This window comes from Miscanthus floridulus, chromosome 8, assembly GCF_019320115.1.
Source record: "Miscanthus floridulus cultivar M001 chromosome 8, ASM1932011v1, whole genome shotgun sequence".
NCBI lineage: Eukaryota > Viridiplantae > Streptophyta > Magnoliopsida > Poales > Poaceae > Miscanthus > Miscanthus floridulus.
In genome coordinates, this window is record NC_089587.1 from 25,462,811 (window position 1) to 25,534,899 (window position 72,089).

The following is a 72,089-nucleotide window of genomic DNA, read 5'->3' on the forward strand; positions in this document are numbered from 1 at the left end:
ATTTTTGGAAATTACAGGGCCCTAAACGAATAAAAATAGGGCCTAAAAGAAATTATTTTGAATTGATTTGGACTGCTGGTTGATTACTTCAAAACGCGGGGGCTTTTCTGTAAAACATGCGCGGCTTTGACTACGGATGACTCAGCTGCTGACTAGGCTAATGTGTGGCGGCTGCTGGTTGGCGTGGTGCACCATGCAGGCGGTGGACACGCGCTGACTCGATGCAGTGGACCGAGTCCACAACCGCGGTGGACCGGTTACACATCCAAACCGGTGATCTAAACTTGGCCGTTTATAGGGAATCCAACGGCGTAGGCACGTGCGGATGATTCTCCGGCGCTGCTCCTCATCTCCAGCGGGGGCTCCATGGCCGGCAGCGACCGGTGCTTGCGGATACAAAGTTCTAGGGTGCCAACTACCGAAACGGAGGTGGAGAAGCTCACCGCGATGCTTCTGGAGGTGGTTGCGGCGTCCGGGGAGGCTTGGTAGGGGTGGTCGACGACGGCGATGATCTAGAGAGAGAGGGAGGGCGTGGGTGAAGGAGAATCTGATCGAATCATGACCAAAAGCAAGATATGGAGGTACCTACGGCTACGGTGAAACACGGCGGACCTCCGAGAGGGGTCGGCGACGGCGTTTGCGCTCAGCAGCCGTGGATTGCCGGCGGCGGTGAGCTTGAGCGTGGATGGGAAAAGGGAGAGATGGAGGGGGGTCCGGCTAGAGCTTTATAGGCGGGCGGGCGTGGCATACAAGGAAGGGGAGCAGGGCGCGCTGAGGTGATTGGTCACTTTCCTTGCGGGAGCACCGGTGCGGTGGCCTTCCATTCGGCGTGCGCCATTGCCAGGACGGAGGAAAGGAAAGAACAGGGGAGAAAAGGAAAGAAGGTAAAGGAAGGGGATGACGGCATGCGGTGGCTAACAGGCGGGGCCAGCATCATAGCGGGGTGGGCCGAGCAGAGCGGGCGCTTGCGCGTGCGGCCGTAGGCGCGTGGTGAAGGGCCAAATGGCCAGGCGCATGCGGGGCAGACCGAGCAGGCTGCGTTGGTGGGCTGGCGCGCTGAAGGCCGAGCGCATGCGGTGTGGGGCAGTGGGCCAGGGTGCTGTTGCCAGGCCGATGTGGGCCGCGCTGGTGGGGTGTGCCGCGGAGCAGGCCGGGCGGGAAAGGGAGGGGCAGCTAGGCCAAAAATGAAGAATAGAATATTTTTCAAATAAAAATCATTTTTCTATTTCTAAATTCTATTTCTTTTCTTAATTCAAAACCATTTCAATTATGAACCAAATCAAGCATAAATATGATTTAAATATACTTTCTAATTCCAACATAAATGAACCAATTTTGGGTAAGTTTTCCAAAAAATAATTTTTAAGTTCTTTCGTTTTTCTAATTCCTTTTCTATTTTTAGTTTTCAAATCCTAAGCCAAAATCAAATCAAATCAAATATGTTCTCAATATTCTTTTCATCTCAAATATAAATGAGCAATTTTGGTAAGTTTCCAAAAAATTAAATTTTACAACTTTTAAAATACTTCTATTCTCTAATTTTCTTTTCTTTCTTTTCTTTTATTTCAAAGCCATTTTCAAACTCTTTTCATAAACATTCCGATTTACTTTGGAGTTTTGGATCAACACCATCCATCACAATAAATAAGATGCAACAGTATGTATGCTCACACATGTTACTACCTTATGATGAATTTTAAATTAATGAAAAATTTTATTTCCTATATTTCATGTGCACAAAAATTCTAACTTAAATCATGTAAACTCTATTTCAAAAGAGGCAATTTTTAGGGTGTTACAATTCTACCCCCCTTAAGATGAATCTCGTCCTCGAGATTCGAAAGACATCGACTAAGATATGGGAATACTCCATCCTTGGATTCTTCTTTACTTCCTCGTGCAGTTCCATCGTCTTGATAAAGACCCACTTTACTTTGCATACCTGTTGCTTTTACTCGAAGTAATTTGCCTAACTAATTCCAAAATTTTGACAGGTACCTTGAACAACTCTTAGGTAACCCTAATCACTAGGCCATAATTCTCTTTCCTCATATGTTCACCATCCAACAAAGCTTCCTTATCTTCTTGGTCCAAAAGAGAATCTACCACCAATCTTCAAAACATTAATGATCTTAGGACCTATGGGTTATGGGCCCACCATGCTTCCACTGCGCAAACTCGAACGTAGGATACTTCATCTTGCAAATTCTTCAACTTGGCTACCCCCCTTAAGATAAGGTAAAGTAGGGGATACCAAAGTATAGCTTGCATCCTCTTGTGATTGCAGTCTACTATTGTTCTGAATTTTCCTCAGGATTTTTTATCGTCCAAAATAAGAGAAATGAACCGATAAAGACAGGCTGCTCCGAAGACCGGATAGTAAAAACAGAAGAAAACCGTAACCCAACTATTCATTTCATTAATCCTTATACCTTAAACCTATGAATTAAATGAAATTGCGGGAACACCCAACAAGATCATTGCAATCATTACAAAGATGCAAAACAAGCATAAACATAATGACAATTTGACAAAGCACTTAAAATGCATAACTCATTCTTTGACTCAACTTGTGATACTATCGTTTTTATTACATAAGGGGCACAAATTCCTAATTCTTAAAAAAATGGCATGATTACAGGGACATCTCTCGCATGGGAGTGACACATCATCCACTACATCAATTTTATCATGGGCTTCCCTTGTATTATGTGTCTCCATCGCTTGCTGGTGGTAGTCCTGTATTGATCTGACTCTGGCTACTTCCATGGTGTACTTGTTGATTCTTCTATGGGCAAGTTTTAACATAATGTCCTTCCTGCTGGCAATGATAACACTTTCTCTTAGCTGGATCTTTAGTGATGTCATACTCTATAGAATTGTTGCTTAGAGTATTGTCAGCTTGCTGATTCTGTAAGTTCATCTTTGTTTGACTAGACCGTTTTTTAGCTTGCTTGATCTTTCGGGGTTGAAACTCCGTGTAGGTGATTGTCCACCCATCTATACATACCTCATGTGTAAAGACTAGAGTAACCTTAGCTTGAGAAACTTCCAATTCTTTAGAGTCTGAGTTTAACTGACTAGGGATTGGAGCTGGATGTGACGATGTAATAGAACTCGAATGTTGATTTCTTCCTGATTCTGACTCTAGTGAGATCTCCTTTCTCTTCTTATCCACATTGTCCATAGGTACAGGCTGAATACCTTCATACTCAATTCTTTCTCCTGATGGTATGGTTAGAAGCACCGAACGCTGGGCATACTTGATCACTCCTTTACAAGCAGATAGCCATCCTATTCCAAGAATGACATCAATGTCTACTAACTCTAATACAATGAGGTTTGCTTCAAATTTTACTCCTTTGATGTTAAGACTAACTCTTGGGCATATGCGGTTTGTCTTCATTTCTCCTCTTGGGGACTTAACTATCACTGGTTCCCTCATTGGAAGCATAGCTATCTTATGTTCCTTTACGTATGCACTAGAGATAAATGAATGTGAAGCTCTGGGGTCAAACAGCACTATGGCGGAAGCTGAGTTTACTAGAACGAAACCATACACAACCTCCTTAGCTCCATGAGTAGTAGTCATATCCACATTATTCAATCTTCCTTGGATGTAGTTTTTTTTGTTTTACTTCCTTGCTCATGTTTCTTCTGGACCTTCTATTCTTGCTTCGGTTGTGGTTGATCCTGGCATCCATGTGCCATTCCTCCAATATCTTCATTGGACTTCATATTCTTCCAAGCTTCTGTTACTTGTCTCTTCACCGGTCCCTTTGGTATGTTGGTTTGACCTTGTGGCAAGCACTGTTGAAAACTCCTAGGTTGAGTCATTCCTTCTGGTGTTTGTTGTTGCATAGCTACAAACTTCTCCTTGTCAAATGCAGTCAAGGACAATGTAGCTTGGTCCTCCTGACCTTTGATACCGGTGGTCTCCACATTATGATCCATCTATATAGACAAAGATAGAGGATAGAGACAAAGTTTTCAAAACAGACAAAGGCTGAAGTGAGCATAAAATTTGGCAAATAACAAGGTTGGAGAGAAAACAAGAACTAAGCAAGATAAAAGCATGCTAAAATGTCCAGTTCTATCTAGGCTTGTGTCCTACAGTCAGCATTGCTCTGATACCACTTTGTAGCACCTGGTTTTAAAGACAAAACTAGATATACACTATATGTGAGCCCAGGAAGTCAAATCTCACATATAGCCACAAATAAGGGTAATATCAAGAGACAATAATTATTACATAACGTATTAGTAAAAAGAAAATAACCTCAGAGTAAAGACAACAGAAAGTTGACTCCGATCTTCTGGTGAAGACTCCAAATCCACAGGGATGACTGACTGGTTGACCACAAGCCTAACTCCTCCAAACCAGCAATCTGGTACCCATCCGGGATTTTTATCCAATGTATAGAAAAGTAAAACAAGCATAAGTACATGTCGTACTTAACAATTATATCATGGGGTTCATGAGGCTCAAAAAGGCTGACACTGGTTTAACTACGATTAGCTTCAATAGATCATCTTTTTAAGCAATGGAGTGGCCTAGAATTTATCATTCCCATAAACACATGATCAGGTAAACATGATTAATGTATAGCATAAACAGTTGAACATTAGTACCATTATCCATTAGTGATCATCTCTATTCCATAAGGGTCCAAGGCCGCTCGTGTCCATGAGCACGACTGTTATAACAGTTTTACACTCTGCAGAGGTTGTACACGTTCACTGTGAGTCGTGATTTACCATTTCACCCGGAGTGATCAGCCCCTTGACCCACTACCAAGGAAGGTCGGTAGGGTTCACTATGAAGCCTTTCAAAGGATTCGTCTAACAAGTTAGGGTCACTAGGCGTATGTAGCCCATCTCTAGGAGTGGCACGCGTGGGCATCGCAGCACGGTACACACTTCCCAGCAGCAAAGGAAACATACACTACGCCTTAAAGGTAACCACTAACAAGCTAGAAAAGATCCTCATACTGAGCTAAAGCCAGAGCTATATGGCCCTCACAGCTGTACTGTAAGTCCCGGATGATCGTTTACAGATAAGTCCTTAGGGAGAGGAATCTGAAGCATATAAACACTCCAGCCCCCTGTTTCCATGTTACTAAAAAGTCATATTTTAAATGTTTATTGCATATATCATTAGTCAAGTTACAAGATCAAGGTTTTGATTAAGCACTAGCAAAAACTATCCCATGCAATAACCCAAAGGTTTCAAGCTATACAAGATATCAAATATCTCGGATATCCTTATTGGCAACAAGGGAGACACATGCAATATGAATTAAGTGATTAATTGTGAATAGGTAACAAGGATGTCCCATGCTATACTTGCCTTACACACCGATCCTTCGGTAAGCTTTAATCTTCACGTCCTTCTTCTTCTTCTAGATCACCACATGTATCTCACTGACTGGACAATCGTAGAACACCACATAAACATCCATACACATACATGCATAGCATACAATTGCATCTATATCAAAATAGTACACCAATCATATAAAAAAATAAGTAAAAGAGATTAAAATACGATTCTATGCATCGCTACGTACACATAGTCGCGAGAGGCACGCTAATCGGAGCTATAGTTGAAAAGTTACAGCTACCAAGAGATTTGCTTAATACATGGAAAAGAAACTATAGGCTTCATTTATGTTAACCATATGAACTCATATATATATATAAGATATTTTATAAACAATGTAGATTAAATTAAGTAAATTCTTGGATTTGATTTATAAAGCAAAAGTAAAACAATTCATATTTCATTCATAAAATCCAGTTGCATAATCATTAATCAAGATATGATTTAAACTATGATTTTTATGAAATAATATCATAGTAAACATTATTACTAATGCGTAGATCTTGTCGTTACGAATCTAACGCAACTTGAACGGACTATTTCGGGGTTAAAATGAATAAGTTATGATTTAAATAAGTTTTACTTTAATTAAATAATAGATTAAATCTACTCATGAATTTCAAGTGTTGAAAACATGCCTAACAGTTGTATAAACATGTAGAAAACATAAATACGGTCCTAACGCAATTTGAACGGTTCAATCGGACTTAAGACGCAAAGTTATGCATGAAATAAGGTTCATTGGCATTTCTGTAAATAACTCGAACTCATTTTTGAATTAAAACAATTAAAATCTGAATTTAAATGAATTTTGGACTGGGCATACTATTTCTAGAAATTACAGGGCCCTAAATGAATAAAAACAGGGCCTAAAAGAAATTATTTTGAACTGATTTGGACTGCGGGTTGATTACTTCAAAACGCGGGGGCTTTTCTGTAAAACGTGCGTGACTTTGACTACGGTTGACTCGGCTGCTGACCAGGCTAACACGTGGTGGCTGCTGGTTGGCGTGGTGCACCACATGGGCGGTGGACAAACGCTGACTCGACGTAGTGGACCTTGTCCGCAACCGCGGTGGACCGGTTACACATCCAAACCGGCGATCTAATCTTGGCCATTTATAGGGAATCCAACGGCGTAGGCGCGTGCGGATGATTCTCCGGCACTGCTCCTCGTCTCTGGCGAGGGTGCCATGGCTGGTGGCGACCGGTGCTTGTGGATACGACGTTCTAGGGCGCCAACTACCGAAACGGGGGCACCGGGAGGTGGAGAAGCTCACCGCGATGCTTCTGGAGGTGGTTGCGGTGTTCGGGGAGGCTCGGTAGGGGCGGTCAATGATGGCGGCGATCTGGAGAGAGAGGGAGGGCGCGGGTGAAGGAGAATCCGATAGAATCGTGACCAAAAGCAAGATATGGAGGTACCTACGGCTGCGGTGAAACATGGCGGAGCTCTGAGAGGGGTCGGCGACGGCGTTTGCGCTCGGGAGCCGTGGATTGCTGGCAGCGGTGAGCTTGAGTGCGGATGGGAAAAGGGAGACATGGAGGGGGGTCTGGCTAGAGGTTTATAGGCGGGCGAGCACGGCGTACAAGGAAGGGGAGCAAGGCGCGCTAAGGTGATTGGTCGCTTTCATTGCGGGAGCACCAGCGCGGTGGCCTTCCATTCGGCGTGCGCCATTGCTAGGACGGAGGAAAGGAAAGAATAGGGGAGAAAAGGAAAGAAGGGAAAGGAAGGGGATGACAGCGTCCGGTGGCTAACAGGCGGGGCCAGCATCACAGCGGGGTGGGTCGAGCAGAGCGGGCGCTTGCGCGTGCGGCCGTAAGCGCACGGTGAAGGGCCAAACTGCCAGGCACGTGCGGGGTAGACCGAGCAGACTACGTTGGTGGGCTGGCGCGCTGAAGGTTGAGCGCGTGCGGTGCAGGGCAGTGGGCCGGGGTGTTACTGCCAGGCCGATGTGGGCCACGGTGCTGATGTGGGCCGCGCTGGTGGGGTGTGCCGCGGAGCAGGCCAGGCGGGAAAGGGACGGGCAGCTGGGCCGAAAATGAAGAATAGAATATTTTCAAATAAAAATCCTTTTCTATTTCTAAATTCTATTTCTTTTCTTAATTCAAAACCATTTCAATTATGAACTAAATCAAGCATAAATATGATTTAAATATACTTTCTAATTCCAACATAAATGAACCAATTTTGGGTAAGTTTTCCAGAAATAACTTTTTAAGTTCTTTCATTTTTCTAATTCCTTTTCTATTTTTAGTTTTCAAATCCTAAGCCAAAATCAAATCAAATCAAATATGTTCTCAATGTTCTTTTCATCTCAAATATAAATGAGCAATTTTGGTAAGTTTCAAAAAAATTAAATTTTACAACTTTTGAAATACTTCTATTCTCTAATTTTCTTTTCTTTCTTTTCTTTTATTTCAAAGCCATTTTCAAACTCTTTTCATAAACATTCTGATTTACTTTGGAGTTTTGGATCAACACCATCCATCACAATAAATAAGATGCAACAGCATGTATGCTCACACATGTTACTACCTTATGATGAATTTTAAATTAATGAAAAATTTTATTTCCTATATTTCATGTGCACAAAAATTCTAATTTAAATCATGTTAACTCTATTTCAAAAGAGGCAATTTTTAGGGTGTTACATTTTTCAAGCTTTTTGTGAGCTTTACCAAGTTTCTCATGGGCTTCCTCTAGCTTCTCATGAGTTGATTTAAGCTCATCAAGGGCTTGCTTAAGGGCTTTTACCTCCTTATTCAAGCTCTTGCATTCCCTTCTCTTAATGTCAAAGTGTTTTTTAGCATCTTCTAGCATGTCAAATAATTCATTCTTAGTAGGTTCATCATCATCACTATCACTATCATTTTCATATTCATGTTCATTATCATCAACATGCTCTTCATCACTATCATCATCACAAGATTGTACCATAGTGGCCTTAGCCATAAAGCATGATGAAGATTCGAAGAGAGAAGGCTTCTCATTGATGGCAATGCTTGCAAGAACCTTCTTCTTGGTGGTCTTGTGATCATCACTATCATCATCATCATCACTTGAGGAAGTGTCACTATCCCAAGTGACTACATATGAACCACCCTTCTTCTTCTTGAAGGCCATCTTGTCCTTCTTCTCTTTCTTTTCCATCTTGTCCTTCTTCTTGTTCTTCTTGTTATCATCATCATTGTCACTATTGTATGGACATTGAGCAACAAGATGATCTTTGCTTCCACACTTGAAGCACCTTCTTGACTCTTCTTTGTTCTCGAATGAAGACTTCTTTCTTCTAGCACGGTAGCCCTTCTTCACCATGAACTTGCCAAATCTCTTGACAAATAGAGCCATCTTCTCATCATCATCATCATCCTATGATTCATCTTCTTCACTTGATGTTTCTTGCTTTGCTTTGCCCTTGGATGATGTGGCTTTGAATGCCACGCTCTTCTTCTTCTCATCCTTCTTCTCATCTTTCTTCTCCTTCTTTTCTTCCTTCTTATCATCATCTCTATAAGTATCATCGGTCATTATATCTCCCAATACTTGGTTTAGTATCATGGTGTCCAAACCGCTTCTTACTAGAATGGTGACCAATGTACCAAATTTTGAAGGTAAGCATCTCAAAAACTTGTGGGAGAAGTCCTTATCCTTTACTTCTTCTCCAAGTGCTTTGAGATCATTGATAAGCACTTGAAGCCTATGGAACATCTCCAGCACACTTTCATCATCCTTCATCTTGAAGCTTGCAAGCTTTTCTTTGAGAATGTAAGCCTTTGCACCCTTCACGGCTTGAGTGCCCTCAAATGATTCTTCCAACTTCTTCCATGCCTTATGAGCCATCTCAATATTTTTTACTTGCTCAAACGTTCTCTCATCAATTACATCATGAATAGCACTTAGAGGAATGTCATTGTTTTCAAGAAGTACTTCTTCGGCCACGATGGGATTCTCCAGATCTTTAATCTCAATTTTTGTTTCTACCACCTTCCAAACCTTCCTATTGATTGACTTGATATAAGTTGTCATCTTGGCCTTCCAATAGGGATAGTTGGAGCCATCAAATTGGGATGGCTTCTTGGTGTTGTTGATTTGAGCCATTTTAACACCGAAGGTTGTTAAGCCTCAAATAACGGTGACCTCGGCTCTGATACCACTTGAAAGGTCCCAATGGCTAGAGGGGGGGTGAATAGCCTAATAAAAATTCTACAACAACACTTAACAAAATGGTTAGATAATTATGAGGCGAAGCAAGTGTTGCGCTAGCCTACTCAAAATGCAAGCCACCTACCATAATTATAGTTTAGATAGTGTCGATCCACACAAAAGTTATGACACTATCCTATGTTAGTGTGCTCTCAAAGGTTAACTAAAGAGCCACACTAACCGAGCAAGCAAGCTCTCACAACTAGCTACACTAAAGAGCTTAACAACTAGTTTGCGATAATGTAAAAAGAGTGATCAAGAAGATTATACCGCCGTGTAGATGAATAAGCCAATCAATCACAAGGATGAATAACAATAAAGACCAATCACCACGGAATCAATGATGAACACAATGATTTTTTACCGAGGTTCACTTGCTTATCGGCAAGCTAGTCCTTATTGTGATGATTCACTCACTTAGAGGATCGCGCGCTAATTGGCTTCACACACCAAACCCTCAATAGGGTGCCGCACAACAAACACAAGATGAGGATCACACAAGCCATGAGCAATCCACTAGAGTACCTTTTGGCTCTCCACCGGGGAAAGGTCAAGAACCCCTCACAATCACCACGATCGGAGCCGGACACAATCACCACCCTCCACTCAATGATCCTCGCTGCTCCAAGCCATCTAGGTGGTGGCAACCACCAAGAGTAACAAGCGAAATCCACAGCGAAACACGAACACCAAGTGCCTCTAGATGCAATCACTCAAGCAATGTACTTGGATCACTCCCAATCTCACTATGATGATGAATCAATGATGGAGATGAGTGAAAGGACTTTGGCTTAGCTCACAAGGTTGCTATGTCAATGAAAATGGCCAAAGATCTGAGCTACAGCCAGCCATGGGGCTTAAATAGAGGCCTCCATAGAATAGAGCCATTATACCCCTTCACTGGGCATAACACGGGCTGACCGGACGCTCTAGTCCAACTGACCGGACGCTGCTCCTCAGTGTTCGGTCGCCCGATGGCGGCCACGTGTCTCCTGCATTCAACAGTGAACATTAGATCTCAACGGTCGAAATGTTGACCGGACACTCCGACAGACCTGACCGGACGCTGGACCCCCAGCGTCCAGTTGTTTACAGTAAGGGTCCAAAACATGATTTTGCCGACCGGACGCGTCCAGTCAAGCTTGACCAGACACAGCCCAGCATCCGGTCGTAGAGCAACCCAGCATCCGGTCAGTTGACCGACGCCAGCATCATTGCGACTAACTCCATTTCACCTCTAACTTCTCCACCCTTACTCAAATGTGCTAACCACCAAGTGTATCACCTTGTGCACATGTGTTAGCATATTTTCACAAACATTTTCAAGGGTGTTAGCACTCCACTAGATCCTAAATGCATATGCAATATCTAGTGGCACTTTGATAACCGCATTCCGATACGAGTTTCACCCCTCTTAATAGTACGGCTATCAAACCTAAATGTGATCACACTCTCTAAGTGTCTTGATCACCAAAACAAAATAGCTCCTATGGTTTATACCTTTACCTTGAGCCTTTTGATTTTCTCTTTCTTCTTTCCAAGTCCAAGCACTTGATCATCATTATGATATCATCATCATGTTATGATCTTCATTTGCTTCTCCACTTGAAGTGTGCTATCTATCTCATGATCACTTGATAAACTAGGTTAGCACTTAGGGTTTCATCAATTCACCAAAACCAAACTAGAGCTTTCAGTTGTTGCTATGGCTCACTAGAACACCATCACCATTGCCATAGGGTGCCCGCCATCATGGAGAGGTCCTTCTATGACATCTTGGCTCGTGCAACAGCTGCCCATCGCCTCACGTCGACCCCTTGGTGAGATTCAGCCTCTTAGATAGGTTAACATGGGTCCCGGGTGGCTAGCGCTGTCGCCAATGCCACCGCTCGCCACGTCGGAGCATGTGGGGGAGGCTAGGGATCATGCCGTTCTAAAAAGGAGAGAGTGCAAGGGTCTTTCTGCATAGGTACTGTCTCTAGGAATAGTAACATGGACTACGTGTTGTTTTGTTCAGAGTCCAGGGGTGCTTTTGCTAATATGTTAGCGTGCACATGGGATCCTCATCGTGGGCCTCATCCGCACGCACGGGCCGCGCCTCTCGTGGGCCGCATTGGGCCAGATTCGGTTTTTCTTTTTCGTGGAAAATATAAATAGCTTTTCATTTTTATTTCTGAGCTAAATTTTGATAATTAATATAAAATGTTATAGATGTCCAAAAATTGTGAAACTAATTTTGTTGGGTTTCTAAAAATATCTACTACCTATGCGTATAGTTAGTTCATACATATCTGTGTGGATGCTAAGGAGCATTAAAATAGTTGAGGTGCTTAGTATTATTTTGATTAATAATTGTAGGAATTCTTTTGGTAGATTGGTGATAGTAAAAACTCTAAAAATTTTATAGTAGCTTCATTATATTATTATGTGCTCACTGTAATTTTTGTAGCTCTAGAATAGACTACTTAATAGGTAGCTAAATACCCATTAAGGCTAAAGGAATAATGGCATGATATTGGTTTATAAAAGTTAAGCACTTGTAGGGTGAGCTTGAAATCTATTTGGTACAGATAATGATTAGCTTAGTATCTTAGTCATTAGAGCTAGCTTAGTAGCTTAGCATGTGTATTCTTATTTTAAGAGTTGTTGTTGCTAAAATACTAAGTGTTGCATCATCATTGCATGCATGTAGAGAACGAGTTGGTAGAGTTCATGATCGCCGAAGAGCAGGAGTACGGGGAGGTGATCGAGGAGTACGAGGAGGTCCTCGTATAGGAGGAAGCCCCACATCCACTGATGACTGACATAGCTGACAATCCACCTGCTCAAGGCAAGCCCCGGTGCATAACCCTTATTTTTTATAATCACTGAATATATATATGTGATGTGCATTTACGCTACAGGAATTTTATGAAAACCACTTGTATAAATATATCTGTCCTAAGAGTCTTACTAGTGCAGGTTCGAGTAGCTGCTATGCTTAGGTTTTCGGTAGCGTGAATAACCTGTCGTTACTCACAATTGGCGATTATTGTAATTACTCTCAGGATACAATGATGAAAGGAAAAATAGAGACAGGGCAGGGATATGGTATGGGTATTGATGGGTGTAACAGGTTGTGTCCCATGGCCAACGGGGCTTAGCTTGGTTACACTTTTTCCCTGTTCGTATCGATTAAGGACCGTCCATTGCTATCGATGGTAGTCAGGTCATAGACTTATTATACTGAGCACATACTTACTTATGGGAGCGGGAAGGCTCGTTATGCTCTTATTGTGGGTTCTGGCTCTTTTTGGACCGACTAATTGGAGGCGGGGAAAGGTGGAGGTCTAAGCACCATACTGAGACCGGGTCTCAAGTGTGGGGGCTTGGAGTCCAAATTTGGACAGGAGCTATACCCCGTGACAGGTGTGGAATGAGTTGGTCTTGTTTGTGCTTGGGGTATAAACAGGGCGTGTGTTTCGAGGTACCCAGCTCGGATACATTGGTTCGCGAATCACCGTTTTCCATGAGATGGTACGACTTGGCTATGGTCTAGCACCGTAGTAAGAACTGGAAGATGAAAGATGGTGAAATGGTTCTGATTGCTCAACCCTTGCTTAAAAGTAGAACATGTGCTTACCTATAATGGTTAGCTAATAAAGTAATCATGACTGCTAATAAAACTTAACTGTGAGGATGAACTATTAGTAACGCTTTCCGTAAATAAAAAGAAAACAGCAAACCCATATTGCCTATCATATCCTTAAGAGTCGAGAAATTATTCCCACTAGTTAGATAAGTCTTGCGAGTACATTGTATACTCAGGGTTTATTTTACCCCTGTTGTAGGTGTAGCTTGAAGAGTAGCTCTTATGTGGAGGATTCTTCTAGTAGGCACAGATAGATCATTGTATCATTTCTGCTAGATGTTTATTTTCATTCTGCTATTTAATTATCGAACTTTGAACTCTGATATTGTAATAAATGATTTCCAATAACTCTGGTTGTATGAAATGGACTAAGTATTGTAAGCTCGTACTCATTATTGGATTCTAGATGTAAAACGTAGATTGTTTTGAGTTCTCTCTTAGGGTATGCTCGATGGAACCGCTAGAAGTAACCCACTTTTCAGGGTGCTTAGTGTCTAGTGGAAGACAAGCACCTCCGATAGTGTGTTATTCTGGGCGGTTCGGCCACAGGTGGTATCAGAGCCAATAATGAGTCTATGAGTCTAAAAATTCTTTTCAAAACCTAAAATTTGACTAACAAAAGCTTTGCGAAAAGTAGGATGCGATAAATTATGTAAATAAGTATAAGCCCTAATAATATGGTCTATCTATGATAGTGGAACTGGTTTTATCTAATGAACCTTCTACAGGTACACTAACTTATACTGCGTAGGAATCATTTAGCGTATGGGAAGTGAGTGTGTGCTGTGCCAAAAATTATATACGAATGCCGCTATATTCCAGCTTGAGCGAACGAATAGGTCGATCCATGCATCATGGGAAGAGAATCTTGCTTAAACTAAACTCCCCCACACGTATAATTTTTGGATAGTAAATTGATAGGATAATAAATAAAGAGAAATGCTTTAGCTCTTAAGGAAAAGTCTTGCTAGTAACCATTTATTGGGCCTTATCATCTCTTTAACCTTTTTGTTTCTAAATATGGAGGTTTTGTCTCTAATGGTGGGTTCCTATCTGTTTATAGATGAACCTGAGGTCTGGTCGTGGGAGCACCAGTGCTGGGACGGGCCGTGGTCTTGGTGAAGACTAGGGCGAAAATGGTCGTGGCGATGATCATGGCATGCCAATGGGGAGAGCCACGAGGCCCCATTCCTTGGTCCTCCTCCTCCACCACCACCACCGCCTCCAATGACCTATGCCGAGATGATGTCTGAGATGTTGGCTGCTCGTCGCGAGTCAACCCATGCCCTGGAGATGCTGGCATAGGCTATTGGTGTCTTCGCCCATAGAGGCCCTGGTGGCAATGGCGGGAATGTGGGTGGTGCTCGCGATCCCGAGAGACCCTATTCCTATCAGGACTTTTTGGGGACACACCCGCCCACGTTCACACCGACTGCTGAGCCTCTGGACATGAAGCATTGGCTTCGTATTCTGGAGCAGAAGTTTTAGCTGCTCAATGTGGCTGATGAGCAGAAGGTGCGCTTTGCCACACAATAGCTTCTGTGATCTGCCAGTGCTTGGTGGGACACTTTCAACGCCTTGCAGCCTATGGACCACCATGTGACTTGACGGGAGTTTACCACTGCTTTCCGTCAGTACTACATTCCTGTTGGTTTGCTGAACAGGAAGTTGTCTGAGTTTCTGGAGTTGAAGCAAGGAAACATGACTGTGATAGAGTATGTGAACAAGTTCAACAATCTTGCACAGTATGCTGGGACTCATGTGGATACTGATGAGAATAAGATGGACAGTTTCAATCGCAGTCTCTCTTGTATCTTGTAAGAGAAGCTGTATACAGTGGGCAATTAGACCTTTAGTGCTTTGATGAATGCTGCCATTGCTATGGAGGGACTTCAGTGTGACTCTCAGGCTGAGTGGAAGCGCAAGAGGGTGATCACTGGGTCTTCTAGTCACCCACAGTTGCAGAAGGTACAGGTTGTGAGGAGGATGTCCTATCACTCTCTGGGTGGACAACCGTCTCGCCAGACTCAGCAGACTCATCAGGCACCTCCCACTTAGTATAGTGCACCTACTCAGCAGGTGCAGCAGCCTCAGGGACAGCAGGTTCCACCTCGTTAGGGATAGGGGAACAAGTCGTGTGCTTGTTTCAAGTGTGGTAAGGAAGTTCACCCTTGCTTCCAACTTGCTAACCACAAAGTGTAGAACTTGTGTGCATGTGTGTTAGTATTTTTCAAAGCATTTTACAAGGGTCAAAGTTAGCACACTAGATTCCTAAATACATATGCAAAATTCATGTCACCTAGTGGCACTCGATAAACTGTTTAGCCAAAGATTTCCTCTCTTTATAGTACGGCTATCGATCCTAAGTCACTCACACCCTCTATGGTGTCTTGAGTGCAAAATAAAAACCTATCTTACAGCTTTGCCTTGATCTTCTCGGTTTTTATTTTTCTCTTTCTTCTTTTTCAAGTTGAGCACTTGATCATCATCATCTCATGTCCTTCTTCAACTCCATGGACCTCATCTTGCTCAAACACTTGGATTGCACCAACCTAGCTCATATCATAGCTCATGAAAAAGGTTAGTGCTAGGTTTTATCAATTATCCAAAACTAAACTAGGGCTTTTAGACCCGCTTTGTATTTTCATTATGTGGGTTGTCACCGAACGTCCTTACCATGCCAAAGTCCACTATTTTGGGTCTCATTTCTTCATCCAACAAAACATTGCTTGCTTTGAGATCTCTATGAATTACCTTTAGTCTAGAATCTTGATGAAGGTATTGAAGTCCTCTGGCAACCCCTTTGATTATGTTAAAACATGTTGGCCAATCTAGCATTGCTTTTCTTGTACTGCCTACAAAGAAAACCCATTTCTTACTAACTAGTTTATATGGTTCATGAGCTTGTCATGAGCTATTAGAGCATACTGAAAATGTGAGCATCTAAACTGTTGTTAGGCATGTACTAAAAAATCAACAACTTTTTGTCTCCCTCTATGCAGCAATCGAGAAATCTAACCAAATTTCTGTGTTGTAGCTTGGAAATTAGAAGAACTTCATTTTTGAATTCTACTATCCCTTGCTCGGAACCCCTATGGAGCCTTTTGATGGCAATTTCTCGGCCATCTAACTTTGCCTAACAATTAAATTGGAAAATAGATTGGAATATTAATCTCATATAACTGCAATTGAGAAAAGGCATAAACAGGAAAATATTAGATGATAATTCTTGACATCATCCTAATAATTAGTGGCATAAATACCTTGTAAACTTTGCAAAACCTCCTTGTCCTATCATAAATGATTTGTGGAAGTTATTTGTCATAGCTATGACATCTTTCAAACTAAGAACAGGAAATTCAAAGCCTTCAGCAGCATTCACCTCTCCAAAGACTAAGGTCTTGTGCTTTTGTCTTTTTTGTTTATTCCCTATTTCATAAATTTCAAGAAAATTTCTCTGTCATGAGGGGAATATATTCCATTGAAATATTCAATAAAATAATGATTGTATATTAGAGAATATGTCATATATGTAGATACTTGTCATCGAACACACACCTTTGGCAACTTTGGACTTAAAAACACATATCAAAATGGATATGCATGTCAGCAGAACACTTGCTAAAATTGGCAGTATAATCTTCATTGTCCTTCTGTCCTTCCTTCTACCTTTGAGAAGAAATGAAATCAATTATGAACCAAGCATATAAGGAGGACATATTTTGATTTTATAAGTTGTTATACAAAATTTGATCGACATGTGCATGTTAAATTAAAACCATTGTGCATATTGTACCTTTTATTCAGAATTCTATGAGTAAATATAAGGATCTTATGTCCTAGAAGATCAACAAGGAAGCTTGAAGTGAAATCTAGTAGGGGCTAATAGTGCTAACCTCAAGAGAACATTAATATTTAAGCTTAATAACTATTTACTCTAGAAAACTTTAAAACCATGAAGGTAATTGCTACCTCCCGTCCAAAAAAAAAAAAAAGGAAAACGGGGACGGCACCGAGTCCTCCACCATTACCGCAACAGCCGCCGCCCCTTTGGCCACCGCGTCTCGCGCCGCCTCGCGCCCTCACACCTCCGCCGCCGCGACGGCGCTGCCCGTCACCGCATATCGCGCCGCGCCGCGGCCCTGGACCACCGCATCTCACGCCGCCTCGCGGCCACCGGTCCAGCTCCGCCTCTCTAGGTCGCGCCGCTATCCCATCGCGCGGCCAGCTAAGGCACGCTGGTCCGGCCCTGTCCCTTCCACGCCAGCTCGGCCAACGGCGTCCGTCTTCAGCCTCCACAGGAACCCCCGTCGCGCAGCTGCTCTCCCGTGACGACGGCCCCCTTCCACGGCAGCTACAGCCCGGCCTTCGTCCACACGGCAGCTACAGCCCGGCCTTCGTCCACAACCCTTGCCAACAGGTGCACTCCTCCCTTTTCCTTTTTTATTCTCCCGAATTTCTCCAAATGCTACATACGCGATAATTCAGAATTCAGATGTGCACTCTTAGTTTCCCTCATTCAGATGTGCATACCAATTCGCACCTGTAAGCTGCAAGTTCCATTTGTCGGCCTGTCTCCTGTTGCCTTATGCTACTGCTTTTAATCTTATTTGCATCAGGTTTATTGCCGCGTATGACATCTGCACCCTATCTTAGTTGGCCACTTTTGCCTTGCTGCTTCAGCATACCCGGCACAGCTTCGGTTGCCAACGATGACAACGCAGGCAACGAACTATTTCTCCGCCCATGGACAAAGAATATCACGATCAGAAATACCGCATCGTGAAGCACTGAGGCGTCGGTCTACGCTGCCTGATGAAGCTCCAGCCTCCACGAATGCCACCTCTCCTCAGAGTACTCGCATTTCTTTTCCCAAGCATTCATTTTTTCCCCTGTGAAACATGCCTATGTCCACTGCTTCATACAGTTGTCAAATTACACTGATACATTCTTATATTTTTTGGCAGCCTCCCAACCACCTGAGCCATCTGTTGCTTCTACAACGATTCGCAGGCGTAGGGCCTGATCAGAAATACCGCATCGTGAAGCACTAAGTGTTGGTCTACGCTGCTTCCTGGCGATGCTCCAGCCTCCATAAATGCCACCTCTCCTCAGGGTATTCGCATTTCCTTTTGCAAAGCATTCATTTTTACCTCTCTGGAACATTCCTACATCCACTGCTTCATACAGTTGTCCGATTACGCTGATACATTCTTACACTTTTCGGGCAGTGTCCCAACCACCTGAGCCATCTGTTACTTCTACAACGATTCGCAGACGTATAACGGACATCATCCTCCACGATGATGGTCAGTGCAACCATATTTACCTACATCAAACTGCTTGCTTACATTCCTGCTTTCCAGATCTCTGTCCAATGACTCACATTTTCTGCCTTCTACATTCCTCGGATTACACTGATGGATTATTATACTTTTTGACAGCATCTCCACCGCCTCAGGCATCTGTTACTTCTACAATGATACGGAAACGAAGGGCAGACGTCATCCTCCGCGATGATGGTAAGTGCAATCATATTTACCTACATCGAACTGCTTGGTTACAAACCTGATGTCCAGATCTCTGTCCCCCAAATTTCATCCTAAAAACAATGTATTGTTTCAGCATCTTCCTCCTCAAGATCTGCCCGTCGTCGGGTTTCATTTACCCAAACCAATGCCACGGCGAATCCCACTATTGGAAGCTTCGGTCCACACAAACGTGAGCCTCCTCTCTGAAAACATTTTCGTACACGCTGTACTCATGTTGCATGTCTAAATGACACCTCTTATGCCTTTGAGAAAGGCTAAATTCGCTGCTACATGTTAACACACCAAATGCATTGCTCAATCCATTCTACTGTTAGATCCATTTGTATATATGGTGCTGCAGTTATTCGTACGTAGCCATGTTACCATATGCCTTCAAACCAATGTCCATAGTGAATGAGATTGATGTCGCAGTTCTTTATAACCATTGCTCCTGCTGCACCACACAAACAGCTAACTGTCTACCCTTTGGTTACCTCATTTTAATTAATAATTTATTTTCTTTGCTTCTTCTACAAATTACAATCAGTGTTTCCCCTGCTCTTCATTTGCGAAGGCTGATCTTACTTATTGATTTATTTCTTTGTTTCGTCTACATATTATAGGCACTATTTCCTCTGCTCTCCATTTGGGAGAGCCAAACAATGTGTGCCCGCATTGTGGCGCTCTGTTTTGGAATGAGGAACATGTCCGTGGCTGTGGTACTAAAGATATGCCAATTTACAACAAGTGTTGTAGAGGTGGCAGCATTGTTCTTGATCCATACAAGCCACCGCCGGAGCCCTTGATTAGCCTTCTGACTTCGTGGGATGCTAGATTGTCCAACCACTTCTTTGACGGCATTAGATGCTACAATTCTATGTTTGCTATGACATCTATGGGTGTCAATGTTATAGATTCTATTAACGATGGCCGAGGACCTTATGTCTTCAAGATAAGTGGCCAGCTATGCCATCGAATAGGACCACTAATGCCATCAAATGGTAGAAGACCAGAGGATTGTCAGCTCTATATCTTTGACACTGAAAATGAAGCGAGGAACAAAATGGCTGTTTCTTCGTACGAAAATGGTACTTTCCAACCAAATGAGGCCATTGTTGCTTCTTTGTGATGTAGACAAGGCCCGATCTTTCGAAAGGTATGATAGCGTCGATTGGTGGAGACTCGACGTTCACGATCTAGGCTTCGAACCAAGATTGATTCGGACCCCCACAACCGTTACACCACTGCTCCGTTGGTTATCAACCACGCTAACGCGATTGACCTCGCCGAAAAGGCTTTCCTGCAAGTGAATCGAGAACACAAGCAAGAACGGGATGAACGCAATCTAAAATTGCAAATAAATATGAGGCTTATGAAATCAAGAAGGAGTTCAAGTCTTTATTCGAAAGGACTAATCGTCACAGGCGAACAAGATCAAGAACTGGGGCCCTGGTTCACAGCAAGCGGCCTTGGCGGCACAGTTGCAGCAAAACGATGTCTGTTTCACGAGAAAATCAAGAACTAAACAAAACTCCCTAAGGAGAGCGACGGCTGGTATTTATAGAGTCTTGGGCGTCACCCTCTGGATGCGTCCCCTAATGGGCCCAAACACGATACACGGTCTAACGGACCAAAAGACGGTGTCGCAGCACCCTGACAGATTCTGGACGCTGACTTGTTTCGACGATTCCCGTTGATTCCGAAGGGATTTTGACGTGAGACCAATTGAGTTGGCTTCCTTATCAAATTAGCTTTCCAACCATATGTGGATCATTGAAAACGGAGTCCGGATGTGTCCTGGGTGACCAGTTTAAGGCAGACTGGTCCTGGAACCCGAGATGTGCTCCAACTTCAGTTGTACTGGGCCTCCAACATGAGAAAGATGAATTGGACGCCCATGCTGGTCCTCCTCTCCTTGGCTTGTATGTGATGAAGAAGTGATGTCCTCATCATCCTCCCTTTCATGAATTGAAGTCGTCATCGACTAAAGTAGATCGTCTCCTCCATTGGATGACAGCAATAATGGCTCCAGAAGAAGACGTTTATCTTGGCGCCCAATCCTTCGCAAAGGCGACTGCCATGGTGGCTTCCCTGCTGGGAATTCATCCTCCTTCTCCTGCAAAAGGTTAGTACCAATAAGAGGCATAGCACTAGGAGTAGGACCAAGTGGACATATAGGCGATGTACAAGTTAGAGCATAACATGGTTCATCATGAACAGCAAGAACAGATTTAAGAGTAAATAAAACTTCTTTCATGTTACTTGAAGGTTCATTTAATGGTTTGCTAGAGTCTTTATCAAGGCATTTTTTTTTCTTTTCAGCAAGTTCCTTTTCATATTACACAATTTCAACAGGTGTTAAAGGAAGTAAAACAATGATCTTTCCTTTAAACATAAAAGTATATCTATTTTGCCTACCATGATATACAACATTATTATCATATTGCCAGGGGCGGCCTAACAAAAGTGAACAAGCTTGCATAGGCATGGCATCAAAATTAGCATAATCATGGTATGACCCGATAGAAAAATGCACACGAGCAGATTGTGTTACATTTGTCTTACCACTATTGTTGAACCACTGAACATGGTATGAATGTGGAAGAGCACGTGTAGATAAACCAAGAGTCTTGACAAGCTCAGAACTTACCAAGTTATTGCTTCTCCCTCCATCAATTATAGCACGAACATGGAAATTATTGATAATGAGGAACATTTGAAACAAATTATGGCGTTGTAGCTTGTCTACTGGCTCAACTTGTGTACTCAAAACACGCTGAACAAGGATTGATTTATAGTCTGTAGTGCATGCCACACTATCAATTACCTCATCAGGATCTTCAGCACTATCCACAAATTTATCTGCATAAAGATCAGTTGCAAGTGCAAATTCATTCTCTTCATCACTAGCACTAGCATACCCACCATCATCAATAGCAATATATGCGCGTTTGCTGGGGCATTCTTTAGCAATATGTCTCATGCCCTTGCAGCGGTGGCACACAACTTTAGAAGAGCTGCTAGAGGAAGGTGTAGCAGATCCACTGGAAGGTGTGATAGGAGAACTCTTCTTTACAGGCGCTGGTGGTGTCTGTACAATAGAAAATTTACTCACCTCGGTTGGACGTGAAGGAATGGATGGAGTCGCGGATGGAGTCGTGGATCGCCTAGGTTGTCGTCCCTGGACTTCCCTTCCCTTTCAGCTTTAATAGCATAATGATATAATTGGGAAAATCTAGTCCATTCTTTATAGTCAAGAACATCCTGTATTTCACGATGCAAACCTCCAAAAAATCAAAAACACTTATCCATATCATCCTCTTGAGTATTACTACGTGCTAAACCAATTAAAAGCTTCTAATAATATTCCTCAACAGTTTTACTACCTTGATTTAAACGTTGCAGTTTTAATCGCATATCACGCTGATAGTATGGAGGAACAAATCTCGATTTCATTCGTCGTTTAAGTACAGTCTAGGTTTGAGGTATTTGAGCATTAGCATTAGCATTATTGCAAATATCATTTCATCAGAAAAGAGCAAAACTAGTAAACTTACTAGTAGCAAGTCTAACTCTATATTCTTCAGGTACTTGATGGAAGCTAAATTTTTGATCTACAGCCATCTCTCAATCTAAATATGATTCAGGATCAGCAGAACCAGAAAAATGAGGTATCTTAAACTTGGTTTTAGAGAAAGGATCATTATTATCTTGGTTGTTACCTCCCATACCGCATCGGTTAAAGTTCAACCGATTACGGTTACGTGCATCCTCAGCACGTCGTTGAGCTTCGGCTTCAGCCTCCGTGTCGCCATCGTCCTCCTCAGAGAGATCATCATCATCTTCAGGATGTGGTTCAGGATGTCGTTGTTCAACATCTTCAATCCTCTTGGCCAAATTGGTGATTTGTTGAAGGATCTCATTGAACTTGTCATCAAGAACGGCACGAAGCTCATTCTTAGAAACACAGTCATTGAAATCTGTAGGTGCGTTCTTGTTTCCTTGGCCGCTGCCTCCGGCTTTTCCTGACATGGTTAGTAAAAAAGAAAAGACAACACAAATAGTATTATCCCTACCAACTACTTAGGTTGTAGACAAGGAAAAATAAGGCACTCAACTCTCAAGCGTCTTACCACGGTCTTATAAGTGTTCTTACCAAAGCAACAGGCGGTGCAATCGGTCGGTGACTGTGATACCGTTGTAGCTTGAGTGTAACAGTTGCAAGGTGAACCTGTACTTGTACTTGGTTAGAAGAAAGTGGAGCTTGGACAGGCACAATATAGTAGCAAGGAATAGCAAAATTTGCAACTGAATAGCAAAGCTGAATAAGTATCCCAAGTACTTGTCTTAGTTGTTGGCCTACTCATGTTCAAAGTACCAGATGTATCAAGTGATAAGAACAGCAAGAATATGATTCGGAACAAGATAGAAATCAGCACACGCAAACACAGCTCAAATGGCGCTCTCTATGTGCTCCTCTAGATATTGTTCTTCTTTTGCCCCTCTCTTTTTTTTTATTTTTTTGGGCTGTCGTTGTTTTTTTGAGAAAATTTGACTTTTTCTTTTTCTTTTTTTGATATTTTTTCTTCACTTAAGAGTATAAAAGAAGCAACCATAGAAAATATGAGCTTAAACAAGTGAAAGACGTGGCCTGTGGAATTTCCAGAAGACGTGGCAGCGCCCGTGATCTGGTCTCGCCTCTCCCGTCTTTCTACACCTCTCGCGGTCTCGCCTCTAAACCAAGGCTGCAGGCGGGTTCATCAGATCCGGTGGCGGCGCCCGTGATTCTTCACCGCCGCCGCCTCTACATCGCCACCTCCATCTCCGCTCTTTCCGTTCTCAGCTATGGATGGTAATTACTTTTCGATCTCGTCCAGATTAATTGAATCTAAGTTTCCAAATGTGGCATTTTGTGCAATAATGTGTAATCCGTAGGCCGTAGCCACATCCACATTACCCTGCTCGCCTTTTTGACGGGACTACAGCCTTATTATTATCTATTCTCGTTGATCTGCTTGTATATCGCTACAATAAAGTTATTAGTACATAAATTATTTGCTAAACTGATAGGTTTTTTAGCAACGTTAAACTGACAGAGGTGATTTTCATTTAATTGGATGGGATGTCATATAGAATCAGTATAGGTTGGGCCAGGCCGTCATCCTAGGCCGTTCCAGCAGAGAGGGACAACATCAACATATTGTTCTGTTCCAGCTTAATCGTGCCATAAGCTTTACTTTGCTCTTTTTTGCGTATTATGTGAGCACATTGTGTGCGCATTTGAACTCAAATTCAAACTGTGAATTAAAGTTTTGAAGATAACTTAAATTTAATATACAGCTCCACTTATGTCCATTATTTATGCTTGGCCTATTTCCGTTTATGTAGAAGTAGACATCAAGTGTACACATGTGATTCCGGTAGGCGACCAAGATGGGCCTTGCCCGGTTGTACATGCAATACGATGGAATCCTAATCCTCAGGCATGTTCAGAGGCTAATTCCAATTCTATGCTTGGATGTGTCTCAAGCAAAGGAGTGCATATATACAGTTTAAAGAAAAAGCATAGAAAATGGACACCACTGGTTGGTTCCTCTCCTCCCCCCCCCCCCCCACCCCACACACACACAAAACATTCCTCCATCTTTCACGCAAAAGAAAAAAATCATAGTTAGCTTCCTGTTTTGAATGCAGGAGATTGCAGATCGTCCCACTTCTAAAGGGACATCTCTGGGGTGGCACAGTGGAGGTCGGGTCCTTGCTACCGCATCAAGTGGCTCGGGAGGTAAACCAGGGGCCTTATCCATCCTGTCATAAGATGGAAACAATGGTTTTAGGGCCAGGACTGCACTCCAGGTATGTGTTTTTTGGTGTGTATGCAGTCCATAATTGCTTGCTATAAAATATTAACATGTGAAAAGAATTATGAAACAAAATTCTGATTTCATGTAATTATAGGCCTTCAAGTAAAATGGAAACTGATCAGTTGATATCTATGGCTGCTATTTATTTTTATTAGTTCGTCTTTTCAGTATCAAGGTAGACCCAAATGATCTTTTCTAATTTTTATTTTATTTATTAGTGCCCTGAAGGAGAGTCCATAAGTTCATTGTGGTGGGCAAGGAAAGGCAGCTTCCTTATTCCGGCCTTACATCCGTCATAAACTATCTGTTTCCTTCGAGTCACTAATGATGATCTAGAAAATTTGGAGAATTTGGGACTTGTCAAATATAGTGATCATTTTGATGGAAGGTCTTCGATTATGCTGGCATCAGATCTTGGTCGTGGTCACTTGTTTGCGTACAGTTATTATAAACTTGTGGTAAGTAGTGTAGATGTAACTTGATTGAAAATATATTTTTCAGTGCAGTATCGGACTTTACAATTTGCCATGTGCAGGTATTTCAACATTCAGGGGTAGATCAGGTTACCTGGGAGATCTCCAATTTCGTGTAAGTGTGTTATACTGAGAAATTATTATATTTGTTAAGGAAATGATAGCATATTGACGTCCGATGTAGTCCAATTGTGTCCACCTTATCTAATTACTCCACGTGTCCGGTGGCAGAAGAAACAGACCCACGTAATAGCTAAATAACCAGCTCTTCGGTGGCAGTAGAAATAGACCCATGTCCACATGGCCATACTTCACCAGATACCCACGTCCATTCCCTGTGCTACCTCCTATCCTCTATGGCTGTAGAGGAGAGGCATCTCGGCTTCCACCTCCACAACTTTCCAATTAGTTGCAGAGACGAGACATCTCAAGGGCATGTCGTAGCTGTTCATTTCCAATGTTGCAAGACGGTGTGCATGGACTTTTTTTTTTGCTTGTTGCAATGTAGTATGCATACGTTTCATTTGCATTTTGTGAATGTTGAGCTAGACTTGATTCGAGATGGTTTTTTGTGAGTGGCAAACTTTTGTTGTTGCAGAAGAGTAATTAACATATTGCAATGCAATACAGGATCATTCTGGACAAATGTGTGTTGCTGGGAGTCATTTAGGATGTTTTGATGGGCTCCTTTGGGTATTGCAGTCATTCTTTGTTGCATTAGACCAATCATGTTTTTTTGCCCTATCAAGCTATTTGCAGCAATATTCCGATTGGCATTCGTGGAATGGTCTATGATGATGGTGATCATGGGTTATTTACTATAGAGTGAGTACTGTTTCATTAGTAATTTCCCTTTTGTTTTTGTGAGGAAACTGATTTTTTTATCCTCAAGCGGGACAAATGGACGTATTGGAGAATAAATATGGGTGTTAACAATTTAAACTAGTACTGATTCATCTCTATCAATTTATTTTGCGACTTAAGTTATCCTAGGACTGATTGTTTAAAACGCATTGCAGTCTGACTAAGGTTGCTACGTCGTCTGACAATGAGCATGCTAAAAGATGGGGGTCACAGTTCAAATACGATTTAGAGTATATGTTGATAGTTATTTCACAATTAGTACTCATTTCCTTCAATTTCAATTAATCATACTTTTTGTTTCAGAGGTGTGTGTTTACATTGTTTTTAAAATCCGGAATGAACTTTCAGCTCTAGAAAGTATGTTGCAACTGGAGGTAGGGACACTCTTTGCTATCATTTGAAGAAACTTGTTGGACGTGAAATTGAGGTAACATTGAAAGGTTGTAGAGGGCATGATGTTAATTATGGTGATGTCAAATGTATTGACTTTAACCCTATGGTTAGTCGCTGTTATTCTCTTATTTCTCTCTATATCGTTTTATGTATCAAATTCGTCATCTCAATTTTGTTGTTTATAGGAGGATAAAACTAAGATGCTGGCATTGGGTGGAGACACTGGTTATATTCATATCTGGGCGGTAGTTAACAGAGGAACCATGAAGAGCCGGTATACTGAAGCGGACAGAGTAGATGAGTATAAAAATGATTTCTATAGTAGACCTTTCACTGATGCTGATAGAATAGATGATGAAGTGGTGGTGGAGCCGGACAAGCCTTGCATCATACTAAAGCTTGAAGAAATCACTCGTGCTGAAGACAAGGACTCAAGTACAACTAAAGTTCCTCAAGAAACTTCTGAATCTGCTGAAAGTGTTGCTGTTGCTGCTGCAGAGGTGTCAACGACTGAAGGGGGTCGTTCAAATGACACTTTCTGACAAGCTTGCATCCATCAACCAGGAATTGAGTCGCAGTCAGATTCATGTGCAGATGTCGCAGCAGTTTGATAAACTCAATGATGTTGCTGGCCAGGCAGTTCATAATGTCATGTCCTTGGAGCACAAGCTGATGACATGTTGGCTCGTAGGAATCAACTTACAGCAAAGGAAATCATTGAATTCCTTAAGAAGGCCTCTGCATCTCAAAGAGGGAGAGTGTAGTATGACTCAGTGTAAGGTCTCGTAAGAGTATTCACCTGGTTCGCTTTTACCACGATCTCTTACCAAGTTTCTTGCATTAAAACTCATACGAGACCGTGGTATTCACCTTCAGTCGTGGACACCTCTGCAGCAGCAATAGCAACACTTTCAAAAGTTTCTTGAGGAACTTTAGTTGTACTTGAGTCCTTGTCTTCAGCACGAATGATTTCTTCAAGCTTTAATATGATGCAAGACTTGATCGGCTCCACCACCACTTCATCATCTATTCTATCAGCATCAGTGAAAGGTCCACTATAGAAATCCTTTTTATACTCATCTACTCTGTCTGCTTCAATATATCGGCACTTCATGGTTCCTCTGTTAACTACCGCCCAGATATGGATATAACCAGTGTCTTCGCCCAATACCAGCATCTTAGTTTTATCCTCCTATAAACAACAAAATTGAGATGACGAATTTGGTACATAAAACGATATAGAGAGAAATAAGAGAATAACAGCGACTAACCATAGGGTTAAAGTCAATGCAGTTGACATCACCATAATTAACATCATGCCCTCTATAACCTTTCAATGTTACCTTAATTTCACGTCCAACACGTTTCTTCAAATGATAGCAAAGAGTGTCCCTACCTCCGGTTGCAACATACTTTCTAGAGCTGAAAGTTCATTCCGGATTTTAAAAACAATGTAAACACACACCTCTGAAACAAAAAGTATGATTAATTGAAATTGAAGGAAATGAGTACTAACTGTGAAATAGCTATCAACATATACTCTGAATCGTATTTGAACCGTGACCCCCTTCTTTTAGCATGCTCATTGTCAGGCGACGTAGCAACCTTAGTCAGACTGCAATGCGTTTCAAACAATCAGTACTAGTTTAAATTGTTAACACCCATATTTATTCTCCAATACGTCCATTTGTCCCGCTTGAGGATAAAAAAAATCAGTTTCCTCACAAAAACAAAAGGGAAATTACTAATGAAACAGTACTCACTCTATAGTAAATAACCCATGATCACCATCATCATAGACCATTCCGCGAATGCACATCGAAATATTGCTGCAAATAGCATGATAGGACAAAAAAACATGATTGGTCTAATGCAACAAAGAACGACTGCAACACCCAAAGGAGCCCATCAAAACATTCTAAATGACTCCCAGCAACACACATTTGTCTAGAATGATCCTGTATTGCATTGCAATATGTTAATTACTCTTCTGCAACAACAAAAGTTTGCCACTCATAAAAAACCATCTCGAATCAAGTCCAGCTCAACATTCACGAAATGCAAATGAAACATATGCATACAACATTGCAATAAGCAGAAAAAATAGTCCATGCAACAAGAAGAACACCGTCTTGCAACATTGGAAATGAACAGCTACGACATGCCCTTGAGATGTCTCGCCTCTGCAACTAATTGGAAAGGTGTGGAGGTGGAAGCCGAGATGCCTCTCCTCTGCAGCCATAGAGGATAGGAGGTAGCACAGGGAATGGACGTGGGTATATGGCGAAGTATGGCCATGTGGACGTGGGTCTATTTCTACTGCCACCGAAGAGCTGGTTATTTAGCTATTACGTGGGTCTGTTTCTTCTGCCACCGGACACGTGGAGTAATTAGATAAGGTGGACACAATTGGACTACATCGGACGTCAATATGCTATCATTTCCTTAACAAATATAATAATTTCTCAGTATAACACACTTACACGAAATTGGAGATCTCCCAGGTAACCTGATCTACCCCTGAATGTTGAAATACCTGCACATGGCAAATTGTAAAGTCTGATACTGCACTGAAAAATATATTTTCAATCAAGTTACATCTACACTACTTACCACAAGTTTATCATAACTGTACGCAAACAAGTGACCACGACCATGCCAGCATAATCGGAGACCTTCCATCAAAATGATCATTGTATTTGACAAGTCCCAAATTCTCCAAATTTTCTGGATCATCATTAGTGACTCGAAGGAAATAGATAGTTGATGACGGATGTAAGGCCAGAATAAGGAAGTTGCCTTTCCTTGCCCAACACAATGAACTTATGGACTTTCCTTCAGGGCACTAATAAATAAAATAAAAATTAGAAAAGATCATTTGGGTCTACCCTGATACTGAAAAGACGAACTAATAAAAATAAATAGCAGCCATAGATATCAACTGATCAGTTCCCATTTTACTTGAAGGCCTATAATTACATGAAATCAGAATTTTGTTTCATAATTCTTTTCACATGTTAATATTTTATAGCAAGCAATTATGGACTGCATACACACCAAAAAACACATACCTGGAGTGTAGTCCTAGCCCTAAAACCATTGTTTCCATCATATGACAGGATGGATAAGGCCCCTGGTTTACCTCCCGAGCCACTTGATGTGGTAGCAAGGACCCGACCTCCACTGTGCCACCCCAGAGATGTCCCTTTAGAAGTGGGATGATCTGCAATCTCCTGTATTCAAAACAGGAAGCTAACTATCAGCCTGTTCGGGAGGCCGTATCGTATCGTGGATTATTTACTGCTGGCTGGTTTGGTGTAAGAGAAAAACACTGTTTCCGGCTGGAAATTTACGATCGTTTACGAGCAAGCGAACAGGCTGTATGATTTTTTTTCTTTTGCGTGAAAGATGGAGGAATGTTTTTTTTTTGTGTGTGGGGGGGTGGGGGGGGAGAGGAACCAACCAGTGGGGTTCATTTTCTATGCTTTTTCTTTAAACTGTATATATGCACTCCTTTGCTTGAGACACATCCAAGCATAGAATTGGAATTAGCCTCTGAACATGCCTGAGGATTAGGATTCCATCGTATTGCATGTACAACCGGGCAAGGCCCATCTTGATCGCCTACCGGAATCACATGTGTACACTTGATGTCTACTTCTACATAAACGGAAATAGGCCAAGCATAAATAATGGACATAAGTGGAGTTGTATGTTAAATTTAAGTTATCTTCAAAACTTTAATTCACAGCTTGAATTTGAGTTCAAATGCGCACACAATGTGCTCACATAATACGCAAAATAGAGCAAAGTAAAGCTTATGGCACGATTAAGCTGGAACAGAACAATATGTTGATGCTGTCCCTCTCTGCTGGAACGGCCTAGGATGACGGCCTGGCCCAACCTATACTGATTCTATATGACATCCCATCCAATTAAATGAAAATCACCTCTGTCAGTTTAACGTTGCTAAAAAAACCTGTTAGTTTAGCAAATAATTTATGCACTAATAACTTTACTAATAACCTGTCAGTTTTACTTGTAGCGATATACAAGCATATCAACAAGAATAGATAATAATAAGGCCGTAGTCCCGTCAAAAAGGCGAGCAGGGTAATGTGGATGTGGCTTCGGCCTACGGATTACACATTATTGCACAAAATGCCACATTTGGAAACTTAGATTCAATTAATCTGGACGAGATCGGAAAGTAATTACCATCCATAGCTGAGAACGGAAAGAGCAGAGACGGAGGTGGCGATGTAGAGGCGGCGGCGGTGAAGAATCACGGGCGCCACCACTGGATCTGATGAACCTGCTTGCAGCCTTGGTTTAGAGGCGAGACCACAAGAGGTGTAGAAAGACGGGAGACCAATTCCTCCCGGTAAGTGGGCCCGTGGTTCCAGCCCCGCGAGGCCGAGAGATGGGTGCAAGCTCGGGCTCGAACGGCGGAGGAGCGGGCTCGTACGCGGGATCCGAGGCTGGCCCGTACAGGGGCGCTGGTGCGGGCTCCTACGCTGGGTCACGATGGCAATGGGCACGGGCGCACGGCAAGTGAGCCGTGTCCATGAGCGAGCTGTCGCCGTGCCGTTGCCGATACAGTGATTATGCTTGTTTTTCTCGGTGTTTGCCGTCTTGATTGTTTGTGTCCACAAGATCCATTATGTGTGTACCCGGCTGACATGATGAATAACTGTATGACTCCCGATGTAAACATTTATATGAATGCATAATTCAGCAGATGTACACGTGTTCTTGCTAAGAGGTGGTAGAGTAGTGAGTTGAAAACAAACTGGGGGATCATTTCTGAAAGAGACGCAACTACTGAGTTTGATGCTGGTGAACTGGTGATCGTTTCACGCGACAGTAAGAAATGATCTTTGGCAGGGAAACGATCTGGCCCAATCCGAGATAAAATCGAGATCTAATTCCTGAACCCTGATTGCAGAATCTCCATGAATTTTCAAGAGTCTGCAGTAGACAAGGCAGAGGACTCTTCACCTGCACTACCAGTGAGCACGGCAAAAACGACCCTGCAGCAGCAGCGGCGAGTACCAGACAAGGCAGAGACCGATCCTTCAGCCTTCACCTGTAGCTTTTTTTAGGACAGCCTTCACCTATAGCTGCCTAGCGACCATCGCATTTAGCAGCGTGGACGTTTTTTTGTCAGGTGGGCTACGGCCCACTTCAAATAAAAATTATGGGCTTATAAGCATTTTATGCTTAAACTATTGGCATCAAAGATAGAAAAATGCAAAGTCTAACACGCTGTGCGGGAGAGGCAAGGCGGAGCCCATAAAAGCCTGTCATGCTAGACAAGAGCGCGATATCCAATCTAGACTGTTGGCCCAACAATGCGAGGCAACCAGCACATGCTGACGTAAGAAGCTAATTGGAGTTTTGAACTAACACCCTGTTCGCTTGAAGGTATCAGCGATGCTTATTAGTCTTAATACACTATTTTTCTCTCATAATAAAATAGCATCAGCCGGCTTATAAGCGACAGAAACGATCAAGCGAACATGGTGAAGCCATCAACGATTTAAAATAGGATAACTTTCTTCTCAAATGTTCATTTTTAATTTCGTTTGCACCATTGCATTTCTTCCTATGAGATCTACAAAACTAGACCCATGATGCATATGTTTTATAACAATTTTTTATATACTGACAAATTATATTATATAGAAGTAGCAAGTCTCTACAATTAAAAAAGACCCGGAGGTCATCGTAATCGCCCCGCTAATCCCCTGCCCCGCGGTAATTAATCATGCGGCCAATGGTGCCAGATAAGAAAGTTCAAATTTTTAAGTGCCAAATACGAAAGACTAATTTGTTTCAGTGTCAAATACATAATTCTCTCTATTTCTTATATCAGAATAGCACTGCGCGCCTTTGACTATGTGCAGCAGCATGCGCAAGTAGAAGGCCTCACCATCCTTTGGGCTCACATTGGTTATGCGGCCAAGAAGGCCTCACCATCCTTTGGGCTCACATTGATTATTGCGACGCTGTTGCCAATACTTGCCATCAGCATGCCATGTCCAATATTCAGGAAATTCTACATATGTAAATTGCCTTGCTTCTGGAATGGTTTTGTTAACCTCAAACCAAGCGGTTAATTTGGTCACTGTGTTGCGGGGATTACGAACTACCACTTCAAGATTATCATCTTCACCATATATGATGTTGTTCTCAAGTGGAAGGTGGACATGCAGTCGCTCAATAGATGGATCTATGCGATGAATGTCGAACTGGAGAAGTCGCCAAGCTGCATCATTGGGTGTTATGCATCTGCAGTCCAAATATTGTTTTATTTCATTCGCTGCAGCAGCATTGTGATTTTCCTTGTTTTGGATGGCGACCTTTGCATGGTCAGGACCCTTATTTGTGTACTTGAATAAGTATTTCTCCATTCCATCACGATTAACACTTTCAACGTTTATGTGTGCATCATATTTGACACATAGGTCAACATTATGAGGTACCACGAATCGATTGTCGACGTGGGCACCATTCTTTTGAACTGTGATATTATTGTTTGGTCGTGCATAGATACCATGACCATTTGATGACACAGTTGTTGTGCTTGCAAAATCTTTAGGATAGAACTTGCTGCATCTACCATCAACTATGCAAGCAGATGCCGGACAGATAGCGCCGCACGGACCATGTATCATGAACCTTGAAACAGCATCATAACCGACCTCATCAAGCAATGGATCAGGTAGTTGTGCTGATATGCATGGGTCAATTTTTTCGGCAGTACGGGGGCCATCCGTTTTAAGCCATATGATGATGTGGACATGTGGCAAACCCCTCTTTTGGAACTCAATTGTGTAGACAACTGCCGAAGAAAATGACAACGGCAAATAATGAAGGGATGTGTTGGATAATGTAAAGCAGGGCCAAAAAGTCATACATGAACATTGTTGTCATACCTCCATGTATGGGGCCAAAAAATGAATGCTTTGTTATGTCATCCATGAGTAGGTTAAGTTTCATCTGGAATGCACGGTCGACAATGTCAGGTCGATCAGATGGGTGTTGGCCTGTTGTAGGTGATAGAGCTTGTGCTATTTCTGGCCAGGAAGCATTGCATGTGAAAGTGATGAAAAGGTCCGGGCATCCAAACCGACGACAAAGAGCTACACAATCCTGGTAATTTTGGTAGTACCATCGTGGTCCTCCAACAAAAGAACCTGGCAAATAAACTCGTTGCCCTGTAGCCGAAGCTTCTGTAACACCAGCACTAAGTGTATGCAGTAAAGATTTATAACTAGCTGTTCTATATTTGGCCTAGAATGAGTTGTTTCTGTAGTGGCTTAGTCGGCCATCCTCAACACAGCAATATGCATCAACAATATATGCTTGGGTGAGCCTTTTGCCACGTAAAGGGGTATTGAATTCACCAACTCTATCATGCAATCTATATGTATAAAATTCTAACATAGCGATATTTTTCCGTTTAATTTCTGTTGACCAGCGACACTGACAATACCCCAACTTTTCATGGAAACCATCCTCACCATAGGGAAATAATATTGGGTACTGCATTGCCATGAACTTACAGTGTGTTTCTTTGATTTTCTGCAGGTTAGATGCATGGTCCTGGACAACCAAGTCTCTGCCTTCATCAGATAATCCGAGGTCACCAATGACCAGGCCAACAACCTCAGCTGCAACAGGGGCACTATAACATTACCATGTTGCTTTGGAGAACTGAATAGCTGAACAGAGAAGTGATCATCAGATTGATTGGATAGCCTATCTCGAGCAATTCTGAAAACTTTGGCAACTGGGTTGTGAGAGTCAAACATGGTGACCAAAGTGACAAGGACATCACTTCTTCATCACATACAAGCCAAGGAGAGGAGGATGATCAGCATGGGCGTCCAATTCATCTTTCTCATGTTGGAGGCCCAGTCCAACTGAAGTTGGAGCCCATCTCGGGTTTCAGGACCAGTATGCCTTAAACTGGTCACCTAGGACGTATCCGGACTCCGTTTTCGATGATCCACATATGGTTGGAAAGCTAATTTGATAATAAAGCCAACCCAATTGGTCTCACGTCAAAATCCCTTCGGAATCAACGGGAATCATCGAAACAAGTCAGCGTCCAGAATCTGTCAGGGTGCTGCGACACCGTGTTTTGGTCCGTTGGACCGTGTATCGTGTTTGGGCCCATTAGGGGGCGCGTCCAGAGGGGTGACGCCCAAGACTCTATAAATACCAGCCGTCGCTCTCCTTAGGGTTTGAGTTTTGTTTAGTTCTTGATTTCCTCGTGAAACAGACATCGTTTTGCTGCAACTGTGCCGTCAAGGCTGCTTGCTGTGAACCAGGGCCCCACTTCTTAATCTTGTTCGCCTTTGGCGATTAGTCCTTTCGAATAAAGACTTGAACTCCTTCTTGATTTCATAAGCCTCATATTTATTTGCAATTTTAGATTGTGTTCATCCCGTTCTTGTGTTCTCGATTCGCTTGCAGAAAAGCCTTCTCGGCGAGGTCAATCGCGTTCGCGTGGTTGATAACCAACGGAGCAGTGGTGTAACGGTTGCGGGGTCCAAATCAATCTTGGTTCGAAGCCTAGATCGTGAACGCTGAGTCTCTACCAATCGACGCTATCATACCTTTCGAAAGATCGGGCCTTGTCTACATCAAGTGGTATCAGAGGACCTTGTTGGCCGTTAGGTATAACTTTATTTTTCCCTTTAGATTGTTACTGTTTTTGCATTACCTATAGTCCACAAAAAGCTATATATATATATATATATATATATATATATATATATATATATATATATATATATATATATATATATATATATACACCGCCATATATTCTCTATCCTATAGCCTCGTTGTGCCGTGCAATTTCGTCTCTGTTTCGCGTTGTTGAGTTTATGCCCTAGGTCAAGTTCTGGTTGCTGGTTTTAGATCGTTTCTGAGTCCAGTTTGTGTTTTTCCCTTTGTTTTTTATCATAATCCGTGAACATCTCCAAGTCTTGTTGAGTTTCCTTTGTATCCATCAAACCCTAGTCCACGCCATCTAATTTACTACACTTGTCGTCACTGTTTCCATCAAATCATTGCTGCCGTGACTAATTTTGCGCGTATTGTTCTCGTTTTGTCCTCTAATTCGGAGTGCGTTCTTAAAATTGGTCTAGTTTTCACATACGAACTCGGATTTCAACGTTCCATATATCAAAATCGATCAGAAAAAATTTTAGAGTCGGAGATTTTTATTTTGGTCAAAAAGTGGTCACAAGATCGTGTTTTCGTGGTCACAAGGTTTTTGTCGATTTCGAGCACGTCTTCTGAAAATTCCACAGGCCACGTCTTTCACTTGTTTAAGCTCATATTTTCTGTGGTTACTTCTTTTATACTCCTAAGTGAAGAAAAATATCAAAAAAAGAAAAAGAAAAGGTCAAATTTTCTAAAAAAAACAACGACAGCCCAAAAAAATAAAAAAGAGAGAGGGGTAAAAGAGAAATAATATCTAGAGGAGCATAGATACCATGACCATTTGATGACACAGTTGTTGTGCTTGCAAAATCTTTAGGATAGAACTTGCTGCATCTACCATCAACTATGCAAGCAGATGCCGGACAGATAGCGCTGCACGGACCATGTATCATGAACCTTGAAACAACATCATAACCGACCTCATCAAGCAATGGATCAGGTAGTTGTGCTGATATGCAAGAGTCAATTTTTTCGGCAGTACGGGGGCCATCCATTTTAAGCCATATGATGATGTGGACATGTGGCAAACCCCTCTTTTGGAACTCAATTGTGTAGACAACTGCCAAAGAAAATGACAACAACAAATAATGAAGGGATGTGTTGGATAATGTAAAGCAGGGCCAAAAAGTCATACATGAACATTGTTGTCATACCTCCATGTATGGGGCAAAAAAATGAATGCTTTGTTATGTCATCCATGAGTAGGTTAAGTTTCATCTGGAATGCACGGTCGATAATGTCAGGTCGATCAGATGGGTGTTGGCCTGTTGTAGGTGATAGAGCTTGTGCTATTTTTGGCCAGGAAGCATTGCATGTGAAAGTGATGAAAAGGTCCGTGCATCCAAACCGACGACAAAGAGCTACACAATCCTAGTAATTTTGGTAGTACCATCGTGGTCCTCCAACAAAAGAACCTGGCAAATAAACTTGTTGCCCTGTAGCCGAAGCTTCTGTAACACCAGCACTAACTGTATGCAGTAAAGATTTATAACTGGCTGTTCTATATTTGGCCTAGAATGAGTTGTTTCTGTAGTGGCTTAGTCGGCCATCCTCAACACAGCAATATGCGTCAACAATATATGCTTGGGTGAGCCTTTTGCCACGTAAAGGGGTATTGAATTCACCGACTCTATCATGCAGTCTATATGTATAAAATTCTAACATAGTGATATTTTTCCGTTTAATTTCTGTTGACCAGTGACACTGACAATACCCCAACTTTTCATGGAAACCATCCTCACCATAGGGAAATAATATTGGGTACTGCATTGCCATGAACTTACAGTGTGTTTCTTTGATTTTCTGCAGGTTAGATGCATGGTCCTGGACAACCAAGTCTCTGCCTTCATCAGATAATCCGAGGTCACCAATGACCAGGCCAACAACCTCAGCTGCAACAGGAGCACTATAACATTACCATGTTGCTTTGGAGAACTAAATAGCTGACCAGAGAAGTGATCATCAGATTGATTGGATAGCCTATCTCGAGCAATTCTGAAAACTTTGGCAACTGGGTTGTGAGAGTCAAACATGGTGACCAAAGTGATGAGGACATCACTTCTTTATCACATACAAGCCAAGGAGAGGCGGATGACCAGCATGGGCGTCCAATTCATCTTTCTCATGTTGGAGGCCCAGTCCAACTGAAGGTCCAAGTCAACTGCAGAAGAAGTAGTTACAGAGAGGCACAAATCCAAGCAAAGTCAACCTACACTTGAGCAGTGCACAAAGAAAAATAAGGAGGCCAAAGTAATTGTTGATGATCATGTTGCCGATTTCTTTTATGAGAATCGCATTCCATTGAACGTCATTAATTCAAGAAGCTGGGAAGTTTTGCTTGAGTCAATTGGACAATATGGTCCTAGGTACCGCTCACCATCATATCATGATGTTAGGACTCCACTGCTTGAAAGAGCTGTGAACAGAACAACGGAGTTGAGGAAGAAGCATGAGGAGGCTTGGAAGGAATATGGTTGCACCATAATGTCCGATGGGTGGACTGACACAAGCCACCGCCATCTCATCAATTTTCTTGCTAACAGTCCAGCAGGGACTTTCTTTCTAGGGTCTGTTGATGCTTCAAGTGAGATAGCAAATGCGAATATGTTGGCTGACTTGTTGGAGAAGCAAATTGATAAGGTTGCGAAGGAACACGTGGTGCAGATTGTCACTGACAATGGAGCCAACTTTAAGGCAGCTGGGAGGCTTTTAATGGAGAGGATCCCGCATCTATTTTGGACACCATGTGCTGCCCATTGCTTGTATTTGTTGTTGGAGGATATTGGGAAGATCAAGGAATTCCACACTTGCATCAACATGGCACAGAAGGTGACCAGATTCATGTACAAGCATGGGAGGGTTCTAGATCTAATGTGAAATAAGATTGTAGCAGATCTTGTGAGGCTAGCTGTAACTTGCTTTGCCACTTCATTTTTCACATTGGCAAGCCTGCATAAGAACATGAGTGGATTGAGGAATTTAGTGGTTAGTGATGAATGGCATGCTACCAGTTTCTCTACCACTCAAGAAGGCCGGCGAGTTGAGAACATTATCCTTTCAATGCCATTTTGGAATAAAGTGGAATTATGCCTAAGAGCTTCACAACCACTTCTTGTAGCTCTAAGGATAGCAGATGGAGATGAGACACCAGCAGCTCCTGAGATTATGGCAGCCATGGCTGTTGCAAAGGTCGCAATCAAGGATTCTTTGCAACGCAAACTAGATTTCCTCAAAGAGGTACTAAAATACTATGACAACAGATGGAAAAACCAAATGGAGCAGCAGCTGTATGGAGCAGCCCTATACTTGAATCCAAGCAAGTTCTTTGCCCTAAAGGAAAAGGATATGAGACAAGCAGGAAGGTTGAGAATCATGTTTAATCAAGTTATGTGGAAGATGGTGACTGATGATGAGGAGCAAAACAAGATAAGCAAGTAGGCAGAAGACTATGAGAGGGCTGAAGGTGAATCCTTCTCATAGCCAGGAGCAATAAGAGACAGAGATAGAAAAAATCCTAGTAAGTTCTCTAATAACTATTTCCTTCCCTTTTTTCTAAAAGCAATCAGCAATGAACTAATAATGGAATTCTATGTTTGAAATGGAATTATGGAAATTACAGTGCTTTGGTGGGGTGCATATGGTGGCCTCACATATGAGCTCCAATGTTTAGCAAAAAAGGATTGTTAGCCTTTGTTGCGCTGCATCTGGCTGCGAGCGTAGTTGGAGTGAATTTTCTGTTGTAAGTGCTAGTGTACTACTGCTGAGTAATTAAGTATGGTAGTAAACTAGTAATATTGATATGTGATTCTGCATTATATTTTGTGTAGGTCCATACAAAAAAGAGAAACTGATTAGAGCACCAAAGGTTAAATAAGTTGGTATATGTCAGTTACAACCGCAAGATGGAAAACATATTTAAAAAAATTAGAGAGCTGGGTTCCAAAGGAAAGATATGTAATCCACTCTTGCTTGATGAATTTCATTGGAAAAATGAATGGGTCAATGAAAATTGTGAACCAAAACCAGTTCAGGAAGGTGGTGGCGGTGCTATGACTTGGGCTATTGTGGATGAGGCTATTAGTGCAACTCAGGGTCTAGAGGGACGTAACTTGCCTAGGGCTGCTGCTACTCATGCTGATGTTGCTGCCCCTGTGTTGAGGGCCTAATACCGGGGTACCTAATGAGGTGGAACTAATAACCATCGAACGTTGACGCTTTCGGTCAGACAAGAGCGCTACTACGCTTCTTGCCCGAACAACGAAAGATTGGCTCCGCCTCACCCGACCCCCAAGGGTAGGCTCCGCCTCGCCCGACCCCCGAGGGCTGGCTCTGCCTCACCCGACATCCGGGGGTGGGCTCCGCCTTGCCCGACCCCCGAGGGTAGGCTCCGCCTCACCCGACCCCCGAGGGCTGGCTCCGCCTCGCCCGACATCCGGGGGCAGGCTCTGCCTTGCCCGACGTCCGAGGGTGGGCTCTACCTCACCCGATGATCGAGGGCAGACTCTGCCTCACCCAACAAGTACGCCCAGCGCCTTCATAAGGATGAGCACAGAGTACGACATGATATTCGAGTCAAACGCAACACCAAGAACCATGCCCTACGTCGTGGTAGGAAAAGTACTGCCAGGGTACGACGGGATGGGCGCTTTAGACCATTCTGGCATTGCAGAGTCCGAACAGTATTGTAGGCGCCGCCTTTAGCTCTCAGACACGGAACCTAACATAGACATACGACAACCACTACGATCTAGGAAGAGACTCGCGCCCTCTACAATGACGGATGTACTGTCACTGCGCCGTGGTCCAAAAGGAGCGGAGTCCGCTCCACGACCCCTTGGGCCCACCATTCCGATCAGAGCACTCGCTTCGGCCTCCAGACGCCCTCTCCAATCGGAAGGCCTAGCCTAGGCGCTACTTTCGACTCTGACCCCGCATCCCTTCAACTAGGGCTTGAAGGAACCAGAAGACGTGTGGAGAAAGGCAAGGCAAGGCTCATAAGTCAAAACCACTATACCAGAGACCATACCCTACGCATCCTGAAGTGTCAGTACTCTGCAGCCATCCTGACATTCCACAGTGACATCGATAGTGTTGTAAAGCCGCCCCCTCACTTGTAAAGCCGCCCCCTTCATCTATAAAAGGGGGTGCACTTCCTCCAACAATGAGGACCGACTCTTGACGGATGAGTTAAACACACACGACACTTCATACACAGCTGAGTAGCGACCAAGCTCTCAACAACCTTTTCGATCATTCCATCAGAGACTTGGGACTCGTCCCTCTCTCAACTATTTTGTACCCCCTACTACGAACCATTTTCGGTACTAATAACACGAGCAGCAGCAGCAAACTGGGCGTAGGGACATTTAGCCCGAACCAGTATAAACCTCGTGTCCTTTAGTGCACCATCTGGGCCTAACGCGCAATAATCATAAATTTACTAGCCGGTGTTTATTCGAAACACCAACACCATGTGAGGCGTACTTATGCTAGGAACAGGAAGCGTCCAAGGAACACAGTGACTCTGACTCAAGATATTGATGAAGTTGATGATGAAGACCAAGATCAGCATGTAGATTCAGCAATAGTAATGGAGAAGGATAAAGAATCTGCACCAACTGAAACTGGAGATGGACCAACTGGAGATGGAGGCTTCACTTTTAATGTTGATTTGCTTAATTAGATGGCTAGTTGCCTATTTTTGTTGGACTGTTAAATTAGATGTCAATATTTGTGACTGTGTTGAACAATTTAGCAGTTTAGCTTATATGTACTGAACTTGAACACTTTAGCTTATGTGTACTGAACTTGTTTGCTAAATGCTAGTCATTTGTTACTGCAGCAGTGCTGCTATTGAGCTGTGTCAAGATCGAGACTACATTAGTGTTGCTAATTATGATCTTTGGTATTTTAGGCTTCCAGCAGCAAGTCAGCAAAGAAATAGAGTTTGGGACAGGAATATGGACCTCTGGACATGGCAGAAAAGAGAAGAAAACAACTCCCACAAGTAAGTCACCACCTAAACTCAGTAGGAGACAGAGATGCTCTTGATGCTTGCTTTATTGTGTATACTATATAGTATATATAGGTGTATATATATAGTAGGTATATATATCCTGATATATTGGACGACCAGGGGTCGACTAGGTTCAACTAATCGTCCTGGTCGATGACTAATCGTGATTAGTCTTCTAGTCGGTCCCATGGCGACTAGGTTCGACTGGACGACTTAAAAACATTGGGCACCAAGTTAAAATTTCCTTCCCTATATGGCACCACCGTCTATTTCATCCATTCATCTGTTAGTTGACTATTTTGATCGTATCAGTTTTTTCTTAGTGTGACCAACATACCCTCTGTTACTCACGCATCCAATTTCTCCCTGGACTTCCCGAGCGGCCGAGCGCTCCTATCTCCTGTGAGTCCGTCACCTTCTTCCTCGAAAAAAACACCAAACCCTAGATTGATGGAAGGAGAAGGAGAGGATGATGGAGCAGAGGATGTTGCGGCCGGCGGCTCCCAGCACCAGCTGTGCGTGCCCTCTGGCGGGGCGACCTCACCCGACGGAGCCAGGCCGTGGCGCGGTCGTGGCGGCGGGGCCCCTCCGTCTAGCCAGCATGGTGGCAGAGGCCAGATCAGGAGGATTGTGGGGGCATGTTCTTGGATCTGGAACGGGATGGAGTTTTCTTGCACTTGTTATTTATGAGATTTGCAATGCTTTTTTTGTGCTAACCCCACCTACATATCCAAAAGCTTGGGAAGACAAGCGGTGCCCCCAGCGAAGTCCTTTATTGAATATTCCCTCCGTCCCTAAACGTCCGTCGTTTTCGCTTCCCAAAAAACAACTTTGACTAAATATATATTAAAAAATATTAATAGTTATGATACATAATTAGTATCATTGGATAGATATTTAAATTTAGTTTTTTAATAAATATATTTGAAGATAGAAATATTATATATTTTTTCTATAAATCGAGTTAAAGTTATCGATACGCAAATCGTGACGACAAATATTTAGGGACAGAGGGAATAATTCGTAGTTTCGGTGATTTGAGTGAGAAATATGAGTACTTGTATACTTGTGATGTTCAATTGTGGAGAACTCTAGATGATTGGCTAGTTGTGACGCCATATGCTTAAACCTGTACTATTCTAAGCATTTGTGGAGAGATGTCTGTTTGTTGTTGTCTTCATATCTTGCGATGATCTGCCAAGAATATAGGACTGACCAAACTGAGATGAGCGGGCTGCTAAACTGCATCAAACAATTTCTAACCAAGCTAACTAGACAGGGCAAATCCCTCCCATGCTAAGCCTACTCTAGCGGGACCTGCTCTTGCCTTAGAATTTAAAATTTATTATTTATTTATTTGCAGACTTTGATTATCAAAATCCCATGTTTTAGTTCACAATATATTTGTGATATTTATAATTTTCTTATTTGACAACTTGTCCATCTATTATTTCCCTATTTGGCATCATGAACTTCTGCTACAAAGAAGGGCATTCATGTCATTTTACCAGCCACTTGACGGCGTTACTGGCCCAAATGGACGGTAGTGCTATCTAGGAAAGGAAATTTCAACTTAGTGTCAAATAAGAAAGTTTAAATTTTTTAATGCCAAATGCGGAAGACTGCTTCATAATTCTCCCTAAGAAATATTGCTGGTCACCGGTACCCTACCTTCCAGGCCGCCTGTGAGGCTTTAGGTCTACTTGGTGAAGAAAGTGAATGGTCCCACGCTATGACTGATGCAGCTCATTCGGCACTCCCATATCAACTCCGGCAATTATTTGTGACTATACTTCTATTTTGCCAGGTCACAAACTCGGTAAAGTTGTTTGATGAATTTGCACAGATGATGGGTGATGACATGAAGTGCCGCATTTGTCAGCTAACACCGGGACTACCTGAGGCGCTACTTCAGAGCCAAATCAGATCCTATGTTTTGCTTGAAATAGACAACTTGCTTAGAAATGTTGGTTATACATTGGGCCATTTCCACCTACCCCAACCAGATCATAACACCTAATCATTCCTTGAGAATAGGCTAATACTAGATGGACTTCCAGTGCTACGACAGAATTTGCAGTTCAGCAGATTGGACAATTAAATCTGAACCAAAAGCACATTTATGACAACATAGAGTACTCAGTTACAAATAATTGTGGGCATACATTCTTTGTTTATGGATATGGTGGAACTGGAAAGACATTTCTATGGAATGCCCTACTAAACAGTATTAGAAGCCAAGGAAAAATAGCCCTAGCAGTGGCATCATCTGGAATAGCTGCGTTACTACTACTGGGTGGGCGCACACCTCACTCGCGTTTCAAAGTTCCATTGAACGTTGAAGAACACTGTGTGTGTGCAATAAAGAAAAACACAAAGCTATCAGAATTGATACAGCAGACTGTACTCATTATATGGGATGAAGCGCCTGTGAACCATAGACATTGTTTTGAAGCACTTGATCGTACACTTCGAGATATAATGTCATCAGAGGATCATATTTTAGCGGATAGGCAGTTCGGTGGCATCACGGTTGTCCTCGGTGGAGATTTTAGGCAGACCCTTCCTGTGATTCCCAATGGAAAAAAACATCAAATTCAAAATGCATCGATTACTCGCTCCTATTTATGGAAGTCCTGCACTCTCCTTCCATTAACAGAAAACATGAGGCTTCGTGCTTCCTCGCTTTCACCAGAAGACAAAATCGAGCTAGAACGCTTTGCTGAATGGCTTCTCTCTCTTGGTGATGGTAAAATCCCAAATAGCATTCCTGCAGAACAGCAAGATACTACCTGGGTCCAAATACCACAGTACTTATTATTACCACCTGAAGAAAGGAGTCTCACAGGTTTGATCTCTTTTGTGTATGGATCAACACCGCACATCTCTGAATCACCAGATTACCTGTGCGAGAGGGCAATTCTGGCTCCAACCAATGAATTGGCCGACGCCATAAATTTGCAGATTATGAGCCAGATTGCTACTGAAGAGATGTCATACTACAGCTGTGACACCATTGACGACTCAACAGCTAACTATTGCACTGTGCAGTCTTTATATCCTACAGAATTTATCAACACAATATGCATGAGCGGATTACCAGACCATCATTTGCAGCTTAAGATTGGTGTCCCTATAATGCTTCTTCGAAATCTAGATCCAACAGTGGGCTTATGTAATGGTACGTACAAGGCTTATAGTTACACAGCTTACTCATCGTATAATTGAAGCACAGATTATCACAGGAAAGGCGAAAGGAGCAGTTGCATACATTTCAAGGATAGTGGCCACTTCAGCTGACCCGAAGTGGCCATTCAAAATCAAACGGCGCCAATTCCCCGTTCGTGTTTCGTATGCCATGACAATAAATAAAAGCCAAGGGCAAACACTAAGCAAAGTTGGTGTTTACCTTCCAACCCCTGTATTTTCCCATGGCCAACTGTATGTTGCCTTCTCGCGTGTTAACTCTTCAAGAGGCCTGCGGGTCGTTGTTGAAAATAACCCCCCTGCATACGAAGATAGTACTCATAATGTTGTCTACACTGAAATTTTTGAGGAGATATACAGTTCGCGTACTCAGATTGCCTAGGTCATCTCATCATCCTGGCTTTTCTTTACCATCAATCACCCTTACTTATTTACTCTCTAATGCGAGTCCTATTGTTTCAGGTTCACCCGGCCTATTATGTACTCTCATGAAAAAATGGCACAGCCTTTGTGCTACCTCTGTACTACCCCTTTTGCTATGATCCCTGCTGCCAAAAGGCTCCCTGCTTATAACGTAACACTTTCTCCCTCCAATAGTTATATTTGCATTCAAAAAATATTAGCGCCATCCTCAGTTCCCTCCAGCAACAGTTACCTCTAATTATGTACACTCTAATCGAACTGCTGGACTAAGCCTAACAAATAGACATATGTGACCCTCATCCTGTCCGCTTTAGTTAATTTTTATAACCAGGCTCTTTATTTACTGTGCTACCCCACCTCATTTTCAGTAGAGTATCGAACCATACAACATCCAGCGTTTATAATTGCTGTCACCCCCACAGTATTTTCAGTGCTATCCCAAGAACACGCATGCTGCGAAATTTTGGTACTAAACTTTGCTTCCATGTAATCATGAAACTGTACACACCATGGTTACTTCGATTCCCTACATGCTATTCAAATATATATACGCCTCTGATCCTCACTCTGCATCGTATTCATACGGTTACTTTCATCACAACTACTCATCCTAGAGCCCCAGATAGCTTTTTGACTCTATCTACATACAGCTGCAGTGAAATACTACATTGGCCAGCCTTACTTCCAAAGTATTGTTCTTGCCTACATTTAGCCACAGATTTACATAGAGCGCTAAACTCATCCATCGGTTGTCCCATTGATGGTCAACACACTTTTGGCCTACATTTAGCCATAGATTCTAAATCCTATATACAAATAGCGCTATAATCACCCATCAGATGTCCCATTGATGATCAATAGACTTTTTTTACATGCCACATATGAGTACCATACTTTACTACTGTGAATCCTTATTGATAAATTCCTACCTGTAACAGGAAAGCAGTTCACCCAGCTTCAGCACAGCGAAGTGCTAGCCCTGCGTGGAGGCTCACACATGATAATTTCGAGATGGTGAAATATTCAGCAAGGTGAAGTTCAATAGATATATGTTGATATTATGTACGAGTCCGGTTACATTAGAACTTTGAGTTGTATTTGGAAGCTCATAAATATGAGAGGGGATGCTAGTTCACGGTTGGAAGGCAGCGCCTTCTAGGGACCTTATAGCGACCTTTATTGCGATATTTGTGAGGAACGCCACTAGTTATGCCTCGGGATGCAGACTTTCAGCCAAGCATCATCAATAAAAATAATGACCCCAGTGTCAGGATCACGTAGCGATAGGTATTGAGATATTTGGGAGGAACGCCCATAGTCATGCTTGGAGAATATAGGCTTGAGCTGAACCACGTTAACAAAGATCATGCCACCGGTGTTGTTTGTGATATTGAATTAATGTTCGTCTTAGTTGATCCAATTGTTACTTTGTATAGTGGATTCGGTGGAGCTTGCTATACCCATGAGCCAGCACCACACCTAGCTCAGGTCCGCTAGAATCCACAACCAAGTGAGACGAACATTTTCATAGGTGAGGGCTGCTCTCCACCTCGATTTCCTATGTGTGGGACTTGACATCTATTAGCAATTAGCTAGCTAATAACTATATTAGTAGATCCAAATAGGGTCTAAGTTGATACTCTCTCTGGTCCAGTTTATAAGATGCTTTCTAACATGCACAACCTGAATCTCAAACTTTCCATAGCGATGTGCGGTTCTCCTAGTGTCTTAGCATTCAATATTTAGCAGTGAAGATTCCCATGTGCTATGACCAGTGGTAGTATTTTATTACTACTTAAAAACACTAGGAGAACTTCATTTTTGTAGTGATGTCATGTTCTCCTAAATTACACTTTGGTAATTCATTTATTTTATATTATATTATTTATAATTATGAGCTTATGATTATTTTATAGTACATTTAATTACGAATCTAATAGCATCAAGTTTGTATTACAATAGTTCAAAATTGTTAGCCAAATTAGTCCAAAAGGGAGTAACACACGTTTCAGTTGAAAAAAAAAGAAGCATAGTAAACAGCAGATACGTAATAAGTATTAAGTAGAATTAAAGGACACTCTGACCGGCATTCGGCTGGCATCTTTATTTATCGTTTACATTAACAGAGGAATTACAAATTCGACAAGTTTGACCCAACGCTAAACTCAGACGTACAACTTACAAGCCCGGCAAACTGAAACATGATGACACTGATGAAGTGATAAACCAACCATCTAGTAGCGGTAAAGTAATAAACAGAACAAAATCAAGACACACACAATTATGCGCTGAGTTGATCTAGGACACCACCGTTCATTGTCGCTTACAAGCGGCAAAAACACCGGCAGCGCACGTCCCACACCGGCAGAGCTAGAGACGGCATGATATTTATGCGTTTATATATTTTTTTTTATTTAATAAAGACTTGCCCACTCTCAAGTTCCGTCCAAGCTCCGCCGCTTGCCAAGGCACTGCAAGCACACCGGCATAGGTAGGACGGGCCTGTCGAGCGGGCACCCTGCAAGTGAAAGTAGGAGTCAGAACCTAGTTGAGATCAGAAGATCCAAATTAAGCGAACGCAAGTAATGCGTAGCTGCAGCGAAGCAACGCAAAGAAATAGTGCAGTGATAGATGCTAATGACGATAAATGCACTAATGTGAACCTAATTAAAGATGTTTAAAACGCTCTAGAACAAGCAGCTCAGTTGGGTCACATTTAGAGCCCTGGATCAGATGGCCAAACTCTGGTTCCGACCATGGCCCTGACCTTGGTAAAGCTCATGGATCGGGCTTCAGGCCACTTGGTTGCTGGGGTTAGGGCACGTGGCCACCTCAGCTTTCTTAGAATTCATGTATTCCAGGCCACATCATCATGGAACAATTGCCGTATTATGTGCAACCTTTGGGTCAGAGTGTGTGTTTACTGGATGCGGTTCTGAATCTATTGGAAATCTATAAGATGACTGAAGCTTGCTTCAGACACCAAGCCTCAGAGTCCCCAATTCCGGTTCCAGTTCGTGGCCACTAGCACAAGCTTGAGCAACCAGCAGTTTGGTTTGGGAGCACCAATGAGGCCAAGAAGAGATCATATGGCATGAGAATCTTCCTTCTCTTTTTCCTTTTTCTGTGAAATTCCTTTTTCTTTTGTTTTTCTTTTTTCTTTTCTTTTCTTTTGAACGTATATTTTTTCCCAAAATGCTTTCTGCCAATTTTATTGTTTCCCCCCTTGTTTTCTCTTCCTTTTCAAAGATTGAAGCACCTTGCCTTTTGTATCTTTTTGTTTTTCTCATATGCAAAAGGAGCCCTTGTCCGAAGGTCAGAAATCCAGGCTAGTGCCTATCAAACTCTCGCAATAATCCAATAACTTGGCTCTGTTAAATCTTGGAACACCGAGGACATCCAGGAGTCAGTCAATTTGACTTCTGAGTGAAACAACTCGTTGCCCAAGCCAGAATTAGATCTGTGCATCCACTATCTGTGAGACTGTGATTCCCCTCTTGCAGACGCAGTTCAAAAGGTCAAGAAAGAAATGCAAGCTCACTTTCCTTGGGATGGAAAATTTGAGCCCAGTCATTTTTAGACTTCCGAGTGAAACAACTTGTTGCCTCAGTCCAGTATTAGATCTGTGCATCCACTATCTGAGTCCCGTCTTGAAGAGAGGCAGTTCAAAAAATCATGAAGTAATGCAATCTCATCTTCCTTGGAATTGAAAATTTGTGCCCAAGTCATGGATTCCTTTTCCCTGGGATGGGAAATTTGTGCCCAAGTCATGGATTCCAGTGGCATTTGCCTGCTTGATCCATCCTTTCCAATACAACTTTTTTCTGATGTACACCTAATCTTAGCATCTTGGTTTGGAGTCAAGTAGTCAACTGACCAGTCCTAGGTTATCCTCCTATCCATGGCTCCATGCAGATTGCAGACATAGAGACATTTGGTACACGATCACACCGCACAGATGTCATCAAGTTACTACCTTTATTGTTGATGTATCATCTGGATGCAGCAAGAGTTTTCAAACAAATCGTGCATGATTAATTCCATTTGAGAAACAAGAGCAAGGTATAGATGAGATTTGTACCTTGTTATGGTTATGGGGGGTCCAGCTGGGCGGCTTTCTCCTGGTGGATGAAGAAAGCATAAAAACCACCGAGCACAGTTGCTCCTGCCATTGCCCACACCAGCACCTGCACAGGGAGTGGCATAATTGCTGCCACCTTGTATGAGAACGCAGCAGTGAGCAACGTGGTGAGTAACCACACCGCCATTTTTATGCGGTCCCGGCTGGGAGACTCCGGTGGGGTTGTCTCGAACCGACGCAGGCAGTAGAACAGCAGAACGAGGACCGAGTAAGAGAAGGCCACAAAGGAGATAGCTCCAACATCTCCATTTGACCTGTACACGGCCATGAATGAGTTGAAGGTTAGGAATGCAAAGCCGATGATTGTCAGCAGTGAGGGCCATGCACCCTCACGGTCCTTCGGTGTTGGCTGCTCGATCATGGCTTCATTATCCAGGAACTGTTTCTGCTGCTTTGAAGCCATAATACGGTTCGGAAGAAGTCAATGAGCACTCTGCAGAAAAGAGAGGACAAAAATATAAGGTATTCATTTGGAGACTGTGGTCTGACCAAAGAGGAAACAGAACTTCAAATTCAGTATTGGGTGACTGATTATGCCCTGTTCATAAGCCAAATGCACCCTAATTCCTTTTGTTATCCAATTAAGAAATACTATACCTCTAATTTCAGTTGCTACTCTGGCAAAGTATTTTTCAAGGAATCTACTGAAAAGTATGCGAATTTTTAACAAATATTACTGTAACATAGAAAATTGTCAATTTAAATAACTGTGGAAAAAATACAGCCCATCAGTGTAAAAGCTCGTGACATAGTATATTACTACTACATAAAATACATTGTCGATTTATTCATAGTTTATGTTTTGCACATGCCTTGGCTATCATGATTGACATGAGTTAATTTAAGCACTGTAAATTCATTTAGCAGGAGTTTGAAGTCCTGAAACGATTAGGCCCTGTTTCTCTTTTCACTTAGGTCTTGTTTAGTTCCAGGGTGTATAGTTTTTGGGTGTCAGATCGGGTGTCACATAGGGGTGTCGCATGCGGTGTTCGGATACTAATAAAAAAACAAATTACAGAATCCGTCAGTAAACCGCAAGACGAATTTATTAAGCCTAATTAATCTGTCATTAGCACTTGTATTACTGTAGCACCACATTGTCAAATCATGTCTAATTAGGCTTAAAAGATTCGTCTCGCAAAGTAGTCGCAATCTGTGTAATTAGCTATTTTTTAGTCTATATTTAATACTCCATGCATGTGTCTAAATATTCAATGAGATAGGGTGTAAACTTTTAGAGGAGGAACTAAACAAGGCCTTAGATTGTCCTTTCCTTACAGTGGTATTTTTTTCAATGACATTGTACATTCTCTCACCTAAATCCTATCTGTCACATCCAAAATGTATTGTGTGACGTGTATGTTTATGGTTGACTACACAATTTGGATGACAAGTCAAACAAAACCACCCAGTAGTTACATAGGCACTCCCATAAACAATTCAATGATGAAGCGAGTTTGTCTGTCAATTGGGCTCAATCATTCCTTTGAAGTATGAGAGCTTCAGATCTGACTTTGTGTGTGTTGAATGAGTAAATTGCATGGCCGGTCTAAAGTATTACGCGATTTTCGTCAAGGTCCCTAAACTATGAAATTGCATACTTGTCTCCCTAATATATTTAAGTGATCTCATCCTGGTTGAAAGTAGACATGACGACACCCAGGAGCCGATGTGGTCATCCACGTGGATTTGATTTATGCAGAAAACCCCTTGGGCCAAGTCAAACATGTCCACTTGGTGGCCGGCAATGGCAAGATGGTGAAGTCGGCGGAAGAAGTTGGGCCCCGGCTCGGACTTGCTTGCCTAGCGAGCGCAAGGAACAGAGGGAGTGGCGTCGGAGCCGATGGCGCTCTAGGCACGGTCGAATGCGAAGTGCAAAGGCAAGAGGAGGTTGGTGGCCCTAAGCACTTTACGATGCGGTGCTGGAACATGAGCTGGAGCAGAGAGTAGTGTCCCGGCGATGGTGGACGCCTTTTGGGTCCCCCTGTGCGAGCAAGGGCTGCAGGGGTTTACGGCGAGACCAACACATGAGGAAACGGAATAAGGGTCATGAAAGCGGCCAGCCATGCGCAAAGGTTGAGCTCGCAATAATGCTGGTCGAAGAGAGGGAAAATGGCACGACAGATGGCACCACAACGCTTACCGCCAAACAATCCTTGCAATGGCACGTCGCTGATGTCCCCCAAGCTAGCAATCACATCGGCCTGCTTGTGCGGGATGTGCAAGCTAACGGTAAGGCTATTGGCGCCGGAGGTGTAGAAGAGGTACTCTAGCACGCCGAGCTCCGCGGAGACACTGAGTGAATTGATATGGAAGATGTCAAGGACGAGCGCGCGCCCATAACAACACCCACAAAATATTATCACACTCGCCCTTAGCACAACGTACGGGTTTCAGGCACCTGTCATGTGTGTTAATCTCACAAGTAATATATTATTGTGAAAACAAGCGAAGTTTTTCATCTATATATCACACATCTAGTCATCTATCACATATGTGTCATGTAATTATACAAGTTTTTGAAATGAAGTAAAATTTTAATATTTAGATGTCAAAACATGTTTATTAGCAACTAGATATGGATACTTAGTTACATGTGATGTTCTATATATTTCAGGCTCTCATAAGCACTCATGGTGCAATTTAGCACCAGCACCCGAGCTTTTTTTATTGAGACAATTTCTTATGAGCCATTATAAAAGATGTAACTTCCTCATTGGCACCAAAAAAGTTCATCTTCCTTCTCAACCACAGATTCGATTTTTCCAACCCCTACACGCCACTGCCATCAACTTCTGGGGGCACTGCAGCTAACAGAAGCATGAAATGTCCCTTTTGCCCCTCTTAAAGGTGGGCCCCACGCATCAGCCTTCTTCCCACTCCATTGCCGGAAGCTAGCTGCACTGTTGCTCGCACGCGGAGGGAAAGGGAGCTTGGCCAAGCCAGTGGTAGAACACGGTGCAGCGTGGGCCCACACGATGGTGGTCGGCGGCTGCCTACACGGTTGCCCAAGCGGTGCCAGCAGGGTGCGCCGGCGGACACCTGAGCGCTTGATGTCGGCAATCTTGCCCGAAGTCGGCGATCTTGACGCAGCGCGCCGAGTCAATGAGGAGGTTTGATGTCGCGGTGCATGATGGGGCGGCGGTGGGGGGTAAGCGATCCCGAATAAGACCTGGCACGCGACGTCGGCGAGGAACAACTCGGCAGAGATGCGGCGGCAGTCGAGGGAGCCGTTGTCTATGTACTCGAGCAGGATCTGGAGCTCCTCGCCGCGTTCGTACATGTCGTGGCAGCGCTCCACGGCCAGGTGCTCGGCGGTGCGGAGGATGGCGATTTCACGCGCAATTTGGCACCGCACCGCGTCGTCGTGGTTTCCGTAGAGCACCTTGAGCACGTAGAAGCGCCATGTCACGCGGTGCCGCACCATCCACACTGCGGGACGGTGTGGCACCGTGGGACGGGGCACCTCTACGCGCTCAAGGTGCTCTACGAGAACCACGACGACATAGTGTGGCGCCAGATCGCGCACGAGATCGCCATCCTCCGCACCACCGCGCACCAAGCAGTGGTGCGCTGTCACGGCATGTACAAGCACGGCGGGGAGCTCCAGATCCTGCTCGAGTACATGGACAGCGGCTCCCTCGACGACCGCCGCATCGCCGCCGAGCCGTTCCTCGCCGATGTCACGCCAGGTCTGGCCATGGAGTGAGGAAGAAGGCTGACACAGGGAGGGGCAAAAGGGACATTTTACACTTCTGTTAGAAGTCGTTCCTCCATAAATTAACGATAGTGGAGTGTAGAAAAATTAAAGCTGTGCTTGAGAAGGAAGATGAACTTTATCGGTGGCTAACGAGAAAGAATTGTCTCTTGTTTATTTTGAGCCACAACCCGATGGAGAAAATCGGAATTTTGCCCTTATGGGGAGTGGGTTTCGCCCAAATGCCATCAATTTTGTGGGTTTCGCTGAAATGCCCTTATGAAACGAATCCAACACGCTATAATGTCATTTTGAGTTTTAAATCTACTTTAAAAAAATTTCATCCAAAATTTTAACCTTCAGTGACCATTTTGCCCCTGAGCTCGTTGACCCCTGCCCTCTTATCTCTCCCCCTCTCGTTCTCTCGCTCCCGTCGCCTCCCCTTCCTCTCTCCCTCTCCCTCTCTCTCCCGAGGTGGCGCAGCGCGGGCGCCCCCCCTCCCCTCTCCCTCTCCCTCCGTCTCGATCTACCACCGGGCCGTGGCACGGCCGGCGCAGGGCAGAGGCAGAGGCATGGCCTTGCAGGCCAGTCGTCCTCATCTTTCCCCCTCTCCCTCTCTCCTGTTGTGGCCGCTCATGGTGCTCGTGCCCGGTGCCGGTGGGTCTCGGCGGTGCCGCGGTTGGCACAGAGCAGTCTCAGGTGCTTCTGTTTCCTCTTGTATTTTGGGATTTTGCTTTTGCCTTTCTGATTCGTCCCTTCGATGACTTCGATTCGTGTTCTAGGGTTTGGCCTAGAATGCCTGTTGTTCCAATGTTTGTCTTCTCTGTGTTTATCTATGAAAGGACGGCACCAATTAGCAATGACACTACCAATTCGTGTTCTAGGGATTGTGTCTGTGATTTTATTTTTGTAGCTTTTTTCTCAGTTTTTTCTCCCCCGTTCTTGCTTCGATTCTTCATTTTGAGACCGATTTAGTTCGTCCTTTTTTTCTTAGATTCGTGCTATGACATGAGTTGATGCTACCCCTTAAGTGAATTTGATTGAATCGAGTCGAGCACGAAAAAATTGAACGAATTTCGTTTTTAGGGAGTTTTTCGTATTCTTGGTCGTGATCTAATTTTTCCGGAGTTTGGGTTGAAATTGGACGATGATCTCTTAGAGTATGCTCACCAACTCCCTTGTGATGCCCTGTGAAAAGTTTGGTCGCGATTTGTTTTGATTTGGTCCAGTTTTTCGTTGATTTTGTGGCCACCGGTTTTCTGTTCTAGATTTCCAGTTCTTCGTTTCTTCCTGCTTGTTCGTCGTGGGAGGCCGAGCAACAGGAGCCGCGTGCTCCCAGCGCCCGAGCAACGCTCGGTCCAGGTGGGCACTCGCCCAAGCGCCTAGGTCCATCGACCGGCCACTCGCCCAGGTGCTCTGCTCAGCGGTGAGCAGCTCCACCGCTCAAGCCCCTCTCTGTCTCCCACCGTCTCTCTCTGTGTCCGGCGGCGAGCAGCACCACCGCCTGCACTTCTCTTTCTGCTCGCTTTCCCCCACCGATTCAACGAGCTCAGGGGCAAAATGGCCACTGAAGGCTAAAATTTTGGCTGAAATTTTTTTAAAGTAGACTTAAAACTTAAAATGACATTATAGCGTGTTAGACTCGTTTCATAAGGGTATATTGATGGCATTTGGACGAAGCCCGCTTCCGATTTTCTCCAACCCGATGAGACTTGTGGGATTTGGCACCCACGCACCAGCGGGTGCCTGCTTCAACTGCCATCCCTAGTGGGGTAGGTGCGCCCTGACTTCGAGTCCGGCGGACGCCGGACGGCCATCCTGCCCAACAGGCCACGCTGCCCTCCGCTCCATCCTTTCCTGCGCTGGTGCTCTTCCGAGATGGAACTCGCCGACGGGAGCCTGTCACCCTGCCCGCTCCGTGGGCTCATGATGTGCTTGTTCGTGAGATCATTCGTGGCGGCAGCCTCTCTTTTATCTTGTTCGCCTACTGCCCTCCTCCCTTTCTCACTTCCTATCAAGGGTTTGGATTCAATTGCTTTTCGGGGTTAGCTGAGAAGAGGAGCGAATAGATTCGTTTTTTTTTTCCTATAATTTTGAGTTGCAGTTTTTTCAACTCAGATTTGAGCTCAGATCTGAAATTTCTTCTATTTTGGGACCCAGTTTGATGCACCAATGGCTTGCTCATCTTCAATCTTGACAACTCTGAGAACTTGGATGATTTTGGAATCATATGGGGAAAAGGGAAGCACCGATGCTCAGCTCTGGTCTGATGTCTTTCAGCGTTCTGACGAGCTACTCAAAGTAGCAGGTGGCGCAAGCACCCTCCTAATCTCCTTTCTCTGCGTGTTTTGATTCTTTTGAAATAGCTGTAAGATTTGAGATCATTGTTTCTATTTGATAGGTTATGTGTTCACTGATGACTCAATTATAAGGTGGTTTTGCTTGTGGAATGTTTCCAATGGTTTTGTGGTGAATACAATTACGGAGCTAGCCTCCAGGTCCAACAAGATGAATAGCGCTCTAGCAGTAGCTAGTTTTTCTTCCCCTTCTTGCTCCGCTATTATTTTTTTCTCTCCCAAAAATAGACCACTCGATTAACTAGTTGCCTCCGGCTATGTCCAGCGTCCAAATAATGTTGCTTCTTTCTTTTTTTTCTTTTGATACGGACGTTGCTTCCTCCTACGGAGTATAACACGAAACGGCATAACACCTGCCCTGCCCCAAAGATTCCTCAAAAAGAATTGGGAAAAGAAATCTAAGAATGAACACGACGGTGCTCGAAGATTACTTCGATGCATCAAGCGATGCGAAGACTCTCCTGGCACCAAGGGAAAAATACTGTACCACAGATTTACGTAAAAGGGATGTAGCTTCAGCTCTGCGAAGAAGTGCTCATACCAGGGGGGACGGACGATGCTCGGCGGTGTCACGGCACTTCTCTGAAGCAGCCCGCGTCCGGACGCACAATATGCCGAGCAGTGACCAGGGAGACAACCGCGCCTGCGCCCAATGCTCTGCTCCGCTGCTTTTATAGTGTGTTTGGTATGCTGCTGAGTGCAGAGCGAAGCCTCCCTGCTTTTATACTAGCGCGGGTGGGCGCGCCCCGCGCCGGGGTGTAGACACTAGACAGTTGATAAAGCGTTCTATAGTGGTTGAACAGTATTGGACTATTTGTACAGTGCCTAGCAGTGGGTGAGCCGTGACGAAGACCCTAGTTTAGTTTTGGTTTTGATTAATTAATGAAATATAGGACTAACCTTTGATCTAAGTGTGTGATTTAGATAAAGTGGTCCAATCTAAGTTGTGGAGCTAGAAGATGGTCATGGTGAAGCAGATGGCCACGTGTGATGATCATTAAGTGCTCCAATTTAGAAAAAAAGAGAAAAACAAAATCCAATGAGATCAAGGTAAATGTATAAGATAGGGTTTTGTTTTGGTGATCGAGACACTATAGAGAGTGTGATCACTTTTATGATCGATAGCCGTACTATAAAAAGGGAAAATCTTCGGCTAAGCGGTTATCGAGTGCCACTAGTGACATGATTCATGCATTGCATTTAGGGACCTAGTGTGCTAACTTCGAACCCTTGTAAAATACTTTAAAAAATACTAACACACGAGCACATAAGTTCTACACTTTGTAGTTAGCAACTTTCAAGCAAGGGTGAAAAGGTTGAAGAGTTAGAAAAAGAAAAATGAGGAGAGAGCAATGACCGGACTCTAGCGCCGGGGTGACCGGGCTCACCCCGGGCGTGTCCAGTTAGACAGCGCAGAGAAGGTGGCGCTCTGGCGGTCGATCGGACGCTGGAGAACTAGCGCGACCGGACGCGCGGGGAACACTGTTCCCGCGTCCGGTCAGTACTCAGTGGCGCGCGCGCGGTTTAGCTGGAGCGATCGGACTCACCGACGCGTCCGGTCGCCTAAGATCTAACGCATCCCATCATTGATTTTGCGCTCTGGAACCTTACTGAAACAGATCGAACGCCGCAGTGTGGTGCGTCCGGTCACTTGTGTTGTACGTCCGGTCACTCTTTAACTTCGCAAGCGCGTGGACTTGACCGTTGAAGATCAGTGGATGAGATTCAAAGCGCGGACACGTGGACGGCCGAGGCCGACCGGACGCTGGGGTGCGTCCGGTCAGCCCGAGAGAGCCCAACGGCTCTTTGAGTCTTGGGCTCTATAAATAGGAAGGAACCGGATTGGGGCTCACTCTCTTGGCACTTTGACATACTTGACAACCTTGTGAGCCTAAGCAAACACCTTCTACTCATCTCCATCATTGATTCATCATTATAGTGAGATTGAGAGTGATTCCAAGTGTATTTGCTTGAGTGATTGCATCTAGTGGCACTTGGACATCGTTGTGGCTACGGATTTCTTGTTACTCTTGGTGGTTGTCGCCACCAAGATGGCTTGGAGCAGCGAAGGAGCTTTGGCACGTGTTGGTGATTATTCGTGGCCGGCTCCGGTGATTTGTGAGGGGTCTTGTTCCTTCCCCTGCGGAGAGCCGAAAAGTAACTCTAGTGGATTGCTCGTGTCATTGAGTTACCTCACTTGTGGGTAAGTTCTTGTAACTGAACCGACCAATTATACGAAATTAAGTAAGAAAATCATCCACCAGAGCAGACGATTGAGCAAACTTAAGCCCGTATAACCCGGTAGTCCATGAAATCACGAAGGATTTCAAACCAACTCGTGTCCCAGCCATGATCGTAATAAGTTTAGCGGTCACCATCACAAATTACATAAAAGTTCGCATCACAGATACATCAGAGTTTAAACATAGTTATTACAAACCAGTTCGAATAAAAGTAGCGGAAGTCGTTTGTTTAAAACCACACACACTCACACAGAGTTCAAATATAGTGCCAGCTGATGATCATTTCCAACAAAAGCATTAGACGAGACGTAAGGAATGACCATGCCCATGGTCCTAAGCATCACCCATCGCAGGATACAGGCAGTTGATACAGTAGCCATAATACATCTGCCCATCTGCAACAAGTGGGAATAAAACCCTGAGTACGAGAAGGTACTCAGCCAGACTTACCCGTCATAAATGAAAATAAAGTGACACCAAGGATTATGAAGGGCTTTATAGTAGGGTAGCTGACTCATTTGCAAAAAGAAGCATTTTAACATTTCAAGAACCTTTTCAAAAACATTATTGTCAAGTTAATTGTTATTATCCTGTCGACTAGATTTGCACCTACACTAGAGTAACCATGTGATTAAGCAGATAATGATAACCAATGATCATTAAACAACTTCCATACTGTCATATTCATTATAACTGTCCAAGTGTTCCATAACATTTACTACGATGAAGTAACTCAAGTCAAGTGCTCACTATCCAGGAGCGATAGCGATTCGAATCGATTCCTAACCAGCTGGTGATTTATTCCTTACACAAACCTCACTCACCCGCTAAAGTGAGATATTGATCACCGAGTCAACTTTCCAGGAATCTCGAGTTTGCCAGGAACCACATGTACCTGGGGGCCGACCGACTGCACTTTGGCCTTATCATCCCGCCCCCGTGTCCTACCACACCTGCTCCGGTACAGTGCGTTGCGGGCAATCTGCTCGGCCCGAAAAATCTCCCAGCTTCGCGGTCGGAAGGTACTTTATCCGGCCAGCTAAATGTAAGGCATGCGTTCAACATGACTCGAGGCCCAACAACGGTCGGTCCTTAATCGACACAGACGGAGACACTACAGTCCAAAACTCTGCAAGTCTCCGTTCGGTCTCAACTTCATTTAACACTTAGTTATACCATGACTTCATAGTCATCCAAGCAGATCCAGGTAACCATCTATAGCTCGCAGGTGATAGGAAATCACCCGACTTCTACCGGTCTAAGCCAGCTAAGCATTGACTCGACTGCGGATACCAGGGTAACAAGGATGTAGTATAACAAAGGTAAGCAAGGTATAATGCCGCAACGGTTGCAAACAACTCCTGAACGTAATGCATCAATTAAAGTAAAGCATTTAATTAAATCATTGCAAACCGGGAGAAAAATGCTCCGGGGCTTGCCTCTCTCGAAGGAGCTCGGACGGTGATCGGGGCACTCCGGAAGTTCCTCAACGTCCTCCTCGTCGGCTTCTGGCACTTCCTGCTACCGCACCTCGAGCTACTCCTCTGGCTCCTCGGGTATGACGACTGGATTCTCGGTTTGCGATCCTGTATGATGCATTGCGCGTAAGTGATTATGCAACGGTGCATCGAAGGAGATGCATGCAATGGATATGTTGAAATGCAAGGTAGTCAACATCATCTAAGAACTATACTACAAGCACATGTCATCTACTGCATTCTCTTCTACTACTAATATGTTAAGTTAACCTATCTTATGTAATGCTTCAAAGATACACCAAAGCTTTACTAATTTCTTAATCACACTTAAAGCAACACTTGCTTAAACCCTAATTAATAATAGGTTTCAATAGCAACCTATATTTCTGATGCTCCTAAAAATCTGAGAAAATTACAGTAGCATAATACTACCCTAAACAGACTACCATAAAAATTTCATGGCATTTGGATAAGTAAACTATCCTGCACAAAATTGACAAGCTATAGCATAAAAATGAGCATGAAATTACTTTGTACTATGAAAAGTGTCAAACAACAGAATTAATATTTTTCCTAGGTTCTTCATAGCCTATAATGACTGTCCAAAAATTTTCACATGCATGTTTTATACAAAGTTTGCTCTCTAGCAAAAATAACAAAAATCAGCCATTAAAGGCACTTGAACTACACCTCAACAATTTTCTACAGCACATGCATGAAACATATTTTTCCTAGGAAGTACATGACCTAAGAAGATTAGCAAACTTGAAATCATATTTTTCTGTAGACTATGGATTTTTCTACATATTTTTCAAGTTATCAGCAATATCCATGATTAAATAAAATCCTACAGAAAAGTATCCCAAAAATGACATGCAATAATTTTCCCAAGTAGATCTGGTGATAAGGAACCTAGCAAATTTTGTTTCAACAAATTTGGAGCAAATTTGGTCACCCAAACATTTTTCAAACCATTTTTGATTTCAAATAACAAATGATAAATGGAAATCAATTCATTTAAGAACTACTGGGCCGGCCCGTGGGGAACAGCTGGCCCACGGCCGTTTTCGGCCTGCGCGGCCCGAGCGAAAGGAGGAGCGCGGCGGCCTGGCAGGGCTTCGGCCCACGGCCGCTTTGCCTGGCCGGCTTGGCCTGGCCAGCCGAGGCAGGGTGTCTCGCCGGGGCGCGCGCTGGCGCGACGGCGCGGCTCGGCCAGCGGCCGGTGGTCGTCTCCGGCCATGGCAGCGCAAGCAAGCGAGTGCAATAGGTGTGCGAGGCCATGGCGAAAGCGAGCAGGCAGCTAAGCACGGCTGAGAAGGGGAGGAAGAGGGCGCTCCACGGCGGCCGAGCACGGCGGCGCCATGGACGTCGGTGGTGAGGCGCGGGGAAGCTCACCCAGGGCTCGGAAGGCGGCGCAAGCGCGAGCGTGAGCCGAAGGAAGGCGAGGCGGAGCTATGGGCGCGAGCAATCGGAAAATGACGCGGCGGTGCGAGAGCTTGGCGCCGGCGGAGCGGCGGGCGCGGCGAGGGCGGAGCTCGAGCTCTCGGCTCTGGAGGAGAGAAGAGGAAACGTGGGCGCGAGTGAGCGAGTGCACGGGCATCAGCAGGTGAAGGCGGGTGCGTGGGCGCGGTGTCAGGCCGCGGCTGCCGCGCGGTGGTTGACGCCGGCATGCGGTCGCCACGCGGCGGACGCTTTCTGTCGCGGTCGTGGCGTGGCGCGGCGAGCAGCAGGGGGACGGCGCGGCGCGCGGGAGACGGGCCAGCGCGCAGGGCTGGGCCAAGGCGCGATGGGCTGGCGCGCGGCTGCGGGCGGCTTGCTGGCGCGCTGGGCCGGCTTCGGCAGGCGGGCCAGAAGCGAGGCGGCGGCCCAGGAAAAAGGAAATGAAGATTTTCAAGATATTTTTAAATGCCAACTTTCAAACATTATTTTGAGCAAGAAAATGACCTCTTTTGAAAATGTACCAAAAATGAAAGTTGCTTAGAATTTAATTCCCTACAACTTTGCTTTTATGGCCAAAGTCCAATTCTATCTAGATTTTAAATTATAGAATCAAAGTTAAATTTTAACTCAAAACCCTAATTTTGGGAAATTACTTTGGAAGCAAAATTTTGAATTAATTTGAATACAAACCTTGCTCCAAAAATTATGCTAAACAATTCTAGATGATTTACAAGCATAACCAACAGTTTCTACTCAACTAGCAAGCAAGAATCAGAGCAAAACAACTCTAATAAGTGTATGCATCATTTACTTTTCACAAACATGTTTCGTATGTTTCGAAGTAATGTTTCAGTTGTTATATGCAAGATTACGCATGTATGATTAGGATGCTTGATGATGCATGATATGCGTGATTTGCAGTGCTTAAATGTAGGCATAACACCGGGGTGTTACAGTTCTTGCGGTGTCCAATTGTGTGGACGAGGTTCGTGCAACACCTCTTTGCCGCCGAACCACCAAGTGTTGGTCGTCACAATGGGGACTAGTGTGCCGGCAAACACGTGAACCTCGGGAGAAAATCTTGTGTCTCTTGTTTGATTGGAATTCTCCCGGTGAATTGGTTGTCATCATATTATGATCGGTTCATTCCTCGACGTGACGGTATAATCACCTTACTCACTCTATTACCTTCCCGCAAACTAGTTGTAACAAGCTTTTTAGTGTAGCTAGAATTGAGAGCTTGCCTTGTAGCTTAGTTTCATCTAGTGGAGCTCTTTAGTGTAGCCTTGTTGAGAGCTCTTAGTGAGTAGTGACTTAGTCTCTTGTGTGACTAGAGATCATAGCAACTAGAATTGTTGGGTAGGTGGCTCGCAACCCTTATAGAGCTAGAGCAAGTTTGTTTTTCGCCGTTTATTTTACTAATCAAAGTGCTCTAGTGTATTTTACTAATCAAATTACATCGTGGTCGTCTTGCGCCTCACGTCGGTCGTTGAGGCAGTCGTGCACTGAGGGGGCCCTGAGGCGGTCGTGCACCGAGGGCCATTTCGAGGTGTCCTCACGCCGTCGAGACGCGGAGCTTTTGGCCTGCTGTGGACCCGTCGCCCCTCTGAGGTAGATGGCTCGAGCATTTTTCGGACCAGCATTGCGGTCGCCGCGACGTTCTGGCTAGCGCGATTGAAGATAGGGGGTTGCTCACCCCCTTCGTCGTTATTGATGCGGTGGTAGACGTTACGAGCCCTCCGCCGGGCTCCTCTGCCATCACCGCGACCCCGCTGCTCACGCTCGAGAGTATCTCGGAGTTGCTGCAGCAGGAGTCGGTCTTGTTCAACCTTGGCCTGGAGCTCGCGGAGCTGCTCCAAGTCAAGGCATTGAAGTCCCTCGTGGGTAGGGTTTTCGTTCTGCGCTGCTGGGGGTTCGACGCGTGGAGGTGTGGCGTTACCTATCCCCGCACGGGGTGGGGAGCGATTGTCTGCCCCCTCGTCTTCATTGCCCACTCTCGACGTCCCGAGCTCGACGACAAAACACTCACGGGTGGGATCGTAGGTGCCTTCGTCATTGGAGTTAGAGTAGCCGAAGCAGTAGTCACTCGTGGCCAAGAGGCGGCGCATGGCCTCAGGGTCACGAAGCCCGGAGAAGTCTGCTCCGGCCCACGCCTCGTCCTCCTCCATGGAGTCAGCGTGGGTGTGGGTCGAGGTTGTGGTGAAGAAGTCAAGGGCAAAATGTTGGTGGCGTCCTGAGGGCTCCGCGTGAGCGGAGGTGTAGGCAGAAGCGTAGGCGGCGACGATGTTGTTCAGCCCGAAGGGGTACAAGGATGGTGCCATCGCCGGGTTCCGCTCCGCCTGAGTCGATTCCTCAGGATGTGGTGGGGCAGAGCTTGATGACGGGGCATTGTTGCGCGTCACCGGCGTCTTTCCCCTGCCCAGGCTTAAGCTAGACAGGTCCCTAACCAGGGACTCTGTACCAATAGCCAGGCATGGGATACCGGCGGAGCGCGACGCGTCGCCCTGAGCTCATGCGGTGTCGGGGTGGTCCCGCTACTGTCGTGCCTGGCGAGCGCGACGAGAGCGACGGCCCTGGTGCCGCCTACGCCTGGGCTGCTGGTGCGTGACGTCGTTGTCAGTTGGTGGGGCTCTGGGCGTGAGGAGTACCATATAGTACTCGCGTCCTAGAGACATGAACTTTAGGCTCCCAAACCAGACCACCATGCCGAGACGTAGTGGGCGTATGGGGTCAGCCATCCGGAACTTGTTGGGACGATTAAGGTAACACGTAGAACCCCTACCTGGCGCGCCAACTGTCGGTGTTTTGGACCGGGGGGTCCTCAACCAACTAGTGAATTTGAACTACGTGCCCCTAATCCCGGATGGTGATACAAAGTGACACAAGGTTTATACTGGTTCAGGCAATCGGTGCCCTACGTCCAGTTTGAGAGATCAATCTTGTATTCCTTACACCAAAGTGCTTGTAGTAGGGGGTTACAAGCTGGGTGAGAGAGGGAGCTAGTCCTAGGTCTCTGCGTGGAGCGGTGCGGGCTACTTGAGACGTTGCTCTCAGGCAGCGGGGGAGCGTGTGTCTGAATCTATGTGAGCCTATGCGAGTGTTTGTCTTTCTTTCTGTGCGATCTATCCGTGAGCGCGTCTGTGTGTGTGAGCACCTCCTTAGAAGCGGCCCTGGTCTCTCCTTTTATAGTTGAAGGGGGGACCGGGGTGATACATGTGTTCACTATGCGGCCAGCGAAGGTGGCATGCCTGAGTCCTATAGCTTACTACTGTGGTGGCATGGTCAATGGAGTGGTCTTGTCCTTGATGCACTAGAGCAACACGCCAGTCACACCCGATCTTGTACGACGCGGGCGCTCCAATGATAGCTTGGCGCAGGGTATGGCCGATGATGTGCCGGTCGCTGTTCGTTGGCAGTGTAAACAGCCGAGGCTCAGTTGGTGCCGAGGCCGAGCCATTGTGGGGAGCTCGGTGGACACGAATCCCGAGGCTGCCGAGGCCCTGAAGTGGATTGTCGTGGCCTTGGAGGAAGCAGTTGGTCCTATGCACTGATTCCGAGACTATAGTGACCCGTACCTGACTCCCCACGCCGCACTATTCCTAGAGCAGGAATTAGGTAGCACAGTGCAGTACAGGCACCAGTCATGGGAGCAGTGCTGAGCATAGTGGCCGGTAACCCTTGCTTAGTCCTGCCTCCCGTCCCGTCGGCCACTCTGCTGTACTACGTTCGACGTGCGGCTGACATTGCGGGAGTGGTTGGACGTGTGACGTTTTGACAGAGAAGTCGGTCGAGGCGGAGGCGACAAGGTCGTTGCCGAGTCGGCCTTGAGCGAGCCGGAGAATTGATAACCCGTTCGATGCCTCATGCGCGGGGCCTCGAGCGAATCGGAGAATCGGTAACCCGTCCGAGACCTTATGGGGCAGGGCCTCGGGCTAGAGGGCCTCGGCGAGAGGGCCTCGGCGAGGCGGAGTGTCGTTGCGGCGCGGGCCTCGGGCGAGTCGGAGAATCGGCCGAGACCCTGTGGTTGTCCTTTGACTTTGATATTTGCAAGGTCTAAGCAATCTTTTCGGTTCTTGCTTAGGGTACCCCTTTTTATGGTATCCGACAGTAGCCCTCGAGCCTTGGGGAGAGTGCGAGCACTCTCCCTGAGGCTTTGTCGAGATTTTGGCTCGCGACAGCTCCCGTCGGGATTGTGTTTTGTACTCGTGGTTCCGGTGGGTGCGCGCGAGCGCACCCACCGGGTGTAGCCCCCGAGGCCCTGGAGGAGTGGATTTACTCCTCCAGGGGCTTTTTCTCTGTTGAGTAAGGAGTTTCATCACATTTGCCAGGCCCTGAGTGCGAGTTTGGGTCATAGGGCCTCGGTTAAGTTGTTTGCCAAGCCCTCGAGTGCGAGCCTGGGTCGCTAGGTCTTGGCACGATTGTAGGAAGAGCCCCCGAGCCTCTACACGGAGCGAGAGGGCGATCAGGAGTTCCCCTGGCTTTTTGTGCCATCCTCGCGCATCCTTTTTGCTCAGAAGGAGGGGTTGTTTGCTGAGCCCTCGAGTGCGAGCCTGGGTCGCTGGGTCTCGGCAATGTTGCAGGAAGAGCTCCCAAGCCTCTGCATGGAGTGAGAAGGCGATTAGGAGTTCCCCTGGCTTTTTGTGCGACCCTCGCGCATCCTTTTCGTTCAGAAGGAGGGGTTGTTTGCCGAGCCCTCGAGTGCGAGCTGGGTCACTGGGTCTCGGTAAGGTTGCAGGAAGAGCCCTCAAGCCTCTACACGGAGCGAGAGAGCGATTAGGAGTTCCCCTAGCTTTTTGTGTGACCCTCACGCATTCTTTTCGTTCAGAAGGAGGGGTGGAATATGCCAGGCTACCCTCGGTGGGCGCGAGCGGTGACACTTCCGGTGAGCTATTATCGGGTAAGTCTGAGTGGAGGCCCGTGCCTCATTCGATAGGGGTCGGTTAGCGGTCCAGAGATACACTCCAAAAGTACCAGAGGGCCTCTCTAGTGGGTCCCAGGGCCGTTCGATTGGCCCCGAGGACTCGGCGCCTCCCTACGGTGGGATCCCATTTGGAGACTTCCCTGCCGGTCTCGGACACGACTTAGGGCATCCCGAGCGATCGCTTGCTCGGGCCTCGGCCATGTACGGGCTCGCCCATAGTTGTCCCTAACTCTGTTTGTCCTGGGGCGACTATCGAGTCCCTCGAGGGCCCAGCCTTCGAACCCCTAGACCGTAATGGGCTCGGTGCCCAGTTCCTTAGTATGAAAGGAATCGGGTGGGGGGATATTCCCCTCCCATTGGCTGACAACGGTGGTCGCGCCTTTTGAGGCAGTTTCTTAGGGAACGGCGCCTGCCGTTGCTGCGGTCGGATGCGACACGGTGTCAGCGGATGGGACATAACTGTGCGTGCGATTAATGAGGAAAAGGTGGGCACGTGGGCGGTTAAATCGGATCTGGATTAACTATGCCGGATTTGAGGGAAACTTCCCCGATTTCATCGCCCATCCATTTCGCCCCCTTCCTGCATAAATATGTGGCGAGCCTCACCCCTCTCCTCCTTACCTTGCCTGCACTTGCCTTTTCTACCTCTGAGCCATTGCTAAGAACAGAGGGCGCCGGGGAGAAGAAGGGAGAAGGGCGAGAGAGAGAGAGAGAGCCTTACCACCGTAGCCCGCATTCTCCACCGCGTAATAGCCGGTGGCCCTCCTGTCATCCTCCCAGTGGATCCTTGGGATCCGTCCGATGTGTCCGTGGAGATGCTATAGTTGCTCATCGACGACGGCCTTCTCCGCCCGATCACCGACCCCGATAGGTCAGAGTGGATTGCTCCATCGAGCGAGCTGGAGCCGAGGCCACGCGAAGGGTACGTCGTGAGCTTCGTGTCTTTCCACAAGCGTGGTCTCGGCCTGTCGGTGGACCGATTCATGCGGGCGCTCCCGCATTACTACAGCGTGGAGCTGCACAAGTTCGACCCCAACTCCATCGCGTAGGTGGCCATCTTTGTTGCCGTCTGTGAGGGGTACTTGGGCATTGCCCCCCATTGGGTGCTGTGGCTCCATCTCTTCCGGGCAGGGCATACCACCAAGCCGACAGGCACGACGGGTACGAGGAAGACGATGAGGGCCGGCGGCTGCACTCTCCAGGTGTGCCAAGACTGGCAGCAGCTTTACATCCCGGCCCAGCTCGTGTCAACCAATCGCCGCTGGTACACCAGCTGGTTCTACCTCCGCAACGATGACAGCGGACTTCCCCCCTACACCGGGCGGATCGTGGAGGACTGTTCGGAGAAGTAGAGGTATGGCGTCCCGAGGGAGGACCAGCCCAAGCTGCGGCTGCTCCTGGAGGGCCTAGAGAGGCTATAGGACCACGGCCTTACGGTGGCTGTGGTCGTGGCGGCCTTCCATCATCGAAGGGTGCTGCCGCTGATGGCTCAGCGGCGGCGCTTGTTCGAGATGAGACCGGACGAGCCGATCGTTGGCGTCCGAATGTCCACCGTCGCCCTCTCCGATGAGGAGATTCTACATCGGGTGAAAGGAACGGTGGACGGGTGGTCGAAGAGCGGCGGTTTGTTCCTGTTCTCGATGCGCCCATCGCGGGGGTACATAAGTCTGGTGAGTCACGCGTTGCTGCCGCCTCCGATGCCTTTTTGCTCCTTGTATTTTCTTATTTCCTCATTGTGTTTGCCATCCCTGCAGGGGATGAGGGATGTGCGAGCCTCCCCACCGCCCGTTCCCGAGGACGCAAAGCGGCGGGCAGTGAACCGGGTGCACACCGACGCGTGGAAGAAGAAGAAGGATGCCGAGGAGGCAAAGCGCAAGAGGAAGATCCTTGAGCGCGAATAGCTAGAGAAGTGCCGCCGGCAGCAGAGGCAGGACTGTCTCTCGATGGAGGCGTCTCTGTCACCGTCGCCGTCGACGGATTCTTTGGGCGATGACGATGAGAGCGAGGCAGGGTGGGGTATCCTGGACGATCTCCCTGACATCAGGGGCCCGGCGTTTCTAGGGGGAGGAGGAGAGGACGCCTCGGGGCTAGCGACCACTCGCCCTAGGTCCAAGGCCAACACGTCCGAGGCACGGGCGTTAGGGAAGCGCGCCGTCAGCCCGGTGGGCTCAACGGCGGAGGTGGAGCAGGTGACGGTGGGGGCGACGCAACCGTCTCCGTAGAGGATCGAGGGGGCGCTGGAGTCCGGCAGAGACTAGCCAGCACCAGCGGACATGGAAGCCATGCCTCTGCCGCCACCACCGCCGCTGCTGAGGAGGGTTGCAGTGCCAAAGCGGTTGCACCCCCGTTTGAGGTGAGTGTCTTTTTGGTGGAGTTGGCAGCATTTCCCATCCGTTCCTCGATCGTATGCTGACCTTGTGAGAGTGCTGCTTTTAGGCAGAAGCATCAGGTGGAGGTGCCTGCCTTGGCGCCACGTAAGGCGCTCAAGGTGAGCGCCAGTTCCACTGCTCAACGGACGGTGGAGGCGCAAGCCACCGTGCAGCGTGGCGCGGCATCGACCGGGGCCGACCTGGAGGAGCCGGTTGCCCAGGAAGAGGCTACCAGGGCAGCCACGGAGCAGGCAGAGGAGGAAGAGCCTATGCCTCGCATTATCGAGGCCCATGAGTCAGATGGGGCCGAGGCGCCCCCAATCGCCGAGGCCACCGGGGTCAAAGTCGAGTCCCCTGGGACTTCCGAGGCCAAAGTGATGGGGGCCAAGGCCCTTAGGGCTTCGGAGGCCGTAGCAGGCCAGGATGCGGATGTGGGGGCGGGGCAAGCTTCAACGCCACCACTGGTTCAAGGTCCGCTACCGTCGTAGGAGAGCGCCCGAGAAGTGAGGGTTCATTTGATCCCTTCCGACGATACTTCTCGGGGGAAGGGGGTGACGGAGGTCGAGGCGGCCAGCACCGTGGAGCAGTCAGCTCTGACCTCTGGTGAGGGAAGCGCGGCCCTCGTGTAGGTAAAACCTGAGTCCTGCGGGTGGGATCACCCACGTGTCTTGTGGCGAAGCAGGGACGACCCTGAGGGGACGACCCTCGAGGATGCGGCCGAGGGGGCACTGGGGCTCCTTCGAGCAATATCGCCAGCTAGCGGTGTGGTCACTGCGAACAGCGTTGTCCGTCATGGACGACGATCTGCCCGACGTTGCCCAGGTACGCGTCTTCTTTTCTCGTGAGGTGTTGTCTTGTTCTGAGTTTCCTCGCAATGCATGACCCCTGTTCTGCCTATCCAGGAGCTCGAGGCCCGGTCCCTCGGGAAGTCGTTGTTCCTCCGCTAGGAGAGGGACATCTAGGACCAACTCCGGCAGCAGAAGGACCTACTCGCCAATGCCAACGAGCTTCTGTTGACACGGAGCGTGGAGGCGGAGGACCTCCGCCTTTGCTATGCTGATATAAAGGCCAAGGCGGCCACGGCTCGGGAGCAGGTCGCCCCTTTGGCGGCACGAATCAAGGAGCTAGAGGAGGAGCTGACCCGGTTGGCCGGTGAGCGGGACGCCTTCAGGCCCTGGGCTGAAGAGGCGACGGTCTCTACCAAGGCCGTCGCTGGGTAGTTAGGTGAGGAGCAGGGCGCGCATGTGCTGACAAAGGGTGCCCTGGACGAGGCCCTCAAGGTGGCTGAGGCCTCCTAGGTCGATGCTTTGGCCTGGAAGGAGAAGTGTGAGGGTGAGTTCCGTTCCCTTTGTTTTATTTGTTTTTCTTGCGTTCGGCCCCTAACTCCCTGATGTGGTACAGAGCTGGAGAGGGAGGCTTCTAGGGCAGCCGAGGCCTCTCGGATCGAGGTCCAGCTCTGGAAAGAGAGGGCCGAGGCCTCTCAGGACGAAGTCCGGCGCTGGAAAGAGAAAACCGAGGGTGAGTCCCATAGGGCTTTGCCCCTATTTGGCTTATTTTTCTTTTGCGCTTGACCCCATCCTGCTTGTTTTGGCGTAGGGTTGGAGAAGGAGGTTTCCTAGGTGACTGAAGCCTCAAGCATAGAGCAGGCAGTGCTCGAGGCCGAGACCAGGGAGCACGACAAGCTGCAGAGCGTGGCCCATACCATCTGTGAGGCCCTAGAGGTTGAGGGGGTCGAGTCAGGTAGCTCCCTCAGGAGCCGCCTGACTGCGGCGAGTGGCCAAGTGCGCGAGCGACTCTGGGGGCGCTGCACATAGGCGTCAAGCGCGCCCTGGCCATCGTCTCCTCGCACTACGCCGGCGTCAACCTCGTGGCCATCAGTGATGGTTATGTCTTGCCAGAGGATGACGAGGAGGTCGATGAGGAGGTCACTAAGCTGATGGAGACAGTTGAGGGCCCTAGCACAGCGTTGGCTAGTCTATTTGAAGAAGAGGTGGTTCCTCCCGCGCCAGCCACCGATGCAGGAAATCCTGAGCCTTAACCTAGGCCAAAGGGGCCATGTAAACTGATTAGGATTATTGTCGTGACGTTCGCGGCCGTCGAGGCCTTTATAAAGTACTCATGCGTACGCTTTTTTAATCATTTATTATCATATTTCCAAGCCTCTGCCCTCTGTCCCGTTTCTAGACAAGTCCTTTGCAAAAAACTTCCTCAGAGCCTCAGCTGCCCCTCTGGCGAAAGGTGGTGAGGGAGTTGCCGTAGCCTAGGGGCGTAGGCAGTCTCGCAGCTCAGCCGACCTTTTGCCCTCGAGGCACGCTTTCGGTCCTTAGGTTTTCCACAATCAATTTGTCACAGTACGTGAGAGAGTTTGGCGTAGAAATTTATTCAAAAAACGAAAAAATGGTGACTGGGACTTAGGGGGGGTTCCCCCCCTTCTAGCCCCCGAGGGAGGCTCGGTTCTGCAGAGGCAGAGCCGAGTCTTATCCGAGCCCCGTAGTGGGCACCTCTGTAGAGGCAAAGCCGAGTCTCCCTTATAGCATTATCGTAACGCCAATCCCCCATCGATCGGCTCGGGGGTTTTCTTGAAAAATTAGAACAACTAAAGAACGCTTCTTTAATATATTTCAAGAAATAATGTATACAATGCTTGTGAATTTAAGGGTAGAAACAACGTAGCTGTTCTATGTTCCAAGCATTGGTGAAGATTTCGCCCTTCTCGTTGGCTAGCTTGTAGGTCCCAGGCTTTAGCACTTGGGCGATGATGTACGGCCCTTCCCATGGCGGGGTTAGCTTGTGGTGGCCCTTGTTGTTCTGCCTCAGCCTCAGCACCAGGTCACCCACCTTCAGGTCTTGGCTTCGAATGCGCCGGGCTTGATAGCGTCGTAGGGCTTGCTGGTACTTGGCCAAATGCAACAGCGCAATGTCTTGGGCTTCCTCCAGTTGGTCGAGGGCGTCCTCACGGGTAGTGCGGTTGCTTTGCTCGTTGTAGGCCTGTAGCCTTGGGGAACCGTACTCCAAGTCAGTGGGTAGGATGGCCTTGGCTCCATAGACTAGGAAGAACGGTGTAAACCCTGTGGCTCGGCTCGTGGTGTTCCTCAGGCTCTAGATGACCGACGGGAGTTCGGCCAGCCATTTCTTGCCGAATTTCTTCAACCGGTTGTGTATCCTTGGCTTGAGGCCCTGTAGGATCATGACGTTGGCACGTTCTACTTGGCCGTTCATCCTATGGTGTCCTACGGCCGACCAGACCACACGGATGTGGTGATCGTCGCAGAACGTCAGGAATTTGTGGCCGGTGAATTGTGTTCCATTATCGGCGATGATGGTGTTTGGAACCCCAAACCTGTGGATGATATCAGTGAAGAACAGCTGAGATTTGATTTGAGTGATCGGATGAGCCTCGATCCATTTGGAGAACTTGTCAATAGCTACCAACAAGTGGGTGTAGCCCCCGGGGGCTTTCTGCAGAGGCCCAACCATGTCCAGCCCCCACACGGCGAATGGCCACGTGATGGGGATGGTTTGGAGGGCTTGGGCTAGGAGGTGCGTCTGTCGTGCATAGTACTGGCATCCCTCGCAGGAGCGTACCAGCTTCGTGGCGTCAGCGACCGCCGTTGGCCAGTAGAATCCTTAGCGGAAGGCATTTCCGACGAGCTTCCGAGGCGCAGCATGGTCCCGCAGGCTCCTGCGTGCAAGTCCCAAAGTAGGGCTTGGCCTTCCTCGGTGGTGATGCATCGTTGGAGGATGCTAGATGGGCTTCGTCTGTACAACTCGCCGTTGCTGAGGACGTAAGTTTTGGCTCACCGCTCAAGCCATTGGGCCTCGGTCCTGTCCGTAGGAAGCACTCCTCGAACGAGGCAATCAAGGAGCGGAACTCGCCAGTCCATGTCCTGATCAGTCTCGGGAGGTCCTGCGTCGATTTCCATGGCCTCAGGCTCAGCCGTCGGGGTTTCAGTGGCAGAGAGGGCCTCGGGCCCTATGGTGGGCTCGATCGGTGGGCCCTCCTCTGCCACCAAAGCGTAGCTGACCGATGGCTTGTGCAGGTCTCTAGCGAATATGTTCGGTGGGATCGAGGCCCGTGCCGACGCCATCTTCGCCAGTTCGTCCGTAGCCTCGTTGAATTTTTGCGCAATGTGGTTGAGTTCGAGACCGTCGAACTTATCCTCTAGGCGATGCACCAATTTGCAGTACACCTCCATTTTGGGGTCATGGTAGTTCGACTCCTTCATGACTTAGTCGATGATGAGTTGCGAATCACCCCGTACGTCGAGACGCCGCACTCCAAGCTCGATGGCGATCTATAAGCTGTTGACAAGAGCTTCGTACTCGGCTGCGTTGTTGGAGGCGGCGAAGTGGAGCCAAATCATGTAGCGCATATGCACTCCGAGGGGAGAGATGAAAAGAAGACCTACGTCTGCCCCGGTCTTCATCAGAGACCTGTCAAAGTACATGGTCCAGCATTCCGCTTGGACTTGAGCAGGTGACAGCTGGGTGTCGGTCCACTCAGCCACAAAATCGACCAAAACCTGGGATTTAATTGCTTACCGAGACGCAAAAGATAGGGCCTCCCCCATGAGTTCGACGGCCTACTTGGCTATTCTACCCGTGGTCTCCCGGTTTTGGATTATCTCTCCTAGAGGGAAGGACGACACCACGGTCACCGGGTGGGATTCGAAGTAGTCGCGCAGCTTGCGCCGAGCCAAGACTATAGC

At 45.8% G+C, this 72,089-nt stretch overlaps 1 long non-coding RNA gene and 2 pseudogenes across 4 annotated transcripts; 2 read left to right on the top strand and 1 right to left on the bottom strand.

Moving 5' to 3' along the window:
• Positions 1–17,218: 17,218 nt before the first annotated feature.
• Positions 17,219–28,645, top strand: LOC136476019 (uncharacterized). 4 transcript variants are annotated; one of them, XR_010763348.1, is made up of 12 exons: positions 17,219–17,638; positions 17,838–18,072; positions 18,186–18,334; positions 18,450–18,527; positions 18,663–18,740; positions 18,844–18,939; positions 23,346–23,601; positions 24,138–24,334; positions 24,444–24,605; positions 24,832–25,071; positions 25,149–25,201; positions 25,717–28,645. It is a non-coding gene; the product is annotated as an uncharacterized lncRNA (long non-coding RNA). The 4 variants fall into 4 exon arrangements; XR_010763346.1 differs by having other exon boundaries at positions 25,149–28,645; XR_010763347.1 differs by lacking the exon at positions 23,346–23,601 and having other exon boundaries at positions 25,149–28,645.
• Positions 28,646–32,318: 3,673 nt separating this feature from the next.
• On the bottom strand, positions 32,319–38,264 carry LOC136468728 (uncharacterized; annotated as a pseudogene).
• A 2,734-nt stretch (positions 38,265–40,998) lies between these two features.
• LOC136468731 (ATP-dependent DNA helicase PIF1-like) lies at positions 40,999–44,332 on the top strand (annotated as a pseudogene).
• The last annotated feature ends 27,757 nt before the right edge of the window (positions 44,333–72,089 follow it).